This window comes from Nilaparvata lugens, chromosome 8 (genome assembly GCF_014356525.2).
Source record: "Nilaparvata lugens isolate BPH chromosome 8, ASM1435652v1, whole genome shotgun sequence".
In the NCBI taxonomy this organism is placed as follows: domain Eukaryota; kingdom Metazoa; phylum Arthropoda; class Insecta; order Hemiptera; family Delphacidae; genus Nilaparvata; species Nilaparvata lugens.
In genome coordinates, this window is record NC_052511.1 from 48,437,307 (window position 1) to 48,509,395 (window position 72,089).

Sequence of the window (72,089 nt, forward strand, 5' to 3'; positions counted from 1 at the left end):
CCATAATGAATTTTCTCAATCAAGATAATATATTTTGTTAATTAATTATTAATTCTACATTGTTAAAAGACGATCTGGCAAGGATAGCAATACCGTTGCTAATCAAACACTGCCATTATAACGTGGACCTCACAATGGGATAGTGAATACAACAGGAAACCAATAACTATATGCCACACATTGTAACCATACAATATTATATCACTAGTACGAGAATAAAGATAATATTATAGGAAAAGTAAAGCATTGCAATGTAATAAAAAGAGATTTGGAAAAAGGTTCAGATTTAGAGATGATACTATCACACACACACACACACACACACACACACACCACACACACACACACACACACACACACACACATCAAAAAGCTGAGCAAACAGAAAAAGACATCAAAAACCTTCACTGGACAGTACTACATAGGGTAGAGGAGGAGGAAGAAGATGGAAAGAAGAAGAAGAAGAAGAAGAAGAAGAAGAAGAAGAAGGAGGAGGAGGAGGAGGAGGAGGAGGAGGAGGAGGAGGAGGAGGAGGAGGAGGAGGAGGAGAAGGAGGTGAAAGAAAAGAATAAGAAAAGGAGAAGAGGAAGGAGTAGAAGAAGAAGAAGAAGAAGAAGAAGAAGAAGAAGAAGGAGAAGAAGAAGAAGAAGAAGAAGAAGAAGAAGAATAAGAAGAAGCAGAAGAAGAAGAAGAAGAAGAAGAAGAAGAATACAAGGAAACTGGAAGAACGAAGACGTTCTCAAGGTGGATAAGAAGCTCCCGTTTTGTTGACAAAGAAGCCAGAAGCTCGCTGTGCTTTTTTAGTAGTTGAGTATAAAACGATACAAATCTAATGCCACCCTAGGGTGGGATTTAGTCGTGAGAAACCAGGTTAAGTTCTAGCTTAACTGAACACTCAACTTATCTACTCTTGGAATCAAACTTAACTCAACACCACTTGTTTGTTCTTGTCTATTTCTTAACGGGTCACTTTTTCAAGTGCAAAGTAAGACTTGTTATTTTTTGAGATAATTGAAGTTTCTTTCAACTGAATTACTTATGAAACTACATTAATCATAATGAAAATCAATTAATAAAATTATGCTTCGTTGAAAAGAGGAAAATATTCTAGTTTTTTTTTTCTAAACGAGCGTAACAAGTTCTAACTGATTATGTTTGGACTAATTTTCAACCAAAATTCCAGTTGAAAATAGTTATTTGTGCAACTAGTGCGCAAAGTGACAGTTTGCTGCACCGAAAGAAACGTTTACGCCCGAGCCGTAGGCGAGGGCGGAATGTTCTCTTGAGTGCAGCAAACGAACTTTGCGCACGTATTCCACATTAAATTTTTCCTACAGTTACCATTGAATATGAAAAGTGGGTAATTATGGGTAAAATTCCCTGAAATTCATTAAATGTTTTTCTGTGTAATTTTATCATGAAAAAAACCTTAATTTATTTGAAATTGAATAATAATAATGATTACTAATTTAATTGAAAATTTATCTGACTGCTTGAAGGGGGTTCATCTTATGTAAGCATTGAAATGACTATAATCAAGGCACATAATGGCAAGGCAACGCTGTTCTCCACTGCCATTATAACGTGGGCCTCACTATGAGTATTACCAACTTAATTTTGATTTTGCTGCACTGGTGCTCCATATAACCTACTAACTATTTTGCGTTGTCATGCTGCAAATCTGGAGTACGCAAAGTACTCACTTTGCGCACTAGTGCGGAAAAGTGATTCTTTGCGGCCTGCAATCAGTGCAGAAATGGTCACTTTCCAAGGTATCTGTAGGAAAAGGAATATTCCTGCCAAATCTTATAGAATTCTATCAACGCGTTTGGCCGTAATCGCGTTACATACATACAAACAAAATCAAATCGAGTTGAAGAACCTCACTACGTTCGGTCAATTAATTTGATTAGTCATCTGGTTATTGACCGAGCGAAGTGAGGTCTAAGATTTAAGTCGACGGTTTGGCATTTCTCTTAATGTTTAAATGTTTATATGTTTATATGTTGCGCATTTACGGCGAAACGCGGTAATAGATTTTCTTGAAATTTGACAGGTATGTTCCTTTTTCAATTGCGCGTCGACGTATATACAAGGTTTTTGGAAATTTTGCATTTCAAGGATAATATGAAAGGAAAAAGGAGCCTCCTTCATACGCCAATATAAGAGTAAAAATCAGACTATAGAATTATTCATCATAAATCAGCTGACAAGTGATTACACAGATGTGTGGAGAAGCCAGTCCATTGCTGTATTTCCATAAGGTCTATAGTTTCAATAAGGAACTTGTGGATGAGAATGCTGCGTGAGGTCTACTGTTCACAGAACTACTAGTTTAACAGCTGGTTTGGAATGGGAAACTACTAGAATACTAGCCTGTATTTTCTGATGAATGAGGGCGCAGTTAAAAGTTTGTTCAATTTGACTGTAGCATTAGCACAGCATTAGAAGCTAGAAGCAGCAAAACATTGACAAAGCCAGTCGAGTACACAAAACTTCCACGAATCAGCAAGACGAGGGAGAGAGAGTGAGAGAGAAACAATCGGAGAGAGACACAAAGAGGAAAGAGAAAGAAACAGATGGGTAAGAGAGAGAATGAAAGAGAGAGAGTGAGAGAGATTGAACAAAAGTAAGAAGAAGAAGAAGTAGAAGAAAAAGAAGAAGAAGAAGGAGCAGAAGACAGAAGAAGAAGAAGAAAAAGGAGAAGAAGAAGAGTGAGTGTGGTAGAGAGAGTGGAAAAGAGTGATCGACGGTGAGAGAGATAGAGAGTGATCCAGTCCCAATTAAACTTGTCGAAACGAAAACACAGATTAAGTTGGACTTGTTGAGTTTTAGTCGAACTTTTCGAGAAAATATTATTCAAAGTTGGTGACGATTTTCGTATCGCGGACATTTCAAACTCTTGATAGGAGTGGATCACATTGGAAATGATATTCTATTATGTATATTGAGCGAGCAATTTCTGTATTTATATATATGGTTATATGGTTATCTATGTCCAACGGATCTCGAAAACGGTCTAACGATTTTCACGAAATTTCGAACATAGTAGGTTTATGATTAAAAAAATCGATTGCACTAGGTCTTATCCCTGGGAAAACTCGCTGAAGGACATGAAAAGGAAAATCATTCATCCTTGGAAAAAAAGATGATAATTTCGTCGTCTGTCGATGACAGAAGATGCGAGTGCCTGTGTGGGAGAGAGACAGAATTATGTTCAGCTGTGTAATCAATCAGCTTATCTCACGAAAAATATTATCTAGAAATTATAATCGACTTGATCAAAATAATCTGATTTGTAGACATGATGTGGTATATGATTCTAAATTAGAGTATATCATGATATTTTCAATGTTAATCATTATTTTACAGTTTTAAGTGATTAGTGAGTGTTATTTTGTTATTCAATTTGGTTTGTAAACAATCTAAATTGGAACTTTTCTGTTTTCAAATGTTTGGACTGAAAATTTGACCTAAAGTGTATGAAAATTTGACCATCAGATATATGGAACATAACCTAATTTTTGGACTATTTGTAGTGTATAAATCAAAATTTGGGGGGAAGAAACAGTTATGGGCCAGGCACAGCCCGTTTTTTGTCCTTCCCCAATCATTTTGAAGAATTGTGTTCTGTTCATATTCTTATAATATAAAAGAGAAATGGCACTCACTCACTCACTGACTGACTCACTCACTCGCAGAACTAAAAATATACCGGACCAAAAACGTTCAAATTTAGAGGATTTGGAAAATTTTCTAAAGATACGCTCAAAATCTGCGTTTATCCAGCGTTTTTTAGCGTTTTCTCAGCTTTATCGAGAACAAATGAACAGAAAATGTTCAAATTTAGTACAGAAGCTCAACTAGGGTGTAATAATGTTTTGTTAGAAGGAATTTGCAATAACGTCAAAGATACGCCCAAAATTAGCGTTTTTTTTGCGCTTTCTCAGATTTATCGAGAACAAATGAACAGAAATTGCTCAAATTTAGTACAGAAACTAAGCTAGGGTGTAATAATGTTGTGTTAGAAGGAATTTGTAATAACGCCAAAGACACGCCAAAAATCTGCGTTTTTCCAGCGTATTTTTGCGCTTTCTCAGCTTTATCGAGAACAAATGAACAAAACATGTTAAAATTTAGTACAGAAGCTCAACTGGGGTGTAATAATGTTGTGTTAGAAGGAATTTGAAAAAACGCCAAAGATACGCCCAAAATTAGCGTTTTTGCGTTTTCTCAGTTCTTTCATCAAGTGAACAGAAAATGTTTACATTATGCAGGCGAGCGAAGCGAGCCAGCTGATCTCATTTTTGGACGATCCAGTCGGGTATCCAGGGGGCGGAGCCCCCTGGCTAGACGGATATGGCGAGCGAAGCGAGCCTGACGGCTAGTCAATAAATAAATACCTAACGAGCGAAGCTCTGTGCCCCAATATTTTCACTCAAATCAGCAGTCAACAAACTTTGAAGTTTGATCAAAAAATTTAACCGGATTTGAATTTAACTGGATTTTGTGCAACCAAAGATGTTGCAAGATGTGAGATAATCAAACATCTAACCAATAAGAATAATAATTCGCTAACGTCGATAGAAGAATTCAGAGACATGACTGTACTGATGTGTGAGACGTCATGTGAAGAGGGTAAACAAACTCAGAAAAGAGCAACATGAACGAAGAAGATGAAGAAGTAGAAGAAGAAGAAGAAGAAGAAGAAGAAGAAGAAGAAGAAGAAGAAGAAGAAGAAGGAGGAGAAGTGGAAGGAGAAGAAGAAGAGAGGCTGAAGAGTGATGTCTCAAGTGGAAAAGTAATGGAAAAATTCTACAAGCCGAGTTGTCGGTTCGTTTGCTTCCTGGCTGTAACTGTGCGTGCGGGAGTGAGCTGTTGAGTTTACGAATGAGAAAGAAGAAGAAGGGAGAAAATAAGGAGGAGATGGATGATGAAGAGGAGAAGCGGAGGAGAAGGGAAAGAAAAACGTATAGAAGTTGAAGACTTGTTCTTAAAAGGGTCTGCTATGCATTTGAAGATATTTCTCTGTCAAATATTTTTCCTATGTAGTCAAGTAAGCTTCTCTTCTTCTTCTTCTTCTTCCCCTTCTTCTCTCACTACCTCTTCTCTTTCCATTGCCTCCTTCTTCAAGGACCAATGATAGAACTCATCATCACGATAGTAATCCAGTTTACTCCAGTCATCAGCAAACGAGCAAATATTTGTTTATTTATATTTTCTATTTCTATCTCTAAATATTCGTATTTATTAATTGTATTCTCTAGACACTCACTTGAAAGATATGAACTCATGAATTTTTCCTCCAAGTAGTTGAAACAATATTTATAATATTCGATTATTAAATAAAAACACACTTATATCATCAAATTCTACACAGTTTTATTTGGTACAGGACCATGTTTTCGTGACCACACATGCCACATTTTCAAGCTGAAAACTCGGTCGTGTACCGAAAAAAAATGTGTAGAATTTGACAACATATGACTGTTTTATTTAATCATAGAAATGCTCTACAATATTGACAGTGACTCAGTCGATATTTGATTAGATTTGTTGAATAAGAATTGATATTCTGAAATTTCTCCATATTTAAAAAAATTATTTGTTACGGATAAATCTGTACATAATCTGAATAAAACTACTATCAAATGATTGGAAAAAAAGAAGTTTATTTTTGTCACATCTACATTTATTAGACATTTTATACAGGACTGCAGTTTCGTGTCCTACAGCTGAAGAGGTGTTTGGTTTCAACACGAAATTGCAATCCTGTATATAATATTGTCTGATGAATGTAGATGTGACAAAAATAAGACCATGTTTTCTCAATACTAGAAGCTCTGTGAACAGTGGACATCACGCAGTTTTCTCATCCACAAGTATCTAATGTCTCCTGTTCTAGTTGATTCAGTTGAATCACAATTCACAGTTGAATCAAATTTACTCTTAAAAACTGCTATTTGTTTTCTCCAAGATCAAAAACTCACTCATGTTGATAAACTCAGTTCACGTTCGAATTTGTATCCCATATGATGATTTATACAGTTTTCGTGATAATCTTTCCATCTGATAAGAATATTTCTCAACTATTTTAAAATTATTTTTTTTCAATCAAGAATATTATAATTTGTTCAGCATATTATTCAGTTCATTGAATCATTTTTTTTCAATCACCTATTAAATTCGTTTTTCAAAGTGAGAATATTGATACTGATGGGCACGCATCATAAAAAAAAATGAAACCCCTACCTTATAGAAATAGGCACGGCCAGACATCTGTGTAATGCATGCAATGAATAATCAACTTGTCAGCTGATTGATTATGGATAATTGTATATACAGATTGATCCTATCTTCAAAGTAGATGATATATATAGTGATATCAGAGTATGGAGGAATTCCTTTTCTTTTCATATTATCCTTAAAATGCAAAATTTCAAAAAACCTTGTGTTTTCCAGTTGAAAAGGGAATATTCCTGCCAAATCATTGAATTCTATCATCTCGTTTGGCCGTAATCGCGTTACATGGAATAGAATAGAATGAATGCCTTTATTTTATACCCAGGAGGGTGAAGTTAGGGCGCAGTCGGCCCTCTCCTACACTTCACCCTCACATTATAGACAGACAAAAGAAAATCCGAGTTAAAACATAGACCTCACTACGTTCGGTCTATTAGTATTTTTATTCAAATTATGTACAAATTTATCTGAGACAAAATTTTTTTCAGTGCACAGGTATTTCAATGTGGTAGGTAGTCAATCATGTTTTCAATATACTCTTCCCGAGATTTTCCACTGTTACAAGGAACATCCACATATTTTATCTGGAACATTCCCAGAATAAACTATCACAGTGAAAGGAACAATTCCGCCTTTTTCAACTCCATTTGCAGATCTCCCTAAATTCGCTCTCAAGTCTCTAAATTTCCCCTTAGCACTCAGACATTTGCAAACAGCTCCTAGCTCCAGCTTTCCCGTTGATAGCCGAAAGTGCAATTTTTCACTGTAGGTGAGAGTGGGAGGGAAAGAGGAAGAAGAGAGAGAGGGAGAAAGTGAGAATGAAAGGGATAAGGAGAAGTGGGTGAGTGAGAGAAGTGGATGAAAGTAAGGTGAGAGGGTGTGAAAGAGAACAGAAGAATAAAATGTGGTCGTGTGAATGTGGAGATAATGGAGAGAGGAATGAGAAGAAGAAAAAAGTGGGGAAGAAAGTGAAGATAAAACGAAAGAGGAAACGAAGATGATGAAGGAGAAGTGAAGGGGTGAGAGGAATCAGTAAGAGAAGGGAAGGGAGGAAAGAGTAGTTCCAAAAACATGGTATAGGAGGGGAGATGAAGTTGATGTTGAGAAAGAATAAGAAATTAGAGAGAAAAAGAAAGTGTCACAAGCTAGAGAGAAGGGGAGATTGATTGATTGATTGAGTACTTTATTTATGTAGATTGCAATATATACTTGCTTATACACTTATATACAAGAGCTTACAATACAGCAAAGTTTTAGATGAATTTACAAAACATAAACATGAGGAAGAGTGAGAAAGAAGAGGAAGATGGAGAAGGAACGAGGATGAGTGAGAGAGATTGATTGATTAATTGCCTTTATTGGGGGTGGAGTTGGGACTTCAGGTCCTCTCTGCCAAACAACCCTTGATTGATTGATTGATTGATTGATTGATTGAGTACTTAATTTATGTAGATTACGATATATACTGGCTTATACACTTATATAAAATAGCTTACAATACAGCAAAATTATAGATGAATTTACATAATATAGACTAAGAAAATAATCATTGAACTGTATATGATATGAAAAGCAATTTGTAATATAAAATCTATAGATAATTATATTGTTATGCATCTACATAAATTGGCGGAGCTTTGGACATATCAATGTCCATTCTTCGGAAAGAATATTAAAAATATCCTCCCCACTAACTCTCTACCAAAAGTAGAGTAACTTGAGAGAGAGAGAGAGAGAGAGAGAGAGAGATTGATTGAGTACTTTACTTATGTAGATTGCAATATATACTGGCTTATACACTTATATAAAATAGCTTACAATACAGCAAAATTATAGATGACTTTCCATAATATAGACTAAGAAAATAATTATTGAAATGTATATGATATGAAAAAGCAATTTGTAACATAATAACTAAAGATAATTATATTGATATGAATTGGCGGAGCTTTTGACATATCAATGTCCATTCTTCGGAAAGAATATCAAAAATATCCTCCCCACTAACTCTCTACCAAAAGTAGAGTAACTTGAGAGAGAGAGAGAGATAGAGAGAGAGATTGATTGATTGATTGATTGAGTACTTTATTTATGTAGATTACAATATATACTGGCTTATACACTTATACAATAGCTTACAATACAGCAAAGTTTTAGATGAATTTTCATAATATAGACTAAGAAAATAATTATTGAACTGTATATGATAATTATGAAAAAGCAATTTGTAATATAGTACCTATAGATAATTATATTGTTATGCATCTACATAAATTGGCGGAGCTTTCGACATTTGTTCATTCTTCGGAAAGAATATTCAAAATATCCTTCCCACTAACTCTCTACCAAAAGTAGAGTAGCTTGAGAGAGAGAGAGAAATAGAAATTTATCAACAGCCCTGCAACAGACATGTTACAGTATGTCTTTGCTATTTGACTCTATTGACATTTGTAGTGCACTTCACAGCCTTGTCTGTTAGCGAAAGTGGAAAGAATGCAAAACAGTATTCTATGTCTGGAAATGGGGTAAGAATTTTAAGGGCTCAAGTTCATATTTTTATGTTTCTGTCATACTATATATACTTTTACACAATATATATATATATTTATATATTGATAAATAAATATTCCACATCATGTATTTATGGCTAGCAGGTAACCCATGCTCCGCAAGGATCTAATCAAAAACTTGACAACACGGAAACTTGAGCTACTGAAATCTTGAAGCATTTGGAATAGTCCTATAACCATCCTCGGTAAATTAAGAGTCTATATGCAAAATTTCAAGTTAATCAGTCGAGTAGTTCAGACGTGATGATTCGTCATCCGTGAATTTCCTATCCCGTACGTGTATGAGCCAATTATTTCCTCTATTATAATATTATAGATTATGAATAGTGTATCATGGAATATATTATATTTTGTATCAATTAATTCTGCGACAGTCGTTCTCAATAATCTTATAAACATAAAATCATTTATTACTCTCATGAACAATCACAAATAACTAGTAGCTCTGTGAACAGTAGACCTCACGCTGTATTCTCATCCACAAGTACCTGATTGAAACTATAGACCTTATGGAAATACAGCAATAGACTGGCTTCTCCACACATCTGTGTAATCACTTGTCAGCTGATTAATGATGAATAATTATTCTATAGTCTGATTTTTACTCTAATATTAGCGTATGAAGGAAATGCGAAATTTCCAAAAACCGTGTATATACGTCGACGCGCAATTAAAAAAGGAACATACCTGTCAAATTTCATGAAAATCTATTATCGCGTTTCGCCGTAAATGCTCATCATATAAACATTTGAACATTCAAACCGTCGACTTGAATCTTAGACCTCACTTCGCTCGGTCAATAATAATAATATGACAATAAATCAATGGAGAAATTTCAAATTGTAAATTACAAAATGTATAAATTTATTTATCACAATTATTATAAAATACAAACAAAATTTGTGCAGTACTTACGTCACCGCCACGAATAAAAGTAGAAACAGAGTAGTCGACCGTCTTCTTTCAAGCATGTTGTAGACTCGATTTCTAAAATTCATAAAAACTTCAATTTACGACTAATTTCTAGTCTACTCCATGTCTCTTTCCTACAATTATTGTAACAAATAGTCCATCAATTCGAGTTCCATCTCTTGGGAACTAAATGAAATTTACTGGATAACAACTTCAATTCCACGAGAATGTATTGAAACTCAATTTTTATGTTGTCAAATTCAGTTGGGAACAAAAAATTCTAATTCAACAATTTTTGATTCGAAAATTGAACAACGTTCGTTCAATTTTGATGAAGTTAGTGGTTCAAGTAAATTTTCAAGTGAATTTCAAGTAATTTTCAAGTTCAGTTCAAGTTAATTTTCAAGTTAAGTTCACGTTAATTTTCAAGTAAATGTTCAAGCTATGTTTTGAAATTAATTATCAAGTTACTGATATTGTGTTTTAATTACAATTAAAGTTACAAGAATCGAATTCTCTTCTATTGAAATACCATAACTAATCTACAGAACATAGTCTACAACAATAGTGTGTAATCTCATAGTGTAGTGTTTTCATTCATGGGAAAATTCATTGAGAAAAGTTAGACGCGACGCATTTTCCGGCCGGGAAAGCGGGAAATTGTGACGTTAGCGCTTCGCTCGAGGGGCGGAAACTGGCGAGACAATTTCCACCGACAGATTTCACACACAGCATCCCTTAGGGATAGGGGTGGGGGAAATGGAAAATTGATGCGCATGCGTTGTAGAGTTCAGTGTGATTCACTGTCACCTGTCAGTATTGGTTAAATGGGAAGCATTGATGTTTAACATGAGGAATGCTGACAGTTTGAAGTGTGTCTTATTATAGAAAGAATTATTTATTCTTAGTGAAAAGTAATGAATTCTTAGTTATCTATGATAAGATGGGCCGTCCACTGGAACCGATTTCATCCGAACTAGCATCGGAAGTAAACTACCGAACTCGTTCGAACGATCCCCCAACAAAGAAAGCTATAGGTACTCGTCCATTGCAACAGGTTCGTGCATTGCAATACGTCCGTGCTCAGCCGTCTCCGGCCGATCAAGTTTTCGATTGTAATTGAATGGGATTTTCCGGCTCTATCCGGCCGAAGTCGAGCTGAGACAACATCATCCTAACCTCAAAATTGTTTCACAGTCTTGTCTGTTTTTTGTTTTTACTTTTTTTGCCCTATTACCGTAGGTAAGGAAAGTATTGCTTTCCAAGAAAAATTAAGGTACCCTAATTTCAAGTTTTCTATACGTTTCAAGGTCCCCTGAGACCAAAAACATGATTTTTGGGTATTGGTCTGTGTGTCTGTGTGTTTGTGTGTGTATGGGTGTGTGTGCTGGAGTGTGTGTGTGTGTGTGTGTGTGTGTGTGTGTGTGTGTGTGTATGTATGTCTGTGAACACCATAACTCCATTCCTAATTAACCGATTGACTTGAAATTTTAAACTCAAGGTCCTAATACCATGAGGATCCGATAATAAGAACTTCAATACAATTCAATTCATGATGTCGAAAAAAATGGTGTATGATTACTAAAAAACCATGTTTTCCACGGTTTTCTCGAAAATGGCTCTAACGATTTTCTTCGAATTTATGTCATGGATAGCTATTTATAAGCCCTATCAACTGACATGAGTCTCATTTCTGGGAAAATTGCAGGAGCTCCGTAATATTCTTGAGAAAAATGGCGGATAATTACTAAAAACCATGTTTTCCACGGTTTTCTCGAAAATGGCTCTAACGATTTTCTTCAAATTTATACCATGGATAGCTATTTATAAGCACTATCAACTGACATGAGTCTCATTTCTCGGAAAATTTCAGGAGTTCCATAATATTCTTAAAAGATATCATCGTCGTGATGTTCAAAGGAATCTGTAGACAAAGATTACTGAGCAAATAGGATCTGAAGGTAAGATTATTGTAATGAATAACTAATTTAGTGGATATTGGTTTATTCAATTTTTAAAATCTCAATATTATCATTGTTTATGAAAAATTTTGGTGGTTATGATAGTAGTTGATTCAATATTTTATTCCATAGTTCAGCCAACTACTGATCTAGACTGACGTAAACGGTTCCAATGGATGACCGTGTTCGGCCGAATTAACGGCCGGCAGATTCGTCCTATCCAACGGCCGAACGGATCGGTTGAATACGGTTCCAGTAGACGGTTACCCTAAAGGAAATAACTGGCTTATACACGTACAGGATAGGAAAATTAAAATGTTTGACGCATCATCACGTCTGAACTACTGGACTGATTAACTTGAAATTTTGCATATAGATTCTCAATTTACTGAGGATGGTTATAAGCCTATTTTAACTAATCAAAGCAAACCCCTGACAAATCATTAAAACGAGTTTTGATTCTATTGCGAGAGCTTTGAAAGGCAGACTGCCTCTGTTGTGACAGGTGGAGCCTCTAACATTATCACAGCCCTTTCTTACTACTCAGAGGGAAAGACACGATGATTATAATATTGTCTTGAATAAATATATATATATATATATATATATATATATATATATATATATATATATATATAAGCGAAATGGCACTCACTGACTGATTGACTCACTCACTCGCAGAACTAAAAATCTACCGGACCAAAAACGTTCAAATTTGGTAGGTATGTTCAGTTGGCCATTTAGAGGCGCACTAAGAAATCTTTTGACAATATTTTAACTCTAAGGTTGGTTTTTAAGTATTTAAAGTTTGTCTTTTAGCATGTATATTCTTCTTATTCTCTCAATTATAATATTGAAAAAAGGGAAAAAAGGCCATACCATATGTTAATATAGAACTATAATCTAGAGAGAGTACCTCTTCGAAACAGTTATTAACTGGTAACTGGATTAATAATTTTGTCAGGTTGCCATTAAGTTGAGTTGACTTTGTTAGGTTGGCACCAAGTTGAAGATTGAAATGCATTTATCGTGGAAAAATTTATTGGGCACTGCTACTTCAACCAGAGCTATTCCTGGTAATATTATATTACCAGCCGTCAGGCTCGCTTCGCTGGCCATATCCGTTTAGCCAGACGTTTAGTCTGTACCCCCGACTGGATCGTCCTAACATATGATAAAAATGCTTTGCTCGCCTGCTGATCTCATTCTTGGACAGTCCAGTCGGGGGTCCAGGGGCGGAGCCCCCTGGCTAGACGGATATGTCGAGCGAAGCGAGCCTGACGGCTAGTCTACTATATAGTGAGAAAAAAGTACAGCAACAATATCAAATAAAAGAATAGAAACATTACAAAGTTAGCTACTAATGGAACAGAATTTACGGGTTCCCATTGAATTACAGTGAATTTAATCGAATGGCTTGTGTTTACTACAAAACATATTTCTTCTAAATTTTTCATTCGAGCTTGACTATAGTAATTCAGGTAACAAAGACAGCATTATGATTAACATAGGTTATTCGACAAAGCAGTTGACTCAAACTTTTTCTAGCTCCCATCGTTGACAAATTGTTTAACGACCAAGTTGAAATATAATGAACTATAGTGAGGTCCACGTTATAATGGTTGGGTTTGATTAGCAATGGTATTGCTATCCTTGTCTATCATTCAACAAAGCGGATAGCGCTATCTCTTTCTTGCTTTGCTCTGTTGCTAGATCGTCTTTTAACATGTGGAATAATTAATTAATTAACAAAATATTTCATCTTCATCAGTGAATTTAACTATGAAATTATTGAAAAATATAATTTCTTGCAAAATAAAATATAATTGATTATTTTAAACGAGAAGAACAGTTAATATTGCATCAATAAACCTGTATCAGCTACCGTCTATAGAAGGCATTGACAAGACAGAGGATCGGCAACGTTGTTCTGCTATCTTTCTCCCCTGTCATTATAACGTGGACCTCACTATAAACATAATTGATTATTTCAAACGAGAATGAACAGTTAATATTGCATCAATAAACTTGTATCAACTACCATCTAATAGAAGGCATTGACAAGACAGAGGATCGGCAACGTTGTTCTGCTATCTTTCTCCCCTGTCATTATAACGTGGACCTCACTATAAAAAATAATGATTATTTCAAACGAGAATGAACAGTGTTAATATTGCATCAATAAACTTGTATCAACTACCATCTAATAGAAGGCATTGACAAGACAGAGGATCGGCAACGTTGTTCTGCTATCTTTCTTCAGTGCCATCATAACGTGGACCTCACTATAGATTAACGGATTACGCCTTTAAAGATAACCGTTATCAAAATTGATGGTTGAATACCACAAGAACTAACGAAAGAAGCGGATGACGTCTTAAATCAGCGGTTAACCACGGTTAAATTTGATTGACGTACGTGCAACCAAGCCTCGGCGGATGACATCTTTAATCAAAGGTTAACCACGGTTAAATTTGATTTACATACGTGCAACCAAGCCTCGGCGGATGACATCTTTAATCGGCGGTTAACCACGATTAAATTTGATTGACGTACGTGCAACCAAGCCTCGGCGGATGACATCTTTAATTGGCGGTTAACCACGGTTGAATTTGATTGACGTGAGTGCAACCAAGCCTCGGCGGATGACATCTTTAATCGAAGGTTAACAACGGTTAAATTTGATTAACGTACGTGCAACCAAGCCTCGGCGGATGACATCTTTAATCGGCGGTTAACCACGGTTAAATTTGATTGACGTACGTGCAACCAAGCCTCGCTGTAGTTCTAGCCACACTGTTTCTCATAACCCTGCATTCCCCTCCCGCCACCGTTCACTAAAGACTCCTTTAGCAACGGAGGGATGAATGAATCAGTGGTACGGTACAGAATTCGCGAGTTCATTGACCTGTCGCGCTGTTCCTAATTATGAATGAATTTGCATATAAAATTACGTTTCGTGGCATAAAACTAGTTAATTATCAATTAATAATCAATAATGGACCGTTATCAGTGATTAGAATCGGGTGAAATGTGATTTTATTACGACAAATATGTTGTCAAATTTGTTCAAGATTTACAAGGATGTGGTGAGTTATTTTATTGAATAATCTATTATTTCAAATGTATGACCCTTATCTATGCTCATAAATTGATAAGATACGTATTTTGATAAAATTATGATAGATTGTGGGGGGTAGAGGTGGTTTTTTGGTTTGAAATGTGATAAATTTGAAAATTCGGTCAACATAACCTCAAACCTTACAAATATGACAAGTAACAGCTGGTATTAAAGCTGACCTTGGAAGATACATTGACCTATTTTGAAGCTGATGTACTCTTACCAATTTGATGATATTTTTGATTGAATATGAATCGTTTTCTGAGGTCCTGACATACTTTGGTAATGAAATACTATTGAATTACTGAATTACATCGAATGGAGGATATATTGATCATAAATTACGTAATAAATAGATTGAAAGGGATGAATAATTATTGAGTTTTACAGTCTGTGGCGTGGTTTCACAAAAGCCGGTTAATGACCGTGATTAATTTTACGAGAACCAATCAGAGAAGGAGGTCTTTTTGACAAGACGGCTTCTCTGATTGGTTCTCGTGGAGTTAATCACGGTTAAAATTTAACCGGCTTTTTGGAGGACTTTTTGATAAGACGGCTCTGATTGGTTCTCGTGGAATTAATCACGGTTAAAGTTTAACCGGCTTTTGTACAACCGGGTCTTTCTCTTTAGGAAATACATGTTATCGTTATTGATGCTTTTATGTGAGATTGAAGTGGATGTAAGATTTTGGACCATTATAAAGAAAAGAATGGCTGATTTAAATAATTTAGTCAAATTCCCTAATCATCTAATTTACAAGGGTTGTTTTTTAAGTGGAGAGCTTTCCAAGAAGATGTTGTATTTCAACTGCATGACTCGGTGGATCGTTATAATAGTATATTTCGCACCTAGAGCAGAAAATGAGATTTTTCCAGCTCGAAATCGGTTTTCAAGTCCGAGGCCGTAGGCCGAGGACTAGAAAAGATTGAGAGCTGGAAAAACATTTTGGCCCGTGGTGCGAACGATATTTTTCGCCACACTACAGGTATTGCTGACAAAATAAATAAAGAATACAAAATAAAGAATATCGTTAAGCTATCGTACCTATCTCTTGATTTTAGTGGTAGAAGATTTGCAGTCAGGATTTCAGATGCTTTTAAAATTTCACTTGGAATACCACAGTCATCTTCAAGCATTTTTGAAAATTCGGAATGCACTAATCAACAATAAATAATTGAATAAAACTGGTTGCGAAGCAAATTAGTTTGATTCCAAACTGGAACTGAAATCATGGCGACTTCAGCTGATGATGAAAGTGGACACTCGCCCGATCTAGCGGATGACTTATTAACTACTTCCATGAGCGGCTGGAAAGAGACAACTTTCTGGCCTAGACCGGAAAAGAAACCCTTTTCTGACGTCGTCTGCAAACAAGGTCTTTCAGATCTACGTAGGGACTGGAAAACAGCTGCTTTCTGTGCAGTGTGGTGAAAAAAATGTATCATGGAATTATAATGTATTGAGTCATATTTCTGTCACTTTCATCTTGGATTCAAGTATACGAGGGTCGTTTTTTAAGGAAGATTTTCAAAAAAGTGCTTGCATTTCTGCTAAGAGGTTTGATAGATCAGCCCTTAACTTTTACTATGAAATTTTAATGTACTAGCCGGCAGGCTCGTTTCGCTCGCCTTATCCGTCTAACTTCGCCCTCCTAGGCTTTTAATAAAGGCAGCTAATCAATCAATCTAGCCAGGGAGCTCTTCCCCCTGGACCCCCTGCTGAATCATCCAGAAATAGAATCAGCAGGCTCGCTTCGCTCACCTGAATTTTTGCTTTCCTTACCCTAGGTAAGGAAAGTATTGCTTTCCGAAAAAAAATTAAGGTACCCCAAATTCTACATTTCTATACGTTTCAAAGTCAAAGTCCCCTGCGTCCAAAAAAGTGGTTTTTGGGTATTGGTCTGTATGTGGGTGTATGTGTGTGTGTGTGTGTGTGTGTGTGTGTGTGTGTGTATGAGTGTATGTGCGTCTGTGTACACGATATTTCATCTCCGAATTAACGGAATGACTTGAAATTTGGAACTTGAGGTCCTTACAATATAAGGATCCGACACGTACAATTTCGATCTTATGCAATTCAAGATGGCCGATAAAATGGCGAAAATGTTGTCAAAAACAGGGTTTTCGCGATTTTCTCGAAAACGGCTCCAACGATTTTGAACATATCTATACCTAAAATAGACATTGATAAGTTCCATCGACTGCCACAAGTCCCATATCTGTAAAAATTCCAGGAGCTCCGCCCCATGTATGCAAAGTTTGATCTTGATTCCCAATTATCAGGCTTCAGATAAAATTTTTAAAAAAATTCCAAGTGGAGAAGATTAAGCGTGAAAATCTCTACAATTAATGTTCAGTAACATTTTCACCTAAAATTCAAAATAAGCTCGAAATTCGAGAAAAATTTATTATTTCAATTGCAAACTGTTGGCAACTGTTGATTCTATTGAATCATCCACTATGAAGAGATAGCAGACTTTGTGTGTCTCCAGCGTTATTGTCGTGTCACCAGCTGGCTTGGATCTTTGAATAGTAGACTTGAGATGCGCGTGAACGCTAGCGTCAGGTGATCAATTTTCATAACGGCAAGGAAAGTTGAGTGAGTGCGCCACACCAGATTTTTTTAAGTGTTCTTCCTTCCATGAAAAAGTCAAAAGAGAAATTCAGGCTCGATTCGATTCAGGCTTCTTCAAATTCAGGCTTCGAACGCCAGTTTTCTCCGAATTATTTAATGCAGGGTTGCAAAGATCTTTATTTTTATCAGAATTAATTTTGTTATTTCTCAATATTAGAGACTTTGTTAGGACATTATGAGAGTTATTGTATTTCAGTCTAATATAGTTCTTTGAAATTTGAAACAGGAATGATATGGAGCTCAACAAACATCCATATCGAAAAGTGCGTACAGATATACGCGCCGCGAACATGAGCAATTCACTTTTAATCAGCTGAATATATCTGTATTTTTACAGAAACGGTAAGATACAGATATAAAAAGCTTGGCATCAGCTGATTAAAAGTGAATTGCTCATGTTCGCGGCGCGTGAATCTGTACGCACCTTAACCCTTTCAAGTAAGAAATTGCTTGAGAAATTACTGTTGAAAAATGCTGAAAACTCAGGGGAAAACTTGAGAAAAGAAACCCTCTAAAAACGCAGTAAATGCGCCTATATTCGGCGTATACTTGGCGTAATTTTTAAGTCCTCTCAAGAAAAGAGTCTCATCTAAAGATCAACTTAAATTTTCAATAAACTCCTTTTTAAGTGAAACTTACAATTTGAGAAACAGGTAGAGACTAGGTACCTAGAATACAATGTAGTGACGTACACGTTATAATGGCAGTATTTGAATGGCAATGGTATTTATTTATTTATTTATTAGATAGAGCGAACAATACAATAGTCGGAAAAGAAAAAACAGGCTATTGCCCAAAACTTCTTCAGTTTCCTGATTTTGTCACAAATCGTCCAAATATTATGTAGGTTATGTTCACTTCAATTTCAACACCAAATCTTCAATCTGAAACTATGAATCAGAATAAAACAAAGAATTTCAAATTTAGATAGATTGATAATGAAACTTCTGTTGAAACCAAAACCAAACTTCAAATATTAACAAAATATAGAATAAAATCACTTAAATTTTGAGCTCGAAAATATCACTTTCGATATTCCTTGTTTTTTTGTATTGCTATCCTTGTCTATCATTCAACAAAGCGGATAGCACTATCTCTTTTTCGCTCTGTTCTGTTGCAAGATCGTATTTCAACAATGAAAAATCCTATACTATTAAACGAGCAATTTCTGTTTAAGTTATATGTTTAGAAGTTTGTATGTTTGTATTTCACCGGATCTCGAAAACGGCTCCAACGATTCTCATGAAATTCAGAACATGGTAGGTTTATAATATAAAAATTCGATTGCACTAGGTCTCATCCCTGGGAAAACTCGCTAAAGGACATTAAAAGGATGATTATTATTCATCCTTGGAAAAAAACACCTGATAATAATTATTTCGTCGTCTGTTGATGATGGAAGTGAGAGAGCGAGTTCATGTGTGTGGGACTGTGTCAAAATTATGACTCAGCTGTTGAACTTTTGTAATCATTCAATCAGGTACTTAGTGCCAGTTACAAAAAAGCCTGGTTATTTTCAATCCTGATTAATTCCAGTGGATCCATCTTTTTGAAATGGTCTTCTCTGATTTGGTTCACGTGAAATTAATCAGGATTAAAATTCAACCGGCTTTTGTGCAACCGGGCCTTTGTGGGGAAAATTTTTGCATTCCTCTGGGAATTAATCTCAATTTACTGTGATTAGATAGAACATTTCTGTATGAACTAAGAATGTTATTATAATTTCTTCTTTCGTAATAAATGTTTTATGCTTTTGTACTCCAGAGCGAAGCTCGGTCCCCGATATTTGATAATAAATCAACAAAATGTTTCATCTTAATTATGAAAATTCATTATGAAATTATTAAAAAATATGATTCCTAGCTTAATAAAATATAATTGATTATTTTAAACGAGAATGAACAATATTACATCAATAAACCTGTATCAGCTACCGTCTACAGAAGGCATTGACAAGACAGAGGATCGGCAACGTTTTTCTCCTATCTTTCTCCACTGCTATTATAACGTGGACCTCACTATAGCCAGAAGATTCTGAACACAGGAATATTATTTGGAGAAGCCTCTGCTATCTAGCTGCGAAGTAGAGAACTACGTCCTCAGACTCGAGAGTCGTAGGGTATCGATATTTTTGAATCGATGTCTATCGATATAGAGCGTGTCGACTATCCACTGCTTCGATACGATCAAATCTGCATTTTTGGAGATGTCATTTTTAGCACACACTGCATCTAGAATAGCAACTTCAAGATAACAGATTCGATTTTGCAGACGTGATTCTGCAATAATATATCAACAGCCCATGAACAGTCCGCTTCGATTTCTTTCATGTGATCAAACTTTCATTTCTGGAGATGTCATTTTTAGCTTACTGCACTTGAAAAATTATCAACTGTGAGATAACAGATTCAAATCCACAGTCACGATTCTAATCCAGAAGATAGGATAGGAGCACTTGAACCATGGTCCAAAGATGTACCAATACAAAGTAAAAAATATACGAAGTCGGAAAAATTGATTTCTTTCTTAATAATATCGGAGCACCGAGCTTCGCTCGCTATTTTTATTTATTGATAAACAGAACACAATTCTCTAAAATGATCGTGTTCTTAGTTCACAGCTGGCTATACGTCATCTTATGAATTTCGGGGATGCGATATTTTGATTTTTCACATACTCACTTTTTAACTATCTACAGCTGTTTCAGCCAAGGGTGAATTATCCTTTTAATGTCGTTCAGCGAGTTTTCCCAAGGATGAGACCTAGAGCAATCGAATCTTTATATTATAAACCTACTATGTTACAAATTTCGTGAAAATCGGTAGAGCCGTTTTCGAGATCTGTTAAACATAAATAACCAGATATAAAAATAGCCAGATATATAAATACAGAAATTGCTCGCTTAATATAATAGTATTTTTCTGGAGCTTTCATAATATGGTTTAAAGGTTTTTAATTGCTGCTTCATCATGTATATTGAGCTGATAATTCGATTAAGATTGGTTCCAAGAGTGTAGCTTCAATAATTTTTGAAATATCCTCAAAAAAATTGAAAAATCAGTTTTCAGTGGATTTTCTCGTTGTGTGGAAAAACTACCATACTCACTCACTCACTAATTTTTCCACTAAATATTTGCAAGTTTTAAACGGGTGTAAATTATTAAATCTATAATGTCGTATTCTTGATCCTCTTTTTTTCAAGGACTATCATTCCTTTAGAGTAGGAAAAAAACTGTTAGTTTTGCAAAAAAAAACACCGTCCTTGGTTATTCAACAGAATAAACCAGACTATTAATATATTGATCCATATTAGCCTATAAGCAAGTAGTAAAAACATAATATGTTTTTGGAAAAGGGTTCCTTCTTCTGTGCCTATAGTATATTGATTGAGAAACAAGAATACTAGTAGTTCTGTGAACAGTAGACCTCGCGCTCAGTAGGTTACATTGACCTGTTGTTATGTTTTCTCAAAAATTAATAAATAATTTATCAATTTAAAATGTCTAGAAAAAATCCTAAATAAACATAGAGCTTTCTGTCCTATTGTACCTTGACGTGTCGCCCCGGAATGTGAGTGTGAGCGCTGTTATCAGGTCTGGCTGCCGTCGATACGCCAATCCAATCAACCCATCAGAGAACATTCTGTGTTGTCGTGTTGGCGAAAAATCGGTGTGTTGAAATTAACAAAATAAACTACCATAATGCTGATTTCCTACAAACTTCATTTCTCACTTTTCATGATTTTAGAAATCAATTTCTTTTCAATAATATTTGATTTCTATTTTAATCATCAGATTAAAAAGAAAAATGTAGAAAAAAGTGTTTTCTATCAATAACTCCAAACTCCATACTAGAATCATGGCCTCAGCTTATGGAAAGACAAAGTTAGTAGATAACTATCTACTAATGTTGATGGAAAGATAAATTATTTTCAAGAGGTTCGATGTTTTTGAACGGGTAGTATTATAGTCCACTAGACAGATAATTTATGATCAATAATTCTATAGTCTGATTTTTACGGTAATTTTGGTGTTCGAATGAAACTCCTTTTCCTTTTGTATTATCCTTGAAATGCAAAATTTAAAAAAAAAACCTTTTGTATACGTCGACGCGAAAAACAAAAAGGAACATACCTGTCAAATTTCATGAAAATCTATTGCTGCGTTTCGCTGTAAATGCGAAACATAAAAACATAAATATAAACATAAAGAGAAATGCCAAATCGTCGACTTGAATCTTGGACGTCACTTCGCTCGGTCAATGAAATCAGATTTTTTGTAAATTCGTAGCCATTCACTAGATACAAGCGTTTCAAGTTTGAATATGCACTTGAATTTTTTTTGTGTAGTTGAGAAGTTGATATTGTGGTAATTATTCATATTGAATAAAAAAGACTAAGAAATTGTCAAAAAATCACAGATTTATTGAGATCAGTTTATCAGAGATTGACAATGGTGTAATAACCGAAACCGGTCTTTCCAAGTATCAATAAATCTGTGGTTTTTTGAAAATTTCTTAGTCTTTTTCATTCAACACTTGATATTTCTTGTATACCTCTTGGACCAATTTTACTAAACAGAGAATATTACTCTGTCTAGAAGTCTTGCTACTGAACTGGTGCTATTAGTAATAAAATTAAATAAATATTATAGTTTTTGGCTGTGGCACTATGCAAATAGGCTATGTTAAATAAATTACAGTTACTTTAACACAAATCTACTGAAGCTTGGTTGCACAAAATCCTCTCAAGTCTTAACCATGATTAAATTCTACAAGAACCAACCAAAGAAGCCATCTTTTCAAAAAAGTCTACTCCAATAATTAGTTATCTTGGCATTTTATCATGATTAGATTTCTACAAGCAACAGAAGTTCTATTACCCAAATTCTACAAAGAAGCCATCTTTTCAAAAAAGTCTACTCCAATAATTAGTTCTCTTGGCATTTAATCATGATTAGATTTTAACAGAAAACAAAAGTTCTAAGCACATTTCACAAAAGCCTGAGGTAGAAGAGATGAGTAGTAACCTATTTGAAATTTGGGACCAATATTAAATAAAAGAAAAGAATGACATTTTATAAATTTTATTCCATGAAACAGACGTGCATTACAAATACAGATAAAAACTCATAATCTCTTGAACTAGAGTAGATATAGTATACTTTTCAAACAATTTAGATAAAAAACTGATAATAAAACACATATTATTGATATCATTATTACATAATACAACAAATATGATAGAATATCTATGATGTTTGACATAATTTGAATACATTAATTACGTACTATCATAGAGAAGGTTATCATAATATTATTTTTGACGTGTTTTGACACAGTGTGAATATAGATATAATGATTTTAATACAGTAAATTTAATTATTAAACTTAATTTTATCAATTTTAGAAGTTGAGACTACTATTTAAGATGTCATACATATCAAATGATCAACATATTTTAGATATTGGCAATAGTCAATTATTAATAAAAATCAGATTCCAAGTGTTGGACATAAAGATGTTGCCATTCAAAGAATGTTTTTCACACAAAAATAACGACCGATAACATCGATCTTCAAAATATCGACTTATCAATAGAATATATATATATCGATTTCTACATAATCAGGTCACACCCAATATTAATTGAATACAAATGGATCAATATCTACAAAATCAGGTAACACAGAATAATTATCAATTGATGGAACAAGATAATATATATTGAACAAACTATCACAATCATTAGATATCGATAATAAAACCAGACTACTAAAATATCGATCCTTACAAATCGATACAAAAATATTGGGCAAACATTAATCGATTAAGTTTAGATTTTTTCACTTTAAAGATTAGATTATAACTCTATCTCATCTCTTAGGATCTATACAAACTAATAAATAGGTTTCTCATCAAGTTTTGACAAATTCTTCCAAGAATATCGTTTGAACTAGCAAACTGATACAAAACTACATCGAACTAACCGAATATCGACTGAATATTATCAGAAGTCATTCTACAGTGGTGATACTGTAGTCAGAATATAAATATATACAGTAGTGATACTCATATCTGCTGTCTACTACAAACTCAAAGATGGGAAATTTTGACCATCTCTTTCAAAACAATATTGATACAACTATCAAACTATCGATAAAATCATCAAGATTTGAACGATCAGAATTTTCAAAAATATCTTCTCAACTAACAAAATAATGATTAAATCATCAAGAATTGTACGATCAGAATTTCCAGAAATAATTCTTCTCAACTAACAAAATAATGATTAAATCATCAAGAATTGTACGATCAGAATTTCCAGAAATATATTCTCAACTAACAAAATAATGATTGAATTATTAAGAATTAAACTGAACACTACACAAAGTCGATACATCCTTCCATTTTTGAATCTTTTCGACGGTCCAATACAAACTAAAATAAAGGTTCCACAGGAGGATTTGACAGGTTTTTTTTTAATATCAATACCAAATTTTTTAAATTATCGTGATCCAAGTATAAAGCCAACAAAATATAGATTTAAATATCAATAATTGAACTCACTACTCTATGTAAGTGGTTACAATTTATTACTTATTTGTACGGTCCAATATTTAACTCAAAAATGTTTTCACAGGAGGTTTTGACAGGTTCTTTTTAAAATATGAATCAAATTATCGTAATCCAAGTATAAAGCCAACAAAATATAGATTTAAATATCAATAATTGAACTCACTACTCTGTGTAAGTGGTTACAATTTATTACTTATTTCTACGGTCCGATATTTAACTCAAAAATGTTTTCACAGGAGGTTTCGACAGGTTCTTTTTAAAATATTTATCAAACTATCGTAATCCAAGTATCAAACTAACAAAATATGGATTGAAATATCAAGAATTGAACTCACTACTCTGAAAGTGATTACACTGTACTACTAATTTGGTCTACTAATAATTTCTTGTACTACTTATTAGGTCCAATACAAAACTCAAAAAAAGGTTTCACGGGAGGTTTTGACATGTTCTTCCAAGAATATATAATGAATTAACAAAGTATCAACAAAACTATAGACATTCGACAACTACTATTGACAAAACTATTCATACTAAATCATCAATCATTACTCTCAATTTTTTCTACGTTCCTATATAATCTAAACAAAAAAAGGTTTCACGGGAGGTTTTGACATGTTCTTCCAAGAATATCTAATGAATTATCAAAGTATCAACGAAACTTTTGACAGTAGACAACTATCAATTAGAATATCGAATGATTTATCAAAGTATTAACAAAACTTTTGACAGTCGACAACTATCGATACTTAATGATCAACCACTACTCACTTAAATCGTTTCTACGGTCCAATACAAACTAAAAAAAAGTTTCACAGGAGGTTTTGAAATTTTATTCCAAGAATATCTATTGAACTGTTAAAGTATCAACAAAACTGTCGATACTTGACAACTATAGAATAAAATATCGATACTGAACGATCGACCACTAATGATTATTGCGAGGCGCCAATTTGAAAATGACCTCTCGAAAAGTCTCCACCATCTTGTCCAAATGATTGGCGCGTGCCTTCAAAAACTTGTTGCGCCTTTCCATCTCTTCCGCTTTCTCCTTCATCTCCATCTCTCTCGACTTCCGGTTCATGCGCGACCGTTTCGACGCCTCATTGTTGCGATCTCGAAGCTCCCGATATCGATCCTGCGACATGATCGACTCCTGGTCCGAGTCGACACCCGAAGACGACACCTTCCGGTTCCCGGGCGATGCGACTATCGATGTTTTGCGCTGTCGACTGATCGATTTCGACTTCGACCCACCGAACCTGGCAACCTTGGGCGGCAGATGGAAGGTTTCATCATCGTCTTCATTATCGACATAGGCGTCGGAACTAATCTCAGAATCGTAGTTCTCGAAATTTGTCTTCCTACGCTTCCGAGTAGGGGTGACCTTCTTGCGTGGCGGCAGAACTTTTGAATTTGAATTTCCCGCCGCTGCAAAATTCGAATTTCGCGCCACCGGAAGTGAGTCGTCGGTAGTGATGTCTTCCTCCTTGATGGTCGAAAGCGGTTCTCTCTCTCGCTCTATCTCGTAGCCCTCCTCTATCTTGACGGCGCTGTAGTTTGCCAGAACTTTTTTCGGGATTGTTTTGCGGGTGTTGTCAACTACCAGAGGTGAAGGAATACCGGCTAGTTCGTCAACCTGAAAAATAAAATAAAAAAGTTTTATAAAAGGTTGTAATATAAATTTCAACAAACATCAACAGATTTGAAAAATCTAATTCAATTCTTCGACATGATTTGAATAAAATTTTGGAGGAGTTATGGAAAATTTGTAAGGAGTTATGGAGTAAGGCCCGCCGCAAAGTAGACCCACGCTAATCCAGGAAAAGCAACCCACGCCGTGGATGTTTTGTAAACCATTGCTCCATACATCTGTGTAATACATGCAATGAATAATCCACTTGTCAGCTGATTGATTATGAATAATTCTATAGCAATGGTTTACAAAACATCCCTCGACGTGGGTTGCTTTTCCTGGATTAGCGTGGGTCTACTTTGCGGCGGGCCTAAGCACCTGATCAACATTGATTTGCTATTCTTCTCTGGCATTAGATAAATCAGATACCTCTATCCTTTTCCAACTCCGAATCGTTGCCAAATCGTTTGTAGATTATGAAGAAATGACCCAAAGTATGGATATCATATTTTAATGATGAATTATGAATATATTGCCAAATACAAGAAATATTTTTACAAATAAAAATAATCAAGTTGTGTTTTTTCTGGCTCTAAATTTTGTCAAATTACGCAAAAATGTTCCAATTAATGGTGATTTGAGTGTGATATTTTTGTTTTTTATTCTGTTTTTAACCATCAAAATTTAAAATTCGTAGTTTTCGTTGTTTTTTTAGTGAAAATGGATTAAATTTTAGAAAAGTGAAACCATAACCCTATCTTGGACTTTTAAAATGTTATCTAAATTTAGGAGAAAAATGGTACAAGGAGTATCATTAGTTTTTCTCTCCCAATCAGTGCTACTTTGTAAAAATTATAAATAAATAAAATAAATCCAATTTCTAATCATTAAAAATACAATAGTTTTTGGCGTGACTGGAAAAAGAAGCCTTGATTTTAAATTTATAAATCCCATATCTGATTATATATGACCAGGATTGTAATTATAGGATTATACATACTGATAAAGATAATGATGAGGGCAAAAATTCAAATCCAATACTCTATTATGGGACACAAATTGATATTATGATGAATTACAATTATTATAATAATCCTATTGTCCCTGTAGAGAATTGCTGTTGCCCGCTTCTCTTGGAAGGAGATCTGATTCATGAGATATTCCATTATTTATGAGATTCAATTCAATCAAATCAATCAAATTTCATTTATTCAAGTAGTTGCATATAGAAGACAAGCTTCACAACATTGAATCGTCCGTCACAATCAATAATAAACACAGAAAATACAATAGTGCAAGGAGGAGACGTCAAAGAAAAACACTGCCTTCAGGAAGCACCCCCTGGAAGAAATCAATTAATTTCAGTTGGTTTAAAGGAAATTTTTATTTTGTAATAATTCTATGACATGTAATTTTCTTCCCTCAAGACATCCACACATTCATCCACTGTGTATGGCGCTCTAAATCAAAGAGCTTTCCTTATCCTTCATCTTTGAAAAGTTGGAAAAATTTTTAAATTTATGAGGGAGTATATTTATAATTTTTATTGCGCAATAGTGTGAGCCTTTCTCCAGAAGTGTTAGTCTATGTGCCGGGTAACCGAGGATTGAGCCACCACTCCTCGTATTGTAGGAATGATCAAGCGCAACGGATGAGAATGCCCTCCAATTTTTACTAGCGTACGTGATGATCTCCAGAAAAAACATGGCTGGCAAAGATAATATTAAATTATTATCTTTCATAAGAGAGCATGTATAAGAAACTGAAACCGCGAAAGTTTGATATCACACAAAATAAAATCAACCATAAAAAGCTCTGATCTAATTATGAGCGTTATACATTAATATCTATCTACCTTGTATGAAACTGACACTTGATTATTTTACTGAATTTTAGAAATACTGTATCTAGAGCCTTAGACCAGTTATAGAATAGACACGGCTCATTGTATATTCATTTAGAAAGTCGATGAAGCCAACATCTACTGCCAAATCCACCCATCTTGACGTCACAACAGTGTGTGTTTGTGGTGTTTAACTTACATTGTTGTTATTCAATGCATTATTGTTAGCTTGGTTGTGACGTCAAGATGGGTGAATTTGGCAGTAGATGTTGGCTTCAGAGGCTAGACTTCCCAGCGTGTCTATTCTATAACTGGTCTAAGTCTGGAGCTAATAGTTCCTAGTCACTAGATTTTAGCATAGAGAAAGATAGCACAAGAAGATATGCCATGGTACAGGGTGTGTAAGTTCCATATTTCACTGTTAACTGAAGCCGATAGTCCTAGTAGTTATTTTTGGTGAAGCTATGTGACACTGGTAGTCTCTCATACTGTGCCGTTCTTACACTCTCACCCGTCTAAAACAATAATTGATCGAGCGAAGTGAGGTCTAAGATTCAAGTCGACGGTTTGACATTTCTCTTAATGTTTAAATGTTTGAATGTTTATATGTTGCCATTTAGCTATTAAACGCGGTAATAGATTTTCATGAAATTTGACAGGTATGTTCATTTTTTAATTGCGCGTTGACGTATATACAAGGTTTTTGGAAATTTTGCATTTCAAGGATAATATAAAAGGGAAAAGGAGCCTCCTTCATACGCCAATATTAGAGTAAAAATCAGACTATAGAATTATTCATCATAAATCAGCTGACAAGTGATTATACAGATGTGTGGGCTTGCATGAGAATGCTACTGATAATTTCACATTATCTGGCAAGTCGATATTTAATCAGGTAAAGCTCGAATCTCAAGTTGTTTTAATCCGAGTATAAGTGCTAAGTTTACACAAAAGCTGGTTAAATTTTATTCGTGATAAATTCCACGAGAACCCATCATAGAAGCTTTTTTTTCAAAACACCTTCTCTGATTAGTTGTTGTGAAATTAATGACGATTAAAATTTAACCGGCTTTTGTGCAACCCGGCCTAACATTTTGCGTTTTGAATCGAAAAGCATTTAAGCAAAATAAATAGATTGAGAAATTAAATCAAATTATGAAAATATGGTTGTGAAATTAATGAAGATTAAAATTTAACCGGCTTTTGTGAAACCAGGCCTAGTTGACTCTACATTTTGTGTTTCGAATCGGAAAGCATTTGAAAAAAATAAATTGATTGAGAAATTAAATCAAATGATGAAAATTTGGCTCACCTCACAATACTTGATCAGATCGAAGCTCGGACCGTCGATCCCTTCCAGAAGGGGTTTGAGGACATCGGGGGTGTCCAGCGACTCCCCCAGCACAGCGGCCGTAGTAGTAGGGGTCAACACGGGCCCCCCTAAACCCAGGGGGTTGTTCGCCGACCGGATGTCCAGCTTCAACTTTTTCTGGGGCGCCTTGAAAGGTGCAACTTGTATCTCCTTCTCCCCCTCCTCCTCCTCCACCTCCTCTGGCTCGATCTTAATTTCAGGCATCACAAAGTCCTCTCCAAAAATAACCTCACTTTTACCAGGAGACGCCGATCCTAGTTCTATCACTTCGCCGCTACGGACAGATGGCAGCACTAGAGTTTTCAAATTTTTCGCGCCAAACAAAGATGGCTCCTCGGTTTTAAACATGGCGCTCAAAGGGTGTCTGCTGTTCTTCCTAATATTGACATCTTTCTTCAACATTAAACTGTTACGCAGCACTTCTCTACTGGAACTGTCAGTTACTGAAACTGTAACCGGTTCTTTGTTACCTACAAACGAGTAGTCCATTCTATTGCTTAATTTATTACTGTTATTACCACCGATCAATGAGTACTCCATATCTGCTACTTTATCACCGGAATATTGCAATCTGGAACTGTTATTATCTGCTACCTTATTTGTATCACCTGAGTATTGCAGCCTGGAACTGTTATTATCTGCTCCTTCAACTCTATCACCTGAGTATTGCATTTTGGAACTGGTATTCGCTACATTCTCCCTATCACAAGCATACTGCATTCTTGAACCGCCATCAAATTCAGTTACTAAAACTTTTTTCCCCGGGTATTGCTGCATTCTTGAACTGTTACTGGTATCTGTTACTAATTTACTACCAGCAACCGAGTATTGCATTCTGTTACTAGCATCTACAACCTTACCGGCTGAGTATTGCATTTTTCTGGCAGTATCTGTTCCGGGTAAGTATTGCTGTATGGTACCAGTTACTGTGATAGTTTTACCACCTGGTAATCTGTCACTGTTACTGATACCAGTTACTGGGATTGTTTTACCACCTGATAATCTATCACTAGTTACTGGGAGTGTTTTACCACCCATCAATCTGTCACTGTTACTGATACCAGTTACTGGGATTGTTTTACCACCTGATAATCTATCACTAGTTACTGGGAGTGTTTTACCACCCATCAATCTGTCACTGTTACTGATACCAGTTACTGGGATTGTTTTACCAGCTGGTAATCTGTTACTGTTACTAGTTACTGGGAGTGTTTTACCACCCATCAATCTATCACTGTTACTGAAACCAGTTACTGGGATTGTTTTACCACCAGGCAATCTGTCACTGTTACTGATACCAGTTACTGGAATCGTTTTACCACCACCAGCCACCAAATACTGTACTCTATCACCAGATTTCAACAGTTCTCCACGGTTATTAGCACTTTTCAGCAGTTCCACGATATCAATGGTCTGCTCCTTGTTCAAAATCTCCTCCACCACAAAATCATCCTCCGATGCGTCAAAATTCGGTGGCGGATCTTTTTCAAATTCGTGGTCCAACTTGGTTAAGGGTGGTCTAACAGAAAAATGTTGCCCAATTTTTGCAGTGTCAGCGAAATTGTTGTGATGATCCTCCTCTTCGCCAAAAGTGGCTGCGTCAGCGAAATTTTTATGATCGTCTTCAGCGGCGAAATTTGTCGACTCGGAGGGTGGCTCGTAGTCGATTTGCTTGGGCGAATCGGCACACAACCAATCGGTCACTACTTGCCACTGTTTTACGTTGTTGTTGTCGGTTGTTGACGGTTGTTGTGAATTGTTGTTGTCGGGTGGATGTTGTTGTAGGTTGAGATCGGCCCACGGATTGTCGTCGTCAGCTGACTGATGCTGCTGCTGCTGCTGAGTCACCCGTGAACAACTGCGCTGACTAAAATCAAATTCATCGTTTACTGAAACAGACAAAACAAAACAACATTAAAGCAACAGCTACTCGGTTAAACGCAACTAAATTACAACTCATCGTTTACTGAAGAAGACAGAGAAAATCGCAAAATTGTAGCAACAACTACTGAAACAAAACACTTATGCCCGGTTGCAGAGTCGACAAATAACGTCACCCATAGTTAACAGCGCGGACTTAACTATTTAACAGGCCAATTTCGTTGCAGAGAGGCTTTGTTAGCTATTGCTCTACCGATAGGTAACAGCGCGCCAACAAACAGGTTTTTCCGTTGCAGAGACGAAAAACCTACAGGCAGATGACGTCGTCTGATGCTACCAATAACTAAAAGTGTTCTTTATTTAAATGCCCAAAATCGTGCATATAAATCCACTATACATTCGCGCCAAGTGTATTTTAAGGTTATGTTGACTTGTTTGAATGTTTTAAAAGACAGATGAAAATGGTCCAAAAACATTACATTATAATAACGTTGATTATTTGAATCTGTAGATAAAGTGTAAATAGACTGAATAAAAATATCATTGACTATTCGAGTAGCTTGAACGAAGATGTAATACAGTTTTTAATGAATTGTATAATTAAAAAAATTCGAATAATCAATTATTATCAATTTTAATAATAAGCACCCTATGCAGAGTCATTAGAAATATATCTTGTAAACTGGATGCTTTGCTTCCAAGATATATAAAAATTCCAGAAGGCAATGAAATAATTCTGATCAATTTTGTTTTCTTAATTTATATTAAACAATGATAGATAGGGCCTACACCAGCATCTTATTTTACTTCTACCTCTAATTTTATTCTACTCAATTCATTCATTTAGCTATCAAAAATCAAACTAACTGGAAATAATCACAAATTAGTCTGCAGTTTACGATATTGATTCGTAACTTCAAACATAAACAACACAATAAGCAGACAGCAGTGTTGTGATAAACAAGCGCCATGTTGGGACGTCATCCGACTGGAGGTTTGGAAGAACAGGTCACAGTGATTCTTTCGCCGTTGCCAATACATTAGTTGGATAGAAGCATACCACGCAAAAAGTGGTATGAGCAGCAGTGTGACTTATGTGTGTGCCTTATCAGAGCCATAGTTGAAAGGGGTCTATCAAACGACTCTGCAACGATCATCTATTTATGGGCGAGTTGTTAACTAATGGCTCTGTTAACTATGGGTGACTTTATGTAGCGACTCTGCAACCGGGCATTAGACTCAACTCACACTTACGCGACTCAGGTCGAGAAGAGATTCAACTCTAGTTGAGAGCATGTGTTTCCAAATGGTGACACTCACACCAGTCAATTCTACTGTCCGCGACTGTCACCATTTGAAAACACCTGCTCTCGACTAGAGTCGAGTCTCTTCTCGACCTGAGTAGCGCAAGTGTGAGTAGAGCCTTAGGCTAGGATCTTCTCAGATCTCCAAAAGCGGTATTATTTCATGTATCACATGTTGAAAATTTTCTAATATTTATTGTAATTCAATTTTTGTTTCACAAGTCCCAATCTAAGTTTTAGATTTTTCAACATTTCAACCGTGCTTCCGAGCTCAAAAGTGTAGAGGACCTTTATTCTTCAGCGCTCCAAGGTGGTCTTATTTCACAATTTTGATTATTTACCCCCCCCCCCACTCGCAAAGTCCAAAAATTTCAAGTTTCAGATTTCTTATATCTTTAGCAGTGCATCCTAGATCAAAAGTGTAAGAAACTTTCATTTTCCAGCGCTCCAAGGCGGTCTTATTTCATACATTACATGTTGAAAATTTTGAATTTTTTTATAATTTAGGCTCAATTTTCTCGAAACAAAGAATATGTCACTTGGACCCCTTGTATTATAACCCCCTTATTTCCCTTCTATTACCTCCCATTCCTTTCTCTTCGTTCTATCTTCCTACTTCTTCCTCAACCTTCTACCTGTCCCTCCTTCTTCCTATCACTAACTCTTTCTTCTCGAGGGATTTCTCTTCTTTAGTTCCAAATTTCTCTTCTATTCCCACCCATTCTTTGTTCTTTTCTTTACCACCCCACCAAGACCAAAATTTCAAGTTTCAGATTTTTATCTCTTTAACCGTGCATCCTAGCTTAAAAATGTAAAGAACTTTTACTACCCCCCCCCCCCACCAAGACCCAAATTTCAAGTTTCAGATTTTTTATCTCTTTAACCGTGCATCCTAGCTTAAAAATGTAAAGAGCTTCTATTTCTCAGCGTCCACCACCGATCCTATTGCATTCATATCATCATACTCTAAATCCAATTTGAATGTGTGTTTGTGTGCTTGAATAGGCGGGCGTGTGTGAGTGTAGTGATTTTAGTGAGTGTAGCTAATTCTACTGTTCTCTGAACTACTAGTATTTATGAATGAATAAGCTTTACTGACCTGTAATAATAGGCGTGTCCAGCTGTTCACCCGATGGCAGCGTCATGTTTGTGTTGATTGGCGGTTTGGATCCAAAATTGCAGAATATGCTGAGATCCTGGAAGTTCTCCGACCACTCCATAGCAGGCGGCGGCGGCCTCCTCCTCTCTCCCTCCTCCTGCTCCTCCTCCCGCTTGCAGTAGGGATGCTCCTCCAGTGAGGAGGAAGACTTTGTCATTGGTAGCTTGTGAAGTGCACTGAATTTCTCGCCAGGAGATGAAGCCAACTTCTTCTTGGCTAGACCGCATCTTGCGTTAGAAGACTGCAAAAAAATCAATTAAAATCCAGGATTAAACTAATTATATTCATAAAGTTTCATAGCAAATTATTCTACACTAGCAGGTAACCCGTGCTCCGCAAGGGTCTGATTGAAAACTTGACAAACTGAAAACTTGACCGAGCGAAATCTTGAAGTTTGAAATATAACCTATAACCATCCTCGGTAGATTAGGAACCTATATGCAAAATTCCTAGTTAAGGCTGTGCAAAGGCTAAAAAAAATTTTTTACTCGCGTTTTTTTCATTTTTTTTTATTTGTATATCATCAAGCTATCAAAATAAAAAAGCTTTCTTCAGGAAAACATTTTTTTCTGATCATTACTTTTTGAGATATGAGCGTCTAAAGTTTAAATTTTTGAGACAGAACATTTCAAATTCGGTAGGATATAAATCCATGAGATTCAGAAAATGGATTCTTCATGGTATTGTTGATCTAGTAAAACAAAAATTTTCTAAAAATATAAATTTCTGGAAAAGTTATTCAATTACCTAAAATAACTCAACTAAAAGTATTTTTGGTTATTTTTAGTAAATTGAATAACAATCTTAAAAATTGTTATTTTCAGAAAATTTTGTTTTACTAGATAAACAATACCATGAAGAATCTCTATCCTCTAAATCTCATGGATTTATCTCTTACCAAATTTGAAATGTTCTGTCACAAAAATTTAAACTTATCTCAAAAAGTAATGAACAGAAACAAAAATGTTTTCCTGAGAAAACTTCTTCATTTTGATAGCTTGATGTTATACAAATCGAAAACCTTAAAAAATATCACGAGTAGAAAGTTTATTTTTAGCCTTTGCACAGCCTTAATCAGTCCAGTGCTTCAGATAAAGAGGAAGAAGAACAGAACAAGGAATGAGTGGGAATAGAAGAGAAATTTGAGATTAAAGAAGAGGAAACCCGTGAGAATGATGAGTTAGTGATAGTAAGAAGGAGGGATAGATAGAAAGGTTAAGGAAGAAGTAGGAAGAGAGAGAGAAGAGGAAGGAGTGGGTAGAAATAGAAGAGAAATGTAGAACTGAAGAAGAGGACAACCGTGAGAAGGAAGAGGTAGTAATATAATAGAAAAAAGAACGGTAGTAGGAAGAGAGAATAATGAAGGGAAGGGAGAACAGAGCAAAAAGAAGCATTTTTAGAAGAAAGAGAAAGAGAAGGAGAGAGGAAAGGTTGAGAGAATAAAGTGAGTAATGTCAGAATCAACTAAAATGAACAGAAGGAAGATGATAAAGATGGGAGAAACCAATAATAATAATGTTGAAAGAAAGGAGGAACTTATAGCTAACTAAAAACTGAAAGCTTGACCTACTGAAATCTTGAAGAATTTAAAATAGGGCTATAACCATCCTCGGTAGATTAAGAACCGATATGCAAAATTTCAAGTTAATCAGTTGTTTAGTTCAGACATGATGATGCATTCGTGAACTTCCTATCCCCTACGTGTATAAACAATTTATTCCCTTTATTATAATATTATAGATTATTGTATAACATGTGAACGCTCTTGGATAGATCTTTAACGCATCTTGTGTTAGGAGCCTGCAAGTTTTTTAATATTTTGCAATTTATTAATGCATTTTCAAATGTACTAATAATTTGTTTCATCTTTCTGATCAACCGAGATACAAAACTTTTAGTATAATGTTTATTTGGACTGTAAATTTTTGTGATCTTTATAAAAGTGTTTTCATAACCTCATTTGGACTATTTTTATCAAAATTAGGGAGAGGAACAGTTTTGGGTTTATCCTGTTGATTCTCTCCCAATCATTAATTTGATGTTGTGATTAAGGAATGTAATAAATGTAAATGTAATGTAAATGTAATGCAAAGACCTATTAGAATCCGCGTTTGAACTAGGTATACTCATTGAGTTTTATAGCAACGTATCCTAAATTATTATATAAAATGTAATTGTTTTTGACGAGACTGTATCTTGTATTACAATACTGCAAACAGATGGAAGACAGAGTTTTTTTATTTATTATTTATTTAGTCTATTTATTTATTTATTAATTTATTTATTCATTCATTTATTTATTTCTACATTGTTAGATACATTATCATTCTCAACTATGAATGATTGGGGAAGGACCAACAGGCTTAAAGCCCAAAACTGTTCCTTTCCCAAATTTATATAGAAATTGTCCAAAAATAGGTTATGTTAACACTTCACGATTTTTGTCCAATTTTCAGTCCAAAATATTGAAAGATTTTTTTACATAGATTTCATCATAGATTGATTTTCATACTGACAATCTTAAAATTTGATCCAAAACCTGTCATGTTATTGAAGAGAAAACAAGAGTGTACTGAGTTAATTCCTTTGAGAAAATTTATAAATTGCTGGAACACAAGAATTTCAGAAATAGACTTGATAAAATTGTTTTATAGTGGAGTCCAATACACTAAATCATTTTTTGTGTAGTTGAGAAGTTGATATTGTGGTAATTATTCATATTGAATGAAAAAGACTAAGAAATTGTCAAAAAACCACAGATTTATTGATACTTAGAAAGACCGGTTTCGGTTATTACACCATTGTCAATCTCACAGTGAAACAATGGTACAATAAACTTGTTTATCAGAGATTGACAATGGTGTAATAACCGAAACCGGTCTTTCTAAGTATCAATAAATCTGTGGTTTTTTGACAATTTCTTAGTCTTTTTCATTCAACACTTCTTTTGAAAGATCATGTTGGTGTAACAATATTAAATACATTGTTAGACACAATGGAAAATTATAATCAATATTAATTTGGCATTGAATTTAAAACAATTTACAATGTGGTAAATTCTTCTCAAAATTTATAAATAATGCTCAGATTTAAATCACATTCTACAATAATAATTTATCTACAGCTTACAGGTTATGAAGACTGTGTTGCTGAAATAGGCTAGCCTCTTGATCCCTTAATAAAAACTAACATAAAATAGTTAATCTTGAAATGAGATGATTCTATCACAGATCAGAAAATTATGGAACACCATATTGATATCTGGGAAAATTATATATCTCCCAAGAAACAAATAATATTGAGTAAACCCCAATAGAAATCTGAAAATTTCTGAAGCATCATTTTTCAACAGATCCTAAACTTCGGAGAAATAATTTTTGTTCACCATATCAATTCTAGAATTCTAGTTAATAAAAATTTCATTTCATCAAGTAGGAATACTAGAATAGAAATACATAGAATAGGAATAATGAGCGCCGGGTGCACAAAAGCCGGTTAAATTTCAATCCTTATTAATTCCACAAGAAACAATTACGATTAAAATTTAACCGGCTTTTGTGCAACCCCTCAATGTATAAGTTCTGGGCTGTGCCTATTGCTCCTTTCCCTATCATTTCTAAGTAACTTGATTTTAATTATGTGGTTTTTCTCAATTTTTGAATTATCAAATAATAAATTATTATAATTGAAACAAACTCATCAGAATAATGTAGCTGAGATGGTTTGAACAATTAATTCTATGGCCCGGTTGCACAACAGCCGGTTAAATTTTAACCGCGATTAATTTCACGACAACCAATCAGAGAAGGCGTTTTATAAAAGACGGCTTCTCTGATTGGTTCTTATGGAATTGATCACGGTTAAAATTTAACCGGCTGTTGTGCAACCGGCACTATGTCTTATAATAAGAAATGAAGGTAAAATACTTGTATTACTTACAAATACAATTTGTTTAACTCACTATAAATCTGTTATATGCCTCTAATGAAATGATGGCTGCCTTACAAGCGCTTCTTTACCAGGAGAGTTGAGCCAAACTCAACCTGAAACAAACAAAAAATAAATTTTTATTAATAAATAAATTAGGTGATTTGGAATTGGAAAAAGTAAGTAGCAGTAATTTTGCCAAGTTCCAAGAATATATCACAAGCTTCAAATAGCCCACCATTGATGATTCATTCTATAAAAAATTTTTAAATTAATAACTTTGAAAAATATTTGTTACTATAGTGGGGTCCACGTTAAAATGACAGTGTTTGATTAGCAATGGTATTGCTATCCTTATCTATCATTCAACAAAGCGGATATCGCTATCTCTTTCTCGCTTCACTCTGTTGCCAGATCGTTTTTTAACAATGAAGTAATGTAAAGCCGTGTTCACACTGAATAAATGTTCGATAAACATGTTTGTTGAACAAGTTTGGGCAAATTTTATTATGTTTGACAAACAATGTTTGCCTGTGGCCAGTGTGGACGCGCCACTAAACAAAATATTTTAAGGCTGTGCAAAGGCTAAAAATAAACTTTCTACTCGTGATATTTTTCCAAGTTTTTTTATTTGTATATCATCAAGCTATCAAAATGAAAAAGTTTTCTCAGGAAAACATTTTTTTTTCGATCATTACTTTTTGAGATATGAGCGCCTGAAGTTTGAATTTTTGGGACAGAACATTTCAAATTCGGTACGATATAGATCCATGAGATTTGGAGGATGGATTCTCCATGGTATTGTTGATCTAGTAAAACAAAAAAATTCTGAAAATATCAATTTTTAAGATAGTTATTCAATTTACTAAAAATAACCAAAAAAACATATCGTACCGAATTTGAAATGTTCTGTCCCAAAAATTCAAACTTCAGGCGCTCATATCTCAAAAAGTAATGATCGAAAAAAAATGTTTTCCTGAGAAAACTTTTTCATTTTGATAGCTTGATGATATAAAAATCGAAAAACTTGGAAAAATATCATGATTAAAAGGTTTATTTTCAGCCTTTGCACAGCCTTAAAGTTGGAAGAACAGGTTTTATGTTTTACAGCTGTAAAACGCTGAAAATGTTTGGAGAAACAGTAATTTTTTTGTTTGACAAACAATGATTGAACAAACTTTTTAAAATGTTTGTCCCTGAGCTCCTCAACAAACATGTTTGCCGAACATGTATGTCGAATATTTGTTCAGTGTGGACACCGCATAATTAATTACCAAAATATTTTAATTTGATTATGAAAATTCACCATGAAATCATTGTAAAATATATTTTTTTGCTCGATAAGATATAATTGATTATGTTGAACGAGAATTAACAGTTGATATTATATCAATAAGCCGGTATCAGATACCCTCCATAGAAGGCATTGACAAGACAGAGGATCGGCAACGTTGTTCTCCTTTTTTTGTAGAATCTGGAAATTGGCTCCTTGATGGTCTTTTTTTTTACAATCAATTAAATATAAATGTGATTTACTTATTCACTTCAAGATTTATAATAATATGTAGGAATGGAATGTATAGCAAACACTATAGTTGTCGTTTTTGTATTTTGTATACATTAGGATCTCTTTTTTTTGTTCACTACAGTGATGAGGTATCACTACTGTTAATTGCTTTTTTCCAAGTTAATTTATTTTCTTCTCTTTTCAATTATTTAAAATTTGTTATTATTTTAAATAAGTAGATATCGTTTGTTTTTCCATATTGTTTGGAATATTTTTTTCTTGTTCATCATATTATTTGTATTGTTATCTTGTAATAGAGAGTTAAGTGTAAGAGAGGGCCGACTGCGCCCTAACTTCGCTCTCTATGAAAATAAAGGCAGTAATTCAATTCAATTCAATTCTTTCTCCACTACCATTATAACGTGGACCTCACTATTCCATTGATCCATTCAATAAAAAAATGGAAATTAATAACTTTAAAAAATACTAGTTTCTAGAATATAAATACGATTTACAGTGTTAAATTTCAAGTAGTTTTAAAGCAGATATCACAGTGAGCATTTCAAATTACAAAACAAATAATTATATTGATTAATATAATATAATTCAATCAATTAATCAAATTCCCAGAAGTTCGTCCATCAAACATGAATAATAAATACGACAATAATATTATTCAATAGCGAGTAATATTATTCAAATTTCAAAACAAATAATTATATTGATTAATATAATATAATTCAATCAATTAATCAAATTCCCAGAAGTTCGTACATCATACATGAATAAAAATACGACAATAATAGGTCTATTATTCAAAGAGCGAGTAATATTATTCAAATTTCAAAACAAATAATTATTTCGATTAATATAATTCAATCAATTAATCAAATTCCCAGAAGTTCGTCCACCAAACATGAATAATAAATACGACAATAATATTATTTATTCAAAGAGCGAGTCTACTTGTCTTACATTCGAGAACAGCCAATAGCTCTCAAGGTCACGCCGAAAATCAATACCTAGAGCCACAACAGACGAGAATGGAATCGGCCATTTTGTTTTCATCGATAACAGCTGTGTCCACAAACACTCCGCTAACACAGCAGCTCAGTAGTGAGGTCCACGTTATAATGGCAGTGGAGAAAGATAGGAGAACAGTGTTGCCGAGTCTCTGTCTTCTATAGAGAATGGCTGATACCGGTATATCTGATGTAATATCAACTGTTCATTCTTGTTCAAAATTATCAATTATATTTTATTTGTCTGGAAAATATGTTTTTTAATAAATTCATAATAAATTTTCATAATTGAGATATTTAATATCATGTGAATTATATTTCTACATTGTTAGAAAACTTTGATATTATTGCAGAGCAATAATTTCTTGTTGAAAATGATCAATCACATTTTATTATATCTGTCTAGAAAATATATTTTTTCATAATAAATTTTCATAATTGAAAATAAATATCTTGTGAATTATATTTCTAAATTGTTAAAAAACTTTGACAACATTGCAGAGCTGGAAGAGGATAGCGCTATCTGCCTTGTCGAATGATAGACAAGGATAGTTGCACCAATGTTAATCAAATACTGCCATTATAACGTGGACCTCACTATAGGAAGATGAATACAAAGATGATAGACAAGGATAGCAACACCAATGTTAATGAAATACATGTAATTGGGATAAATAATTGAAATAGCATGGTATTCAACAAGAACGAGGAAAAGAATTGATAAAAACTAGAAAGTCAACAAATTTCTAATTTTCACCCTAGAAACAGGATGTAAGGCAATTAAAATAAACAAATTTCCGATTTTCATCCTGAAAACTTGATGAAAAGCATTGAAAACCAACAAATTTTCAATTTAGTACCCTGAAAAACATGTAAAAATGGACTAGTCCTGATCGTGTGAAATCGTTCACCCCAAAAACAGGATGTAAAGCAATGAAAGTCAACAAATTTCCTATTTTCACCTTAAAAACAAGATGTAAAGCAATGAAAATCAACAAATTTTCAAACACCCTGAAAAACATGTAAAAATGGACCAGTCCTGGTCGTGTGAAATCTTTCACCCCAAAACCAGGATGTAAAGCAATGAAAGTCAACAAATTTCCTATTTTTACCTTGAATACAAGATGTAAATCAATGAAAATCAACAAATTTTCAATTTTCTACCCTAAAAAACAAGTAGAAATGGACTCACCAGTCCTGGTCGTGTGAAAAGCGATCTGAAACTTTTTCCAAAAAGTTGCTTACTGAAAAGCTCTTATCAACCCCCCTCCTTCCTTCTATCACCGAAATCTCTCAAATTTCGTTCAAATTCAACCAGAATTATTAATCACTTTCACTATCAATCTATGTTTTTCGAAAATTTGACAAGAATCTGTGACAAAATACAGGTCTACGCGGTACACCAGTCAAACGTCAACTGACTTCTAGAAACATCGACGCACTGGTTTTATCAACAGTAGTGGAATTCGCCTGACGTCATTTTAGACCAATCAGAGACGAGCATGGCGAGGATGACCCCTCTACCGCCCTCCGTCATAACCAGTCCAAATATCGAGCACTTCAAAGCGGTGTTGCCAGGTTTCTGTGAGCAGTTCCACGAACTGGCGAATGACGTCATTGATAGTGGAAGACGACTGATGGAGTGGGAAGAGGAAAGAGAGAGAAGTAGAGTGATGTGGAGGCATTGATGAGAGGGGAAGAGATGGGATTATCGGTGGAAGAAGGGGAGGAATAAGGAGACGGTGTGAGAGGCGAAAAAATGGGGAAGTGATGTACAGTGAAGAGAATGACGATAAGGAGGAAAGGGGAGAAAATGAAGAGAAGAGGAGGGAGAGAAGAGAATGAAGAGATAGAGGCGATGGAAGAGAAAGACGAGGAGAGAGTAGAAAAGAGGAGGCGGAGGAAGAATTAGAAGAAGAGAAAGACAAGGGGGAAGTGGAAAAGAAGAGGTGAAGGGAGAAATAGGAGAAGAGGAAGAAGTAGAAGAAGAGGAAGAAGTAGGATAAGAGGAAGAAGTAGAAGAGGTAGAAATGGGAGAAGTTGAAGAAGTAGGAAAAGAGGAAGAAGTAGGAGAAGATGAAGAAGTAAGAGAAGAGGAAGAAATTGGAGAAGAGGAAGAAGAAGATGAAGAAGTAGGAGAAGAGGAAGAAGTAGAAGAGGAAGGAATGGGAGAAGAGGAAGAAGTAGGAGATGAAGAAGTAGGAGAAAAGGAAGAAGTAGGAGATGAAGAAGAAGAGGAAGAAGTGGGCGAAGAGGAAAAAGTGGGAGAAGAGAAAGACAAGGGGGAAGTAAAAAGATAAGGTAAAGGAAGAAGTAGAAGAAGAGGAAGAAGTGGGAGAAGAAAAAGAAGCAGAAGATGAAGAATTTGGAGAAGAGGAAGAAGTGGGAGAAAAGAAAGACAAGGGGGAGTGAAAAAGATAAGGTGAAAGAAGAAATAGGTGAAAAGGAAGAGGTGTGAGAAGAGAAAGACAAGGGGGAGTGAAAAAAGGTAAAGGAAGAAGTAAGAGAAGTGGAAGACAAGAAGGAAGTGAGAAACACGAAGAGAGGATGGCGGAGAAGAGGAAGAAGAAAAGAACAAGGAATGAATGAAAATGGAAGAGAAATTTGAAATTAAAGAAGAGGAAACCCGTGAGAAGAAAGAGTTAGTGATAGGAAAAAGGAGGGATAGGTAGAAGGTTGAGGAAGAAGTAGGAAGAGAGAAGAAGAAAAGAGGAAGAAATGGTTGGAAATAGAAAAGAAATGTAAAACTAAAGAAGAGAAAAACCGTGAGAAGCAAGAGGTAGTGATAATAAAAAAGAACGGTAGTAGGAAGAGAATAATGAAGGGGTGGGAGAAGACAGCAAAAAGATGAAATTTGTAAGAGAAAGAGAACGAGAGAGAAAAGGTTAGAGAGGTAGTGTAACAATCAACTAATAAGAACAGGAGAAAGATGATAAATATAGGATAAAGGATGAGGAGGAACCAATAATGATGTCGAAAGAAAGGAGAAACACATAGCTAACTGAAAACTGAAAACTTGACCTACTAAAATCTTGAAGAATTAAAAATGGGGCTATGACCATTCTGGTAATTAAGGAATCTATATTATGCAAAATTTCAAGTTAATCAGTTGAGTAGTTCAGACGTGATGATGCGTCATTCGCGAATTTCCTACGCCGTACGTGTATAAGCCAGTTCTTTCCTTTATTATATCATTGAAAAAACTAATCATAACACTATGGGATTAATCATATTAACATATTAAACACGATGGAATTTAATCATAATTTATAATAATGACCATGAAGTTGAAGTATTTAAATTATTAGGATTATAAAGCCATACAAATTTACTTTTCTAATTATTAGGATGAAAAATATCATAGCTTGTTACCAACAAGCAACTATCGAAACCACTTCTAAAATTATTTACGTAATCCAGCGCTGCCTTATCTACAGAGAAACTGATAACATTTTTAATTGCTCCAAAACTTCATTAGGGAAATGACTTCAAAATTAGAACCACTCTTACAAGAAACATTGCTGTTAGATTTAGAGAGAATCCAAGGTTGCCATTTTATTTCCAGTCGGTAGGAGAATGTTTTTCTTCTAACCAGTTTGAGCAGTGAATAATTTGCAACCAGTTTGAATAATTATTTTATAATGATATTAATTACAAGGGAACGTAAGCGTCATCAGACTTGTGAGAAACATAACAATTTTTATTTATTTATACATTGATAGATAGAATATCAGTTTCAACCATATTATTTGTTTATAGACAATAGACAATAATTATTACACAGACAATAGACAAAGATTAGAAAGATTTCAAGGCTGTTTAGTGAGAAAAATCAATAATTATCAATCAATCAATAAAATCAATCAAGAGATTTCAAGAGTTTTCAATTTTCAAGATTTTATAGTGAGATTTACTTCATTCTGTTCAACATTGATGCTATAAATAACGTCATAATGCTTTCATCATTTGACCAATATTTCAATTACAATAATCAATATTCATATTACAATTATCAATAATTATCAATCAAATTATCAATGAAATCAATCAAGAGTTTTCAATTTTCAAGATTTTATAGTGAGATTTACTTCATACTGTTCAACATTGATGTTATAAATGACGTCATAATACTTTAATCATTTAACCAATATTGACAGATCAGAGTTAATATAACACTGGACTTTTAAATAGAATAGTTTAAATCTTTTTCAAATTGAAGATAATTCAAATTTCAAATTTATTAGCCTCAAAACTCATTCATTAACCTCAAATTTATTAGCCTACTAATATTGCCAAAAATTGCCAAAATCATTAGAAAAACTTTACAAATGTGAAAAATATAAAAATTTTCATATACAATACATTGCAAAAACTTAAAATTAAAATATTTTTCATTTAAAAATCGATTATAATATTATCATTGGCGTTACCAGCAAAACTAAGTAGTTTGAGCGATGGCAACGAGTAATCAGTCGGCTATAATTAGTGGCTTGAGATTCAGTCGAAAATAGAAAAAATATAATAAAGAAAAAATAAACATTTGGAATGTATGAAAAACTAGAAAAAAAATAAAATTTCAATCCGAAAAGAAGAAGTACCAAGAGTGAAATACTAAGAGAGAAGAAAAACTAGAATGAATTCATAATAATTTAAAAACTCAAAAGAAAAAGAGATGATTCATGTAATTATTAATCTACAATTCACTGTACATATGTAATCCATTTAGTAACATAATGTAATTCATTTGTAGCATATATGCAATTCCTTTTGTAAGCAAAGAGAGAATTAGAAAAACAATACAATAGACCCCTAATTGATCAAATTCCCAATTTCATATTGTTATAATTTGATTTTGTTCAAAGCCGCGTTTACACACCAGAGTTGTCAACTGAGTTTCCAACAAACTGCGACAGTTTGTAGCATTTCTTTTTAAGGCGCAGCAACATTATGTCGTCAACTAGTGAAAATCCTTGACTTCAACAAATTAATATGTACTGTTTCCAACTCAAAACTCAAGCTGGGTTTACACCAAAGTTATTAACAAAATGTTGATAACTTAATCATTATAGATTCTATTGAATTGAACGGAACTTGACAAACACATATGTTCATCATGTGTATGATGAGTTATGTTCAATCTAATAGAATCTATAAGGATTAAGTTACTAGCATTTTGTTAATTGACCGAGCGAAGTGAGGTCTAAGATTCAAGTCGACGGTTTGGCATTTCTCTTAATGTTTAAATGTCCATATGTTGCGCATTTACAGCGAAACGAGGTGATAGATTTTCATGAAATTTGACAGGTATGTTCCTTTTTTAATTGCGCGTCGACGTATATACATGGTTTTTGGAAATTTTGAATTTCAAGGATAATATAAAAGGAAAAAGGAGCCTCCTTCCTACGCCAATATTAGAGTAAAAATCAGACTATAGAATTATTCATCATGAATCAGCTGACAAGTGATTACACAGATGTGTGGAGAAGCCAGTCTATTGCTATATTTCCATAAGGTCTATAGTTCCAATCAGGTACTTGTAGATGAATACTGCGTGAGGTCTACTGTTCACAGAACTACTAGTAGCTTTGGTGTAAACCCAGCTTCAGTGTGGGAACACTCAGAAAGTTTGTGTAAATATATTTAAGGACTGAGTATTTTGTAAAGTGAAGAACTGCAAGATTAACTATTTCGTACCTTATCTAAACTTGAGAGAGGAATAGCACAAGGTCACCTTATTTTCCTCTCACTATCATTTCCCGTGAGGGCCGGCTGCGCCCTAACTTCGCCCTCCTAGGTTTTTAATAAAGGCAGCTAATCAATCAATCAATCAATTTCGATGATGTACTACTTATTGTATGAATCATAAAAATAAAGTTTCCATCAAAACGGTCATCCTACGAACTAAGAAAAATTGTCAACTTTTGCTGTTCTACATATTTGAAGACTGAACCTTGTTTCCTACAAAAAAGTCAGCAATTTTTTGTAGCAAACTATTTGGTTTTATGTAAAAATGCAACTTTATTGATATACAAAATTTGTTATGTTTTTCACAATTACTGAACTCTAATATTACTCAAATTTAATTTCACAATAATTAACACAAGATATTATTAGTAAATATAACTGTATTAGTATAAATCAGTAGATATATTAGTAAATGAAACTGCACGAACATAATATTAAGCAGCTGCTAACAATACTGCAATTTGAACATTGAGGCATGACGTCAATGGATTCAATACACGCCAGTTTGTTCTAGAACGTTCTAATCTATGAACTATCATGAGCACGGAATGCTTCATGAAAATAATTGAGATAATGGTCCACTGAATAAAATATTAGATTGGGGAATAATGAGTAATAGATGAAGATGATGATGATGAATTATCATGATCGTAATGATGATGTCAAAGTAGGACTCCTTTAAACTAAATTATGATGAGACCTGAAAGTATGAACCATCTCTTTAGGACAGCTAATGATTTCCCAAATGTCTCTTCTCTAATTATTATTTGGAATAGTTATTTGTAATATGACTTAGTTGGTATAGCCTAAAGTTATAAGTAATTTCAATAGTTATTTATATTTTTATTATTTCTAATTTATTATAAATTATTTATAATAGTTCTATATATTTGTTGAAACACACAGAATCTTGTCCAACACACAAAAATCCTAACTGAAAAAATACTGCTAAAAATGGCAGGCTACTTGGTTTTCAACATTGTAATCAACATTGAAACACTATTTATCAATATTAAAATAATTGAAAAATAGTTGAAGACTAATAAAATTGGAAAATATTTGAACTTACTTCGATATTTCCATTTTATTTATTCTTTTCATTTTCAGTCAAAAAGAGCTTATAAATGAATTTTTCACGATAAGTGACTTTCAAATTCAAATTTTATTTATTCAAACTCACAATATTTACAGAATCAATAATATTTAACAATATTCAATCATAAAATAGGAATCAATTAATAATAACAAAAACACACAGCTCAGTGAGATCAAAAATAATTAATAATAGATTAATAAAATAAATACTGGTACATTTTATTAGAAAGAAATTCGTGAATTGGAATGAAAAATACTACTTGCCGGAAGTATACAATACTCCACTTTACAATAATATACGTGACAAGTTTTCAATAATTCTTAAGCAGCTTTCATAAAAATTGTAATCCTAATATTATTGCTTTTACAAATAGATTGGAAGATTGAATAAAGCATAAATTGAATATTATAATAATTTTTCTTTGAAATCAGGGCATTAATTTAGCATTTAAAGTAATCAACATTATTTTTATCTCTGGGAGAAAAATAATATAAAAAAATATTATCAAGAATTAGTCATACTATCACAAAAATGTAATGCAAGCAAATAATCATAATCACCTACTCTAATTATATTACAGTTTTATTTCAACAATTATTTAAAAATCACAATTAATCATAATATAGATTTTTTATCCCAAAATGAATCATACTATCAGCGTACTTCATGCAAATTATGACAATCTTCCTAGAATATTAATTATGAAGAGAAGATAGATCATTGAATCTCATGAACTTATGACCTCTGAGAAATGAGTAATGAAACTGAATATATAGACTGATAGAATATAGTCTATTATATATATTTAAACTGGAATAAATTTTAGTGAAAATATGTAGGTTTTAGCATACAGAAAAGATAGCATCATGATATATTTTTTTCATGGTTCTACTAACATATTAATCGTATTATTATTATTATTGTTCTATATTTCACTGAGAAAAACTGGCAAAAACATTAGCCTAGCTGGAGATTCCATAAAAATTATTTGGTTCCATTACAGTATGAATAAGAAGTTAGATAATAGTAAATTGTAAATATTAAAAATGTTAAGTTAATAATAACTACACTATTAGTAGCCTAGCCTAAATTAAATAAATTATAATGAAATAAAATAATACCGTAACTTGATTTCTTAAAATAGGATGGGATTTAATTTACAGATGGTCCAAGTCCTAAAGACTAAATAAAACCAGAATCATTTTTCAGATGAATTAGGCTATAGGTTGATCTCATTTTATACTATGTATTTATTCCAGTACTGCACATCGATTATTTATTTAAATTTTGTTTTCTACATTCTAGGACAATCCGATTACATAAACAAAAGATGATGCAATAATTTTGGAGATATTAAAGCAAATTTTTGGCGGATTAGATTGAGATATTTATGTGTAAATCTATTAGGACGGAATACAACCAATTTTCTAAATTGTTTTCAATACCGTGTGAGGACAATATTCTAGTTAGATTATGTCTCCAATATTAAAAATCAAATTAGCTAGGATTACAAACACCCAACAGATTACTAACTTTTTGGCTATAATCTGAAAATCTATAATAAATTCATAAGTTCTTGAACCGTATGTAGCCTAATTTCTTTCCTATAAGCCACTATAGTATTTTGAACAAAATATTCTTTCTCCCAAAACATTGTAAATCTTTAACAACCAAAGCTAAAGCTTGAAGAACATCTTGAAAACATTTTAAAACAATCATTATCCTAATAAAAAATTCGAAATTAAAGTTTAAATGCTGTTTACTCTAACCTAACCCAAGAGGAATATAAACAATTATACAGTAAAATTTCATTTTTCAAGTTGCTTCAAATCAATTCCTGTTAACTTCCCTTTAAAATTTGACTGATCTATAAATAGGTAATATTTGTAAATTGATTTATAGGTAATGATAAAATCATATTTCTCAAGCAAACCATAAATAAATAAATAGGTTATAGAACTAAAACTTTAGACTAATCTAGCCCAAATACAAAGACTGATAACCATTCTTTTAATAGTTGATTCAATTGAATTTTATATACCCACCCACCCTTTCAAATTTAACAATGTTTATGATCGCAAATAAAATTTAATTCTATAAGTAAACTTAAAAATTAATCAAGGAGAACTTTCAAGTAGGCTACTTACATTTTCCTGATAATTGAAACGACTGCATACGTGTTATAAAAATATTGAAAACAGACAGTTTTAAATAGTAAAATACTATCACTAAACTCAACCACTGATTTTAGAATTTAATTATTGCAAATAAATTCACAGTAAAAACCAGGAATTTTAATTTACACGAATTTGTTCCGTTATCTGAGAAGGTGAATCACAGAATGAATTTTCAGCCAAGATGACTGGCTCTATCCCAGCGCCTTCTTGATTTCGTAGTTCTGCGCATGCGTAGAAATGGCAGTAGTGGGGAGGCGGACAATTCAAAACAAACAAGAAATGCATTTTACTTCTAGACGAATTTAAACGTCGAATACAACTTGAAATTGTTCCAAAAATGTTGAATAATCGGAAGAATGATGTACTTAGTAGTCTCGATAACAAGATTGATGTACCTTCAAGGAATACTGATTCAATTTTTCAAATAAAATCAGCAAAAAAGGCAATTTGAACACACTAATATTATTTCCTTCTTCTTCTCTACATTATTTTGCTTTCCTTTCCTAAAAATAAATATAGAAGAGAGTGATGATGTGGACCTTTGTGAATGGGTAAAGTAAATTTGTAGCCGCTAGCTAATTCACTATCATAAAATAATAATTGGAGACTTCCAGCTTCCAGCAGTCATTTTATACTCATGCAAAATAATTATTTTGTGATTTGGAGGCCCTTTTGGGTGAAAGCTAGATGAAAAGATTGAACTGTTTTTGTGGAACAGAGATATTGTTCCATTCACTACCGTACTGAAATCAGTGGAAATATTCATCAGAGGAACAGAAAAGACTATGGAATAATCCATAATCCTCAGATCAGACTGAACAATAAAATATTCCAGTCTTGGAAACTGTTTGTTGACAATAAAACTAAATAGCTGCAAGTTATTTACTGCTGATGGAATGAGTTGCAATATAATGCTAAACTGATAATCTTTTATAGAATATCAATCACTTTTTGGTGATTATAAAGGTGTTTGTTTGTAAAATATAATATCCTACAAAACTGATAACTAAGAGAGCTGTGTAATATTTTTGAAAAGTAGCTTACCGATGGTTCTTTCCTGTAACTGTGGAATTTAATATGATCATCAATTTATCATTATTCAATTTAAAGGTCAGATTGAACAGCAAAATAATGATTGACAGATTGATTTGTTGGGATCAAAATAATAATGGTATATGAATTTAGTAAAATACAGTTTTTTACAGACAGCACAACCATTGAATAAAACAATCTTTAGTAAAAGTTTTCTCTGACAACATAATAATTGAAACTTTTTCAATGGACATGTTATAAAGATTGAAATATTACTATTTCTCACAAAGAGGAAAAACGTTTTCTGTTTTGGAGAAACCAAAGTTTATTGTACTGGTTACCTGCCAGTTTACAATAAAATTGACAAAGTAACTAAAATAGAAGTTATCGATTGAATGTCTAAGCATTCGATCCAGTTCGTTCAGTTCACACTCTCGCTCTGTCTTCCATTCTCTCTCTCTCTCTCGGTGCTGCTCGAAAACAAGATCGATGACCAGGAGCAGTACCAGCGGCGCAACAATGTGCGAATTTTTGGCGTGGAGGAGGTGAGGGGTGAGGACGTGACAGCCATCGTGACTGAAATATGCCGCGACAGGCTCAACGTGAATATAGACCCTGCACTGATTGACCGATGCCATCGCTCCGGCCGTGTTGTCGATCCAAGGCCCGGCGAGCCGCGACCTAGGCCGCGTCCGATACTGGTAAAGTTTATCAGTTATCAGACAAAACGTGCCGTTCTCTCCGTGCGGCGGCAGCTGAAGGGGTCCTCGATCACCATCCGTGAGGACCTCACTCGGAAGCGGAACAGCTTCTATCGCGAGGTGGCTGCTCGTGTGGGCCAAGCAAAGGCCTGGACTGTTGATGGTACGGTAAAGTGGAGGGAGGGGGATAGAATTATGTTTCGGAGAAATTTCTGATAAATTTAGTGGAAGCTGAACTATGAAATTGAATTTAGAAATCATAGTATCTATGTTTCTGTGAAAGACTTATCATTGGTTTATTATTATTTGATTCATTTTCCATTTTTCACAAATTTTTTAAAATATTTTCATTTATTACTTTTCTTTGTTCTCCTTATTAATTTTATATTTTTCTGAAATTTTAAATTATCGAGTAAAAATTTGTTCTGTCTTATATAAGACAGAACACATTTACAAGACGGAACACAGTTTATCAGATCAAAGTTGGGTTTGTTCGCCATAATGAAATACTTTGTTTGCCATAATACTGTACGATTTAATGATTGATAATTATTTTTCTAAAACACAAGAATAGGTAGATAGTAATCTGTCTACAATTTTTCTTACAACTTAGATGATATACTCTTATAGCCTAAAATAATTACAGATTCTATCTGATTTATCTTTCATGTGGTTTATCTTCCCACTATTATTCATTACTTTTCTGCTCTCACTTATCAATATATTATTGGACCTCTCTCCTTTTCTCCTTCTCTCTCTCTTCTACTCTCTCACACTACATTTTCATATTTTTTCTGCTCCCAATCTATTCTATTTACCTGAGGATTGTCGTGATTGCTCTTATCTGTTATCTGTAATAGTGGACTCGGTTCACACTATCTTTTATTCCATTTGACTCTCGCATTGATCGACATCCTACAGTCTTCTAGTTTACTGTGTATCTAATCTTGAACTGAAATACTTTTGATCTGTCATTCGTTTTCTCTTTCACAATAATTATTATCACAAAAACCTAATTAGAGCCTCAATTTTATCTTTTAGGAGCCGAACAGCTCAAGCCTGTAGCTAGCGTTCCGACTCATTGCTTACTGCTGTACATTACTTTGTTTTTTATCTCTATTTCTATATTTCTTCTATCATTTCCTTCTTTGTGTGTGTGTGTCAGTATGAATGTGGTAAGTGTCTTTTTTGTAGCTTCTCATTGTTTCGCCGATTCACCCCCCTCTTCTGCCTTGCTGCTTCGTCATAGCCACCTTGTCTATACAGCAGGATGATGGCGCGGCCGCGCTGAGTGTCGGCGATTCCCTCAAGCGGGCATTCTCTCCTTTCCCGGATCGACTTAAGATCGCTCATGTTAATGCGCAATCCCTTCTCTGTCATATAGATGAATTTAGGCACACTTTCGAGGGCAAAGATTGTGACATCATTCTTGTATCCGAGACCTGGCTGAAACCGGCAATCCCTAATCGACTTGTTGCACTCGAGGATTATGTGCTCATTCGGAATGACCGGCTACACAAGAATGGGGGAGGGGTTGCCGCGTTTGTCAAGCGTTCTCTGCTGCCTGTTCATAAGTTTTCCTCTGATACCTCCCGTGCAGCTAGACCTGAATACATGTTTATTGAGGTTAAGTGTAACGGAGTTAAAATGTTAATAGCAGTTTGCTACAGGCCGCCTCATATTGGGTATATGTCAGAATTTGAGGAAGCACTACTTGAGCTGATGGTGCCCTATGAACATGTGGCTATCATGGGTGACTTCAATACTGACTTACTTGGACCTGATACTCATGACAAAATACAACTGACCACTATGTTTTTTGCGAATGGTATGACCTTGCTGCCTCTCCAAGCTACGCACCATACATCCACTTCGGACACATTGCTTGATCTTATTGCAGTTGCCGATGTGAGAGCAGCTGTGTGCCATGGGCAGATCCCCTTTCCAGGCCTCTCTGCACATGATATGATATTCCTAGTTTATAATATTAAGAGGCCTAAACCTAAACCAAAAATAATCACTTATAGAGATTACAAGAATATAAACTACCACAATTTGTTCAATGATGCAATTAACCTTGACTGGTTACAGATATTCCAAACTAACAATGTTAATGTTATATTGGACATTCTTAACCACAATATAGTTTCTCTTTTTGAAAACATGTTCCTTTAAAAAATCGCAGAGTAACCAGAGATCCTGCTCCATGGCTCACAGATGAGATACGCCAGCTAATGAGGGATCGAGATTATTGGTGCAAAATTGCAAGAGCTTCAAAAAGCCCCAATGATTTCAATCATTATAAGCGTTTGAGGAACTCTTGCAAGCAAACAATTAGAAATGCGAAAGCTACATTCTATCGTAACTTGATCTCCTCAAAGCGATCATCAACTTCATCTCTTGGCGTGCTCTGAGGGAGATTGGGGCTGGCAAGGAGAGGCAGGTACCGACTGTAGCTCACTTGCTAGATGATCTCAATGACTTCTTCACTGACATCCCTGTGGGTTTGGACCAAGCTCGTGCTCACTTTGACTCTCTGCCTGATTTTCATCCCAATGAGGACTTCTACTTCTCCAATGTCACGGAGCAAGAGGTCTTCTTGGCTGTTCATCGAGTGAAGAGTGATGCTGTTGGTGCAGACGGTATCCCGATTAAGTTCATCAAAATTATCCTTCCTTTTATCCTCCCATTTCTCACCCATTTGATCAATACCTCACTTTTAACGTCCGTTTTTCCTAATGACTGGAAGCTATCTATAGTGATTCCCTTGAACAAGATCCCTAACCCTCTCTCTCCATCCGATTACAGGCCTATAAGCTTATTGTCCGTTTTGTCCAAGGTTCTGGAAATTATCGTTCACTCCCAATTAAGCTCATTTATCCATGGTTCTGGATTGATTGGTGACTTTCAGTCGGGGTTCCGTAGTGGTCATAGCACCACCTCTGCACTCCTGAGAGTCACTGACGACATTCGTAGGGCTATGGATGGTAGAGAGCTAACAGTTCTAGTCCTAATAGATTTTAGTAAGGCATTCGATAGCATTTTCCATCCCACTTTACTCTATAAACTCAGAAACTTAGGTTTTTCCAACTCCACTGTGGCATGGGTGAGGTCCTATCTTCAGGGTCGGTGTCAGTGTGTGAGAGTCGGGGATGCCTCTTCACGGTGGCGTGAAGTGAACAGAGGAGTTCCTCAGGGTTCGGTATTGGGTCCTCTGCTGTTCAGCATTTACATAAATGACATGACAAGCACTCTACTCACGACCAGACATCACCTGTATGCCGACGACTTGCAAGTATACCGGCACTGCAAGAAAAATGACTTCGACATCACAGTTGATGAAGTCAATGCTGACTTGACTCGTTTGGTACGATGGACTGAGAATAATGGACTGAAAATTAACGAAACTAAATCAAAATCAATAGTCATAGGTTATTCAAGACTTTTAAACACACTTGACATAACTAACGGACCATTTATAAAATTGAATAACATACAATTGCAATACAGTTCTGACGTGAAAAATCTAGGACTTACAATGACAAGGACTCTTGACTGGACCAGCCATGTGACTCAGACTTGTAACAGGGTCATTGGGGGGATTATGACATTGAAGAGGATCTCTGACTTCATTCCCTTTTCAACGAAGGTTATGTTGGTCAAGACTCTGATCTTCCCGATCTTCAACTACTGTGACATTGTGACTCTTGACATGACAGTTCAACTTCTGCAGAGGATGCAGCGTGCACATAATTACTGTGTTCGCTTTATCTTTAACCTGAGACGTGACGACCATGTAACTGAATACTTTAACAGACTTGAACTTATGAAGCCGCGTGAGAGTAGATCACATCATGCTTTGTGCTTCCTCTATAAGATATTGAAAACTAAAACCCCTAAGTATCTGGCAGTAGAGTACCGTTACTTGGGTGACTTTGGTCGTGGAGGAACGCGGCATGGATCCCATCTGCTGGCTGTCCCAACACATAGGACTGTTATGTACAACAAGTCGTTCCTTGTGACAGCCTGTAGTTTGTGGAATTTTCTGCCTGCTGAGCTAAGGCTTGTTGAGGGACATCGTCGGTTCGGTGCGGCTGTCTTGCGGTGGATCAGAGGTGGTGGACTCGGCTGGAATGTTCACTAAATCTTAACGTGTGTGTTAGTGTGGTGTGTGTGTGTGTGTGTGTGTGTGTGTGTGTGTGTGTTGTGTGTGTGTGTCCTTTCTTCCTTCTTTAATTTATTCCGCTCTTTCTTCTTTTTTTCTTCTATCGAAATGATCTATGGATTTTGAACTGACGTTTCTTCCTTTTTCACTTTTCAGTTTTCTCTTTTCTCATTGTATTATTTTCACTGAATCAAATTAGAAAGAAATTTGTTTTTTTTTCTTTCTTTCATTCGCTATTTGAAAATTTTATTATTTTGTAATTGTTTTATTTTATCTTATAATCTTGTTGTATAGTGTTTTAGTTTTACTTAGAATTGTATTGGAGGGTTAAGTGTAAGAGAGGGCCGGCTGCGCCCTAACTTCGCCCTCCTAGGTTTTTAATAAAGGCAGCTAATCAATCAATCAATCAATCAATCTCTCTCTCTCTCTCTCTCTCTCTCTCTCTCTCTCTCTTATATCTCTGTCTTTTTCTCATATCTCTTTCTTTATGTCTGTGTCCCGGTCGTGTGTTGATGGGAAAGATATTATTTTATATCCTTTTCAGAGAATCGACAATAAATTATTTGAACGGCAGAAAGGAATTGATCCAATTCGATTGAAAGCTTTGATGTTTTTTAAGGACTTTTGATGTTATAAGGACTGATTACAGTTGAAAGAGAGTTTCACTATTATAATATGACTCTGTACATAAGAAGAGAAGAGACTAGAGATTTTTTGGATGTCTATTTTTAGCATCCCAAATAGAATAGTCAGGCAAAGCGTTGAATGCATGTAACTTAGCAGAAGGATTGCATCATCCTTTTCAGGAGAACAATGATCTCGTTTTCTATCCTTCTGGAGAGAGTCCTGCAGGATGTGAAAGAAGGAGGGGGTGAAGGAGGATGAAGATAGAAGCATGAGTGAGGAGGAAAAGGAGAAGAAGGAGGAGGTTGTGAAGGGGTGGTGAGAGGTTGACGGGAAAAGGAGAAGGAGGAGCAGATGAAGAAGAAGAAGATGAAAGAAGAAAGAAGAAGATAACAGGAGGTGGATGACGAGGAGGAAGAGGAGGAGGAGGAGGAGGAGGAGGATGAGGAGGAGGAGCAGGAGGAGAACGAGTAAGAGGAGGAGAAGGAGGATGAGTCAGACACGATCCTGCGTAGTATTTGTTTTTGAAACAGCCCTTCATCCCCTCATAATTGAACTACGCCGAAATTCTGAGAGAGGCCCCAAATGGGGTGTGATTCGGAAGCGGGGATGGAAATGGTTCAAGCTTATTACAATACTGTATTTCAAAAACATATTATTCTATCGTTATTGACTTTTGCCATAGAGAAAAGATAGCGTGAAAAGATGAAAGAATAGTGTGGAAAGGTTACCTACTTGTATCAATTGTCTCTGCTTTTCCCTGACCAGTACAACAATGAGGTAGCCTAGATGACAAAGTATTGTATTTTATCCTTCAAATATAACACTGGGGTCCAGCGTACCCCACTGATATTTCTTCTTGTGATATCTCAGTAACAATTATAGAGGGGATATGTTTGCTCCATGTAAATTCAGCTGGCAGTCCTGTCAATACGTTGCAACGTCAAAAATCTGGTGTGGTACACTCACACAACTTTCCTTGCTCATATTCGAAACTACGATCAGACTTTTGTATATGTGTATATATAATTGTTTTCAGAGTACTTTTTCCTTTGTGTAAATTGTGAAATTCAATTATTTTTTTAGTCGTCACTTTTTTAAAGTCGTCAAAACAGCTGTTCTACAGATGAAATATCTCGACTATGTGTTCTTTTTATGAACTGCTCTACCTACCTACCTCATGCACGAGAAGGAGGTTACAAAGTCCATTTCTCAAGGATGGGGTGGACCCCCCATTAGTTTCCCAGAAAGGAGACTCATGCCAGTTAATAGAGCTGATAAATAACTATACAGAGTATGAATTTGAAAAAAATCGGTCAAGTTATTTTGAAAAAATCGTGAAAAACATGGTTTTTTAGTAATTATCCGCATTTTTCTCAAGAATATTACGGAGCTCCTGCAATTTTCCAACGAAAAAACTCATGTCATTTGATAGGACTTATGAATAGCTACCCATGGCTTGAATTTGAGAAAATCGTTAGAGCCGTTTTCGAGAAAACCGTGAAAAACCTGGTTTTTGGTCATTATCCGCCATTTTTCTCAAGAATATACGGAGCTCATGGAATTTTCCCAGAAATGAGACTCATGCCAGTTGTTAGTGCTTATGAATATCTATCCATGGTATGAATTTGAAGTAAATCGTTAGAGCAGTTTTCGAGAGAAAACGGTGAAAAACATGGATTTTTAGTCATTATCCGCCATTTTTCTCAAGAATATTACGGAGCTCCTGAAATTTTCCCAGAAATGAAACTTATGCCAGTTGATAGGGCTTAAAAATAGCTATCCATGGTATAAATTTGAAGAAAATCGTTGGAGCCGTTTTCGAGAGAAAACCGTGAAAAACATGGTTTTTTAGTCATTTTCCGCCATTTTTCTCAAGAATATTACGGAGCTCCTGAAATTTTCCCAGAAATGAGACTTATGCTAGTTGATAGGGCTTATAAATAGCTATCCATGATATAAATTTGAAGAAAATCGTTAGAGCCATTTTCGAGAAAAACGTGAAAAACATGGTTTTTTAGTAATTATCCGCCATTTTTTCCGCCATCTTGAATTGAATTTTATTGAATTTCTTATTGTCGGGTCCTCATGGTATAGGGACCTTAAAGTTCGAACCCACTAGAACGTATCATACCATGACCGTGCCCGTACCGACACATGCAAAAAAATATTCTTTGCATCATTTGATATGTAAAGCGTGCCATGCACGTCCAGGTCAACATTTGTCAGCCAGTATATTTTGTCTGTGACGGAACGCTCCTTGCATGGCACGTGACGCCTGCAAACCCCGTTGTAACCGCGTATGCACCGCGTTGGTAACCAGTTCACCGCTACATTCTCTTGCTAACTGACGCGTTCCCAACAACTTCTGACCGGGCATCATACGCGTATCATACCCGTATCATACGCGTACCATACGCGTAATGTACTGGCATAGACCGCTGTTGATCCGGTGTAGTGGGCATAGTTGTTATTTTACGTGCCTGGCATGGTCTGACACGGTCCGTGTCTGATACGTTCTAGTGGGTTCGAACCTTAAAGGTGAAATTGAAAATTAAATTTGAAATAAATCGGTCAAGTTATTTTTGAGAAAATCGTGGAAAACATGCTTTTTTAGTAATTATCCGCCACTTTTCTCAAGAATATTACGGAGCTCCTGCAATTTTCCCAGAAATGAGACTCGTGTCAGTTGATAGGGCTTATAAATAGCTATCCATGGAATAAATTTGAAGAAAATCGTTCGAGCCGTTTTCGAGAAAACCGTGAAAAACATGGTTTTTTAGTAATTATCCGCCATTTTTTCCGCCATCTTGAATTGAATTTTATTGAATTTCTTATTGTCGGGTCCTCATGGTATAGGGACCTTAAGTTTAAAATTTCAAGTCGATCGGTTAATTAGGAATGGAGTTATCGTGTTCACAGACATACACACACACACACATACACACACACACACACACACACACACACACACACACACATACACACATACACACACACAGACCAATACCCAAAAATCATGTTTTTGGACTCAGGGGACCTTGAAACGTATAGAAAACTTGAAATTGTGGTACCTTAATTTTTTTTGGAAAGCAATACTTTCCTTACCTATGGTAGTAGGGCAAGGAAAGTAAAAATGACCAGTCGACTCCAAATAGTGAAGCAGTAAACAATTCAATTGTGTTTGGGGTTCATCAGACCCCAGTGTTATATCTACGTTAGTCTTTTTCCAGCGTGCAAGGACAGAAAAACAAAAAATAGGTGCTCAAACTGTGGAAAGCCATTATGAGAAGAACATAGAGCAATGATTTGCAAGGAGTGTGTTGAAGATAATCCAGGACAAAATTGAATAGTATATGTTTTATGCAATCTTTTTTGTTTTTTGCGTGTTTTCATATCATGAAATTGACAATAATCAAGAGGTAGTGTAAGGAAAACCAATAAAGTTATGTAACTTTTTTCCCTAGAATATTGAAGTATGACTATTCTCCTTCAAGAAAATGTATGGTTTGATTGATTATTCAGTATTGTATGTTTGAAATGTGGTAATTAGTAATTGAATACATTTTGATTTTTGAAAATGACAGAAGATTAAATAACAATTTTTCAATTGAAATAAAAGTTTTTGTGTTTAAACCTGGTAAAATAGCTCAAATAGAACATTTATATCGATCCTAATGAGTATAATTTTCAAAAAATCAGAAATAACCGAAAAATAGTCAATTTAAAGAATGGGGTCCACTGGACTATAGTGAGGTCCACGTTATAATGACAGTGGATAAAGATAGGAGAATAGCGATGCTGATTCTCTGCATTAATTAATTATGTTTCTACACTGTGAAAAACATAATTGGCATCGTTGTGGACCTATAAAAGGATAGTACTACCGGTTTTGTCGAATGATACAAGGATAGCAATTCCAAAGTTGAGCAAATACTGTCATTATAACGTGGACCTCACTATAGGGTTATAGTTGATTATTTTAAACTAGAATGAACCGTTAATATTATATCAATAAACCTGTATTAGCTAGGTATCGTCTATAGAAGGCATTAACAAGACGAGGATCGGCAACGCTGCTCTCCTATCTTTCTTCACTGCCATTTCAACGTGGACCTAACTATAGATCCTCCTCACAGGTCATTTTGATACACAATAAAACTTTTGTGAGCCATTAGATTCGCTTCAGTATTCACTGTTGGAAATGAAAATGACAGGAGACTTTCCCACACTTGCCGTATATACACACTTCCTATTATAATAGCCTACTCATACCAAAAAAATAAACTCTGTAAATCTATATGAGGATCTTGATTTTGTTTGGGGAGAAGAAGAAGAAGAAGTAGTAGAAGAAGAAGAAGAAGAAGAAAAGAAGAAGAAGAAGAAGAGAAGAAGAAGAAGAAGAAGAAGAAGAAGTAGAAGAAGAAGAAGAAGAAAAGAAGAAGAAGAAGAAGAAGAAGAAGAAGAAGAAGAAGAAGAAGAAGAAGAAGAAGGAGAAGAAGAAGTAGAAGAAGTCAAGAGAGAAGCACTGTATAGCTAGCTACATGTGAAGAAAAAACTAGCTGCAGCTGCTTTTCAGACAAAGAATCTGGTTGGAAGAAGGAAACTCAAGAAGAAAGAGGAGAAGAAGAAGGTGGTGATGGAGGAGGAGAGAAGTAGGAGGATGAGGAAGAGGAGGAAGTAAAAAAGCAGAGCGGTGACTCACTGACGTGTCTGAACAGGCTTGTGACCTCTAGTAACCTACAAATATTTCGCGAGGGGCCTTGCTCTTTGTTTTGGGTGGTTGATATTCTAGAAAGATACGTGTTGCGCCCATGTTTGATACTGTATCTTGTCGATTTGATTTTTACTTTCCTTGCCCTATTACCATAGATAAGGGAAGTATTGCTTTCCGAAAAAAATCAAGGTACCCTAATTTCTGAATTTCTATACGTTTCAAGATCCCCTGAGTCCAAAAAAGTGGTTTTTCGGTATTGGTCTAAAATTGTGTGTATATGAGTGTATGTGTGTGTACACGATATCTCATCTCCCAATTAACGGAATGACTTGAAATTCGGAACTTAAGGTCCTTACAATATAAGGATCCTACACGAACAATTTCGATGAAATGCAATTCAAGATGGCGGCTAAAATAGCTGAAATGTTGTCAAAAACAGGGGTTTTCGCGATTTTCTCAAAAACGGCTCCAACGATTTTGATTAAATTCATGCCTGAAATAGTCATTGATAAGGTCTGACAACTGCCACAAGTCCCATATCTGTATAAATTCAGGAGCTCCGCTCCATCTATGCAAAGTTTGATTTCCAATTATCAGGCTCCAGATACAATTTGAAAAAAAAAATCAAGTGGAGAAGATTGAGCATGAGAATCTCTACAATTAATGTCCAGTAACATTTTCACCTAAAATTGAAAATATGGTCGAAACTCCCAGAAAATGTGATTATCCAATTGCAAACTGTTGGCAACTGTTGATTCTATTAAAACATTCACTATGAAGAGATAGCAGACCTCGTATGTCTACAGCATTATTGTCCTGTCACCAGCTGGCTTAGATCTTTGTTTATAAGAAGACTTGAGATGCGCGGGAACACTAGCGTCAGGTGATCAATTTTCATAACGGCAAGGAAAGTTGTGTGAGTGCGCCACATCAGATTTTCCTGTAGCATTTTTTTATAGTAGAGTCATAGAATAAACAATGTATGCATAAGAGTATAGAAGTTTTCTATTGTAGTTGGTAGAGTATACTGCTGCATGATTTATAAAATGCATCATGATCAAAAATCATAAAATGAAATTATAAAATGTATGAATTCAGGGCTACTTTCCTGTATATATAAAATAGAATTATAGTACCCTTAAAAAATTAATAAAATATTAAAAAAACAAGAATGCAAATTGTGATGTAACTACTAGTTTTCGAAATTAGTAAAATAATTGATAAAATATTAAAAAAACAAGAATGCAAATTGTAATGTAAATACTAGTTTCGAAAACTGGTAGTTACATTACAATTGTATTCTTGTTTTTTATATTTTATTAATTTTTTAAGGGTACTATAATTCTATTTTATGAATAAAATTATAATATATACGTATAGCATGTAAAATATGAAAGTATGGTACCTATCTATAATACTCAAATATGGAATAGAGCTTTTGTGGACCATGAGTTCTAAAGCATTCTGTGATAATGGAGAACAGGACAATGTGAGTTTTTTATCTAGGAATGAATAAAATTTGATGAATGAGATTTTTCAATTTTCCAACTGTCCTCAGTGTGGTGAAAATAAAAATAAGAATAAACAGTTCATTACTATTACTATTACAGTTTAGTAATTATTACTATTCCTCAATCTTCTATTCACAAAGTAGTATTCTAGATTTACTATACAGTATTTAGATAAATCGGATAAATAGTAAAAAAATGTAACCAAATTCATGTTCATTCTAGTCTAGACAGGAACTTTCTCTTTTGACATTGGCCTGAATTCTCAAAGGACACTGGTAGAGAAGTAGATTTGGAATCTAATCCATCTATTCCGGACAAGGACACCATAATTATATAACTATTATTCGACCTGATTCAAATTATTTTCGAACTAGATTTATGTAATAGATTCTAGGTTACTTGATTGAGGAGAAATTCTATTCTAGAGTGTTTGGATATTGGTAATATACTCTGTCTATAGTGAGGTCCACGTTATAATGGCAGTGGAAAAGGATAGGAGAACAGGGTTGCTGATTCTCTGCTTTGTCAGATTATATTTCTACATTGTTAAATAACGATCTGGTAGCGTTGCGGAGCTAGAAAAGTATAGCGCTATCTGATTTTTCGAATGGTAGACAAGGATAGCAAGTCCAATTTTGATCAAATACTGACATTATAACGTGGACCGCACTATAGTTATCTATAATAAACTAGTAGTTCTGTGAACAGTAGACCTCACGCAGTATTCTCATCCAAAAGTACCTGATTGAAACTATAGACCTTTATGGAAATACAGCAATAGACTGGCTTCTCCACACATCTGTGTAATCACTTGTCAGCTGATTTATGATAAATAATCCTATAGCCTGATTTTTACTCTAATATTGGCGTATGGAGGAGGCTGCTTTTAACTTTCATATTATTATCCTTGAAATGCAAAATTTCCAAAAACCTTGTATATACGTCGACGCGCAATTGAAACATAACTGTCAAATTTCATAAAATCTATTACCGCGTTTCGCCGTAAATGCGCAGCATATAAACATATAAACATTTAAACATTCAAACATTCAAACATTCAAACATTCAAACATTCAAACATTCAAACATTCGAACATTCAAACATTCAAACATTCAAACATTCAAACATTCAAACATTCAAACATTCAAACATCCAAACATTCAAACATTCAAATATTCAAACATTCAAACATTCAAACATTTAAACAGAGAAATGCCAAACCGTCGACTTGAATCTTAGACCTCACTTCGCTCGGTCAACAATAATCTATAATAATTATAATGAAGGAAAGAACTGGCTTATACACGTATAGAATAGGAAATTCACGAATGACGCCTCAATCATTACGTGTCAACTACTCAACTGATTAACTATGGTGAGGTCCACGGCAGTGGAGAAAGATAGCAGATCAACGTTGCCGATCCTCGTTTTGTCAATGTCTTCTATAGACGATAGCTGATACAGGTTTATTGATGTCATATTAACTTTCAATTCTCATTTAAAATATTCAATTATATTTTATTAAGCATGAAATTATAGCTTTCAATAATTTCATAATGAATTTTCATCATTAAGATGAAATATTTCGTTAATTAATTAATAATTGTACATTGTCAAAAGACGATCTGGCAACAGAGCAAAGCGAGAAAGAGATAGCGCTATCCGCTTTGTTGAATGATAGACAAGGATAGCAAAACACTGAAATCAAACACTGCTTTGTCAAAGGACTGATTAACTTGAAATATTGCGTATATATTCTTATATAAATGTATATGTCCTCAAATTCTTCTTTATTTATTTTCCTAGGATTGTATTATACTTTTTGGTTTCTATAAATAACTTCTGTAATGTTCACTCCTTTCAATTCATTTTCTGTGAATAGACAAAGATTTTCTGTTAAATTTTTTTTTCGAGGCTTCTGTCTCTTGCAAAGGTCAAATAGTTTAAATTTCAGAGTAGGTAACTTCAACTCATCTAATAGATTATGAAGTACCTTAATCATTACTCTGACGCTACTTAATGTTTTTGTTAGTTTTTAATTATTTTCATTTATATAAATAGAATTAGAAGATGATATTTTATTATGTATTTTAGTTTTTTGAAAATTATTGTACTGATTTGTTAAGTTCATTTACTTTTGTTTGTAAATTGTCAGTGTTATGAATAAATGTCAATTTCAATTTCAAATTTACCTGGATGGCTATGGGACTATTTTAAATTCTTCAGGATTTCAGTAGGTCAAGTTTTTAATTGACCTTTGCGGAGCACGGGTTACCTGCTAATAATAAACTATCAACAGAAACAACAAAAACAAAAGTAATAATAAAATTATTTCGGTGTCTAGTTCCTCGTGGAAACTTACATATAGGTACTAAATAATTATTATAGATTAATGACGCTGATCCAAAAATAGAAATGACGTCCTCGTATATTGATGGCTGTCATAGTGGTATGATTCACTTTAATCTGTCAGAATTGATTCAATCTGTAGCAATTGATGTTATCAATGAGGAATGTTGACAACTGACAGTGACCCTAGACATAAATTAATTTGATTGGATTCAATATTTATTGATTGAATTTCACAATGACTTGAAAAAGGACAGCGCTATCTGCTTTGTCGAATGATAGACAAGGATAGCAACACAATGTTAATCAAATACTGCCATTACAACGTGAACTCTATAGGAAGATGATACTAATGGTACAAAGATGATAGACAAGGATAGCAACACCAACGTTAATCAAATACTGCCATTATAACATGAACACTATAAGAAAATGATACTAGTGATATAAAGATGATAGACAAGGATAGCAACACCAATGTTAATCAAATACTGCCATTATAGCGTGAACACTATAGAAATATGATACTATAGTGTGGTCCACGTTATAATGGCAGTGGATAAAGATAGAAGAATAGTGATGCCGATTCTCTGCATCATTAATTATATTTCTACACTGTCAAAAACATTATTGTCATCGTTGTGGACCTTGAAAAGGATAGTACCACCGGCTTTGTCGGTTGATAGACAAGGATAGCAAGACCAAAGTTGATCAAATACTGTCATTATAACGTGGACCTCACTATAGTGATACAAAGATGATAGACAAGGATAGCAACACCAATGTTAATCAAATACTGCCATTATAACGTGGACCTCACTATAGGAAGATGATACAAGGATGATACGAGTATGATACGAGGATGATACGAATATGATACAGGGATGATACAGGTATGATACAGGGATGATACAGGGATGATACAGGGATAATACAGGGATGATACAATCAATGGTGATACGAGGATGATATGAAGATGATACAAGGATGATAGACAAGGATAGCAACACCAATGTTAATCAAATACTGCCATTATAACGTGAACCTCACTATAGGAAGATGATACAGAGATGATACGAGAATGATACAAAGTTTATACAAACATGATATGAAGATCGTACGAGGACGATACGAAGAAGGTACAAGGATGATACGAGGATGATACAAAGTTTATACAAGAACGATACGAAGATGGTATAATGATGATTCAAATATTATACAAAGATGATACGGAGATGGTACAAGTATGATACAAGGGTGATACAAAGGTGATACGAGGATGATACAAAGATGATACGAAGATGATACGAGGATGATACGAAGATGATAGACTATGATAGCAACACCAATGTTGATCAAACTCTGGCATTACAACGTTGATCTGGTTGTAGGAGAATATTGTGAGTCATCTCTAATAATCAAGAGACGATTGGAGCCCGGCCAGACGACATGCAATGAATTTATTGTTTGATAAGCTGCTTTATCTCTAGTTGCTACATCCTGTTAAACAAGTTCAATGATAACATATTTTCAGAGCGCTCTCTGCAATGAAGAGAGAATGATTGAGAATTACTTTTCAATCTGTTTGTAATAAACAGATTATCATTTTGAATGAAAAAGACTAAGAAATTGTCAAAAAACCACTGATTTATTTCTGATTTCACTGATTATTAGAAATTTTCTAATTATCAATAAATCAGTGGTTATTTGACAATTTCTTAGTCTTTTTCATTCAATATGAATAATTACTACAATATCAACTTCTCAACTACACAAAAAGATTATCATTTGTTGCAATGTCCTCTGCATTTTGTTAGATATTATTTGCCAACAAATTAAGATATCGTAATCTTTGTATAATTACCATTATGTTTAGTTTTTTGCCTAAAAAACTAAAATTGAAATTGATGCAACAGAAATGTTGTAGAATTATTTTATCTACATCACAGCGCTTGTTTGATATCATCTTTGCCTGGTTTTAGAAACAAAATAGACATTAGATTTTGACAAACTGCCAAGGAATCTGTAAACATTTAGTTGAATTAATTTTTCAACACAATAGCAGAGGAAACTTATACAGAGATATACTTATACTTATACTTGGGAGAAACTTATACCTAAACTGATTATTCGAAGGTTTTTTATTCTATGACAAAAGTTACAGCATAGACTAAAGCTGCGTTTACATCAAAGTTATTAACAAAATGTCTATTTCTCCGTCCTCATAGAGTCTATAAGATTGAACGGAAGTTGACAAACACATATTATGTTCATCATGTGTATGATAAGTCATGTTCAATCTAATAGAATCTATAAGGACGGAGAAATAAACAATTTGTTAATAACTTTGGTGTAAACGCAGCTTTAGTCTATGCTATAACTTTTGTCATAGAATAAAAAACCTTCGATACATCAGTTTAGGTATAAGTTTCTCTCAAGTATAAAATATAAGTATATCTCAGTATAAGTTACCTCTGCTATTGTGTTGAAAAATTAATTCAACTAAATGTTCTCAGATTCCTTGGCAGTTTGTCAAAATCTAATGTCTATTTTGTTTCTAAAACCAGGCAAAGATAATATCAAACAAGCGCTCAAAGACATTCTTCTAACCACACATTTGCAGCTACCTACTTTTTATCAGTCACGTGTTCTAAAAATAAGTTACTAGCCATCAGAAAAGGAGAGTGGAGAGAGAGAGAAAGAGAGTAAGTTAGAGAGAGAGAGAGCGTGAGGGCACAGTGTAGATTGTAAACATAGAAAGAGAGAGAGAGATTAGATTATATTTCTTTATTTATGTATGTTACAACAGAAAGAGAGAGAGGAGAAAGAGAGAGTGAGTATGTGGGAGTGGGAGAGGGCACAGTGGAGATTGTAACCATAGAGAGAGAGCGAGTGTGTGAGTGAGTGAGAGAGAGCACAGTAGAGCGTGTAATTATAGAAAGAAGAGAAAATAAATTACACTACAGAGTGGAAAGGAACCTGTCTGAGAGAGAGAATGACCGTGGAGGAGATTCATCAGGAGAGAAAAAAATGAAATAGAATGAAAAGGAAATAGAAGATGAAATAAATTATAATCAGACTAGAGAGTACCTACCTACAGCCAGAGAAAACTTCTATAATTAATTCTGTGCTACAGCGTAAATGTCTCAGGACTAACCTTTCATAAGATCTGGAGTTTATTTTGGTCCCAAATATCGAATCCATTAAGCTGGGTTTACACCAAAGTTATTAACAAAATGTTAATAACTTAATCCTTATAGATTCTATAAGATTAAACGGATCTTGACAAGCACATATATGTTCATCATATGTATGATAAGTTATGTTCATTCTAATAGAATCTATAAGGATTAAGTTATAACATTTTGTTATCAACTTGGTGTAAACGCAGCTTTAGTTTGTTATAGGATTTGTTTAGGTGGATTAAAAGTGTATTTACAATACAATATTCATATTACTTATTAATTTATTAATTTACTTATATTTATTTATTATTTTTACAAGAAAGTACTGACCGAAAGAGATAAATTGAGGTTACTGCTTGAACTATTACTCTCCCAAATTTAGATATCATTTCAAAAGTTCTAAATAAGGTTATGATTTTACTTTCTAGAATTTAGTTCATTTTCACTTGAAACCAACGAAGACTAATAATTTTGTATTTTGACGGTTGAAAATCTGGAAGAAGGGACATTTGATATCATTCATTACATATAATACATATTATTCATATACTACTGGTATCATCTATCCTCTGTTGAAGGCAGCGAATCGGCAACGATGTTCTATCTTCATATCTTCCTCCATCCTATACTATTATACGAGCAACTTCTATTTATATGTTCAAATGTTTAGATGTTTGGATGTTTATATGTTTAGATGTTTGTATTTCACCGGATCTTGAAAACGGCTCTAACAATACTCATGAAATTCAGAACATAGTAGGTTTATAATATAAAGATTCTATTGCACTAGGTCTCATCCCTGGGAAAACTCGCAGAAGGAAATCAAAAGGATAATTATTATTCATCCTTGGAAAAACAGCTGATAATAAGCTGATAATAATAATTATTTCTTCGCCTGTTGGTGATGGAAGTGAGTGGGCGAGTCCATGTGTGTGGGACTCAAAATTATGACTCAGCTGTTGAAATTATGTAATCATTCAATCAGGTACTTAGTGCCGGTTGCAAAAAAGCTGGGTTATTTTCAATCCTGATTAATTCCAGTAGATCCATCTTTTTGAAATGGTCTTCTCTGATTTGGTTCACGTGAAGTTAATCAGGAAATTTAACCGGCTTTTGTGCAACTGGGCCTTTGTGAGGGAAATTTTTGCATTCCTCTGGGAATTAATCTCAATTTACTGTGATTAGGTAGAACGAACATTTCTGTATGATTGTTATTATAATTTCTTCTTTCGTTATACATTTTTTATGCTTTTGTACTCCAGAGCGAAGTTCGGTCCCCGATATTTGCCATTATAATGTGGACTTCACTACAAAACTGTGACCTGTTACATTTACAAATTCAACAGGTTAATTTGACTTATGTGACTACAATATAGACATACAATAGTCATCATTATAATCATTATTGTTACTATATATTTTGACATGCCACACTAATTTTGCAATTACTATTTAGTTACATAACAAACTGACCGACTGTCACTTACAAAGAAGCTCTTGTTGACACAAAGTTAAATACACAAAGTTGGCGCTTTGCTTGAGTTTTTTTCACTCACTTGATATTTTTTGCGTTATGTAACCTCGTTTTGTGGAAAGTCTCCAGTTTTATTAGAGTACTTTGTTCAAAATTGGCGAGGGTTTTGGTCTGCCAGTTGGTTATAGTTTTTTTTAATAGTAGTTGACTCTACGAAAATTTATTTTTGTCTGACTGTGATAAGAATCTCAAAATAATATTGATAACCATTGACTTTTATATTCAATTCACTATTTCAAAAGACATCATTCGTAACAACAAATACAATATATTTCATTTATCTCTCAAAGCTCAATGTCTACAATATTATTCTCTTTGATACTATTTGTAATTGATGCGGAACTGTGAATAATTATTTATTTCTCAAGTTTCATTTAATTTTTTATTTGAATAAAAACACAAATATGTTGTCAAATTCTATACAGTTTTATTCGGTACACGACCATGGTTTCGTCACCACACCGGTCACATTTTCAGGTTGATAATTTTTGTAAATGTTACCATAGGCAACAGCCTTGTAACAATTATCAATAATTAACAATTATCTTATCAAAATCCTTCAATTATCCACGCACAAGCCTAAGACTTGTGAGCTTCATCCTCAACGAAAAACTTGATCGAGCATTCAGCATAAAACCATACACCAACCAAAAACCATACCGCACCATTCATTAAAGATGATCAATCTCACAATTGTCAGTCAATTAAAATTAATAAATCGTATGACATCAGCCTTCATTAAGATTGTGCTTGTGGAATAGGCCGCTATTTTATTCAAGAAACTTACTAGTAGTTCTGTGAACAGTAGACCTCACGCAGTATTCTCATCCACAAGTACCTGATTGAAACTATAGACCTTATGGAAATACAGCAATAGGCTGGCTTCTCCACACATCTGTTTAATCACTTGTCAGCTGATTTATGTTGAATAATTCTAGTCTGATTTTTACTCTAATATTGGCGTATAAAGGAAGCTCCTTTTTCCTTTTATATTATCCTTGAAATGCAACATTTCCAAAAACCTTGTATATATATGTCGACGCGCAATTAAAAAAGGTACATACCTGTCAAATTTCATGATAAATAATCTATTACCGCGTTTCGCCGTAAATGCGCAACATATAAAAATTAAGAGAAATACCAAACCGTCGACTTGAATCTTAGACCTCACTTCGCTCGGTCAATTATTGTGAAATCCTGAAAACCCCTGCTAAATTTATAATTTTAATAGATTTGAAATATTAAGCGTAGGTCAAGTCCTTGAATTGATAGAATTGGGAATATAACTTCAAATTATTAATGTTTACAACTAAAATACTGTATCAATATTCAGGCTAAGTTTATTTGAAAATTCCATAAAAATTCAACTCATCCTCACACTTTTAGCTGGGTTGAGTTCAAGATTGTTCAATTCCTATTCCGCAGAGGGAATTTTCACAGGGAAAAATTTTCTTTTGTTATCGTGAGAATCTATACAATATAAAGCTACGTTTACACGATATAGCTGGAAAGCTATATAGCAGAGCTATATAAAATTTGAGCTACATATAGCTCTGTCAGCTACATATAGCTCTGTCAGCTATATAAAGCTCTATCAGCTACATATAGCTCTTAAGCTCTATCAGCTACATATAGCTCTTAAGCTCTATCAGCTACATAATTATAGCTCTGCTAGATGTAGCTCTGTTATAAGTAGATTTAACGCTAATTTTATGTAGCAGAGCTATATGTAGCTATATGTAGCTCTGCTACATGTCAATTTTTGTTTATAGCAGAGCTAGATGTAGCTGTTTAGTGCCTGCTGGGTTTACACCAGATATACTGTACTCATTTGTTGTCAGAGTGCTAGTAGGTTACTGAGCATTGCGAGCATTTCTTTTTGATTTATATATTATTGTGCAATGATGGAGAGTGAATTTGACTGGAATAGAGACAAAATTATCTATCCAATATCTTCTTTTTCTTCTCTGTGCTGCCATTTTGATGCCATTACTTGTAGCAGAGCTACATATAGTATGGAATAAACCAGTATTTACTGCTCAGTTCCCAGCCAGATGCCGAAGAAGAAGGTAGCTCTTGCATCAGCCGGATGGAGTGTGAATTTGACTGGAATAGAGACAAAATTATCTATCCAATATCTTCTTTTTCTTCTCTGTGCTGCCATTAATTGTAGCAGAGCTACATATAGTATGGAATAAACCAGTATTCACAGCTCAGTTCCCAGCCAGATGCCGAAGAAGAAGCTAGCTCTTTTGCAGCAGCCGCTGGTTTCACCGCAGCTACTGTGATATTCTCAGAATCCAAATCAGAATTTCAGTTTTTGCTGAATCCGAATCTGATATCACAATTATTGCTCTATCTCCTTTTTTACGCGATTTAGGTTTTGGTGGATAGGCAAAAGACGGAAGGTTTGATGGAAAAAGATTGCCGGCCGATACATTTCAAGTTTGACGACTTAAGCTTGAAGACCGTCCGATCCGTTTTACCGTCCAGACGCAACGACTTACATGCTCCGACTTTTGCTTGAGCAAAAGACAAGCTAAACTTGAGCGTCTAGACCCGACTTTAGATGTTAGCTAAATCCCGAGCTTTGAATCTTAGGACTTGTGAGGTGAAGAACTCAATAAAAGGGTATAGTAAAACATGGTAGTTTCGAGGATATAAATCAGTGGTCGCCAAACAGTCGATCGCGAGCTACCGGTAGCTCGTGGAGTAGTTTTTGGTAGCTCACAGAAATGCTCGTGCAAAAGAATGTATTCCAGTTTTAATATATACTTTTCCTACAGTTACGTTGAAAAGTGGCCATTGCTGCACTGATTACAGAACGCAAAGAATCACTTTTCCGCTCTAGTGCGGGAAAAATTTTTCTGCACTCCAGATTTGCAACATGGCAACGCAAAATACTTAGTAGGTTATATGGAGCAACAGTGCAGCAAAATCAAAATGAAGTTGGTAACAGTGACTGCTGTGGCTGCTATAGTGAGCAGAGGTGCAACCAAGCACAACGCGCTAATTATTATTCATTATATATTATTATAACCAAGGACAACATTTTTATTCAATTTGACAATAAATTAAGGTTTTTATCAATAATAAAATTACACAGAAAACATTTGATGGATTTCAGCCAATTTAACCCATAATTACCCACTTTTCATATTCAATGGTAACTGTAGGAAAAACTTAATGTGAAATACGTGCGCAAAGTTCCTCTGCTGCACTCAAGAAACCATTCCGCCCTCGCCTACGGCTCGGGCGTAAACGTTTCTTTCGGTGCAGCAAACTGTCACTTTGCGCACTAGTTGCACAAATAACTATTGTTATAGTTCAGACACTGTGTTACTTGTAAATATTTGAGTTACTCAATACCTCAATACTCCAAGAAAAGTAAGTGTTTTTTTCAAATATTTACAAGTAACACAGTGTCAGAACTATAACAAAGTTATTATATAGTGTTTCGTCATGGAAAACAACATTAATTTGAATATATACACTTTCCTAGTCTGAAGAAAATTAATGACGAGAAAAATCCTCCACAGCACCGCAGCAATAACAAAGAAGTATACGTTACAATTCTTTCAGA

General features: G+C 34.5%; 1 protein-coding gene across 4 annotated transcripts; it reads right to left on the bottom strand.

Moving 5' to 3' along the window:
• Positions 1-22,510: 22,510 nt before the first annotated feature.
• LOC111063490 lies at positions 22,511-48,865 on the bottom strand. 4 transcript variants are annotated; one of them, XM_039434985.1, is made up of 5 exons: positions 40,862-41,095; positions 37,175-37,256; positions 33,154-33,454; positions 28,810-30,758; positions 22,511-25,657 (listed from the first exon to the last, which is right to left on the bottom strand). In XM_039434985.1, the coding sequence occupies exons 3-5, from the start codon at positions 33,368-33,370 to the stop codon at positions 24,947-24,949; spliced, it is 2,877 nt and encodes a 958-aa protein (XP_039290919.1). In that variant the 5' UTR covers positions 33,371-33,454; positions 37,175-37,256; positions 40,862-41,095; the 3' UTR covers positions 22,511-24,946. The 4 variants fall into 4 exon arrangements, with proteins under 4 accessions (XP_039290919.1, XP_039290920.1, XP_039290922.1 ...); XM_039434986.1 differs by lacking the exon at positions 40,862-41,095 and adding an exon at positions 48,658-48,865 and having other exon boundaries at positions 23,270-25,657; XM_039434988.1 differs by lacking the exon at positions 40,862-41,095 and adding an exon at positions 48,658-48,848 and having other exon boundaries at positions 23,270-25,657; positions 37,153-37,256.
• Positions 48,866-72,089: the final 23,224 nt, after the last annotated feature.

What these genes read in the sequence shown, in the direction of transcription:
- LOC111063490 (XM_039434985.1), bottom strand. Translation starts at nt 33,370, where the DNA reads ATGACAAAGTCTTCCTCCTCACTGGAGGAGCATCCCTACTGCAAGCGG. An exon ending in GGACACGCCTATTATTACAG is followed by an intron (nt 30,759 to 33,153) that starts GTCAGTAAAGCT and finishes TGTCTGTTTCAG; the next exon opens with TAAACGATGAATTTGATTTT. An exon ending in ATCTGATCAAGTATTGTGAG is followed by an intron (nt 25,658 to 28,809) that starts GTGAGCCAAATT and finishes TTTATTTTTCAG; the next exon opens with GTTGACGAACTAGCCGGTAT.